This window comes from Nesoenas mayeri (genome assembly GCF_963082525.1).
Source record: "Nesoenas mayeri genome assembly, chromosome: 20".
NCBI lineage: Eukaryota > Metazoa > Chordata > Aves > Columbiformes > Columbidae > Nesoenas > Nesoenas mayeri.
This window is the reverse complement of record NC_137569.1, coordinates 5,271,725-5,341,774: the sequence shown is the minus strand read 5'-3', so window position 1 is coordinate 5,341,774 and position 70,050 is coordinate 5,271,725. Positions and strand designations below refer to the sequence as shown.

Below are 70,050 nucleotides of genomic sequence, written 5' to 3'. Positions count from 1 at the left end.
TAATACTAATTGAAACTCTGCAGGGGAAGTTTGAGATTCACCAATTTGAGTTCCTGGTTCCTGTTAAAACCTCCTGCTCTTGGCATCCACAGCTCCTGGCTGTGGGCAGGAACGCTGCCTGCTCCTTCCCCCAGGCAGGGAGTAACTGCCCAGAAAAATGACTCTTTAAGAAGATTCTTGTTAGATAGTTTGCTGATGACTTTAGAGGTGCAGATGGCCTGTTACATTTTGACAACCAAACAAAATACACCTTGCCTTAGCTTTCTCCCACCTGATTCCCCAAAGGAAGGTGCTGACGATAACTTCAGAGGTCATCTAAGGAAATTCCAACTGCTGCTATCCATTGCAACATAAGATGCCTGAATGCGTTTTAACTGTTGGAGGGTTTTTTGAAAAGAAATCTGACATGAGTCTATCTTGAAATATTTAAGAACACTTTGAGAGAGAGATTGCAGTGTCACTACAAGATCTTCATAATGATGTTATTAACTGGTAACAGAAAGCAAGTGTTTAAGAATGTATTTCTAACTAATCTGAAATAAAATTTAATTATGTCAAATGAAATCTGCGAGAGATGAATGAGGCTCTAGGTCAGTGTAACGTGTTTTATTTTCAGGCGTGTATGGAATTAAATGGTGCATGCAGGCTGGTTCCCTTCCAGCCGTGAGCTGGCCACCCACTGGCTTGCAGAATTCTGCAGGCAGAGAGCTAATGCCGTTTCTTTCTTGTTCCAGACTCAGAAAATCTTATGCAACCATCTTTTAATAGTAATATTAGATACTAGACAGCCTGTATTTAAGATTCTGACTATGTCTGTTCCCCTGGCTGCTTGGTTTGAGGAAACCGTTGGCTACCTTAGTCTCTTCTCCTGTATTTGCTTAGTAATCCCTGCTTTTTGTGTTGCTCATGCAGCCCTAGCCTCAAAGTTGTTCTATTTTACTTAGTATTTTTGCCCCTTATTTTGTTTTTTATCCAGCTCCAAGGATAAATACTGCAAGGGTTTTAAGGATGTCCACCGCAGCATTTGTAGTAGCGGGAAACCTGTGGTTTGAAGTTATTGCCAACGTGGCTGTTCAAGGAATGTATTATGGCTGGGCTACATGCTATAACCAGTATTGTTAATATAGCTCTGGCACTTGCATTCTAACTGAAAACAGCTGTGCTGACCACTGATGCAAAGAAATGTCAACCCTTTTATAGCAATTTTTGTTAGGCTTATTATGAGAATAGCTGTCTAGGCAAAATTACTTCAGAATATACTATTTTTAATGCATACCTTTCATTTGATTCTAGTGCATATATAGAAGTATTTGGGATTAGTTCTATGTTCTGTGCTACCAGCTGCTTTTAAAGCTGTAACTGTGCCTGTGGTTTTGCAGTGGAGCCTGGGAGCACTGACCAGGCAGCATTTGCCATATGCACACATAATTAAATTTGCCAAGACTTGGTATGTTCCCTTGTTTTGCTCTGTTTGCTTTTTGCATGTTTCTTTCCTCCTGTCCCCAGTCTGTCTTCCCCCATACTCTCCTATGTTCTTCGGACTGAATTGTTTTACTTTCCACCTTAACTGAAAGGACAGAAAAGGATTTAAACAGAAGACCAAATGTGGTATAGTGTATTTTTGAATCTATGCCTAGGAGCAGCTAAATGCTGTTCCCTGCTTATCTCTTGCCATCTATTAGTCACCAGGAAATGTTTCATGCTGAGCTTATTGTTACCAAGAGTAAAATGGCAGTGAGGCAAAACATATGTATCTTAAGTGTGCTTTTTCTTCAGCACCAGGTAGCCATATGTCTGCTAATTTAGGTCCTAATTGCTGTATAGCACCCATTGTTTTGGGGTTCAAATAAGGTATTAGCCAAGCCTATTACCTGGTTCTTACAGTATCACCCTTATTTTAAATGGTTGACTCAATTTGCAGTTTTGGTGAAGGGATTTTGGGCTTGGCTGGCTCAAAGAGGGAGAGGACTGTAAATCTTATATTTTTCAAACACCTAGTGTTAAATATTTCTTGAGGGTTTCACCCACCGTGGTTCTACAGACTCATGACCCTCGTGGTGCTCTGTCCTCTGCCTTGCCACTTTGAACTTCTTAAACTCGACTCTTAATGGCTCTTTTCTTGCTAATTTGATGTGAAGTCAACTGCTTATCTACTAATTAGAAGAATAAAAAAGGCAGTGCCCAGGCGTTTTAGTTTGCTATACAGACTTGTGATCTCAGGCCAGTAGCCTTCAGGAATCTAAAGGTTTTAATGCTAGTGAAGGAGCAAGTAGTGGTTGGAATGCAAAATATAACCTTTCTTTCTTCCTCTACAGAGTTGAAAGATCTACTGACCAAGTAATCAAGCCCGTCAATGTGGAAGCATTGTCAAAGTGGGTTGGGAAGATACCTGCTGATGTTCTGCAAGACATGCCAGTGATTGCACCCATGCTCGCAAAACTGGGCTACGATCCATACGCCAATCCACCAAATTACGGAAAGCCAGATCAAAAAGTTGTGGAAAACACGAGGAGGGTAAGACATTTTTGCGTGTTTAATTATTGACCAAGTGGATGTGAGCTGTAGAGCGGAAGAGTCTTGTGTTTTCTTTATTATTTTAAAGTCTATTTCTAATACCTTTTGATACTTAGCAATATGTTTTCCTTGCCATGGGGGGAAGAAGGAAGAATTCAGTCAGAGCTTGAGCACTGAAAGTCTGGCTCCTGCTTTTTGTGTTCAGTTTGGTTCGTCGTCCTTTACCCCAGCCCAGGCTTGAGCTCTATTCTTTGGTGTATGTAGCTGAACCTCCTGAGAATCGTCCAGATCGTTGAGGAGCTGGTTAGTAGTGGGAAGAAGCTAGCTTTCTCACTGGGCATCAAACTGGATTGATTGAGCTCGGCTTTTTATACATGAGGGTTGGCAGAAGCTCTGCCACAAAATTACACCCCAAATACTTGGTAGAATTTGAAAAGTGACCCATGGAAAATGGCCCAAGGTGATCAAAATGACAGATTTTTCCAATTCTTTGCTGTCCTTTGTAGAACAAATAAAAGATGGAGGAAGGTCTGGTGCTGATTAACCTAAACTTAAGGACTTTAGTCTGAATTTAATGTTGTTGGAATTTGAGTAGTTAGGCTATACAGCTGTTTATCCCTGGAGGTATCCATTGAAAAGCTCATTACCATTGTTTGAAATAAGAATAATTAACTCTTTATTTCTGTTATTTGGAGAATGTATATTTTATGAAAAGAAGGCGACTTCCTGCTGCAGAAAAGTAATCACTGGAAAAATTGAATTAACCAGTTTAAAAGGATTGTCTTCCACTAGGCCTCCAATATAAAAAAAAAGGTTGGTTTGCTGATGGGTTGGGTAGTAATGAAAACCAAAATCACCGGGGAAACTTTCATTAAACAGCTGATTAATGTATTAAAGGATGGCAGGTTGACTGTTTTAATAGTTGTTAGCTCAGCATGGAAGAGGTAACTCACCTTTTCTGGTAGGGGTGGTGTTTTGCATTTTATAGGTTTCCTGGTACTTACTGTTTTAAAAGGCTCACAAACAAACTAACTTTTCTGCACTCAACCCCTTTAGAATAAAATAAGTGTTCAATAATACTTCATGGAGCCTTGAAAACTAAATCCTTGTGCACCTACCTGTAGATGCTATAAAACAGCGACTTGGATCCAAATTGGTTTTGTAGTGCAATAACTTAAAGTTGGTTATCACTTACTGATACAATTTAAATAAGTTTTTATAGTATGATGACCTTTCTGAGCCCTCTCCCTGTGCACAGCGAGCTCAGCTGGAGTTGTAAAAACCACATGGATTTCAGTCGCTTACTGTTGGGTGGCTTCTTGAAATCTATTTCAAATGCCAGGGAGAAATGTAGGCAATAAACAAAGCCACAAGCATACCTTTAAAACAAATAATGCCTAATTTAAAAGGCTGAAGTGTATTGAGGCTTTTTCACAAGTTTTCTTTGAAGCATAGTCAGTTTGTTTACTAATGTTAAACACAGCTGTGAAAAACTGGAGGTTACTGCTATAATAGCTGATATAAATATTGCAGGCATACAGAACACTTGTTAATATTTTGACTGTTATTTGAATTTAATAGTTTTACTTATAGCCCAAGATAGTATTTTAATTGTGTGGCTATTTATTGCAGTACCCAGTATACTTTTTCCTAGTCACTTGTTCTTTAACAAAATTGCTTTTGTATAGATCAAACGAGGGAGATGTTGTGTATTAAGACTAAAATCCAAAAAAGCAAAAGGAATAAAGATGGCTGGTCTTCAGAACTGACAATATTCCTTTTGAAAATGGAGAAACATGAGACTTTCAAAATGTCGTGTGCCCCAAGGAGCCCTTTAAAACAACGGCTCAAATCACTGAGTGTGCGTTTGGGCGGCTCAAATTCCTACTTTGCTTTGTTTCATCCCAGCTGGTTCCCAGCAAATCCCTGCTCAGACTGTTGGGTCCTCTGTCCTTCTCTGTGACTATGGAAACATTCATGTCCTGATGGTTTCAAGATTTAAGGCTTCCCAGCTCCCAGAACAGTTTGCTCAGGTTGTGTAATTCTGCAGGCAGGAGGCTCATCAGCCTTGCTAGAAGTGCCAGCTGCCCGGCCATCCTGCGTTGTCACGATGCTGCCACCCAGCTTGGCCTGAAACCAAGTTTGTTTTGAATAATAATAATAACATTCTGGTTGGTGATCAGTGGGAGCTGACTCACTTCTGAAATACGAGTTGTTTTGTTTTCTGCACAGCTTTATTTTTTTTTAATTTGAGGATGGAGGGCATATATTTTGAAACACTACAAGGTGTCTGGAAAGAGTTGGGGGAGAAGGAGGGGGGTGGAAACTGTTAGTTTTGCCCATCAGGGATAGCATGTGCAGCATGTGCCCTGTGGGTTTCCCCTTCTCTTCTGTGAACCTATGCTATTAATAATTACTTTTTGCTGCTACAGCTTGGAGAAAAAGGGCATTTATTAAAGAAAGAAGAAATTCATTTAGATTTTTCCAGCCTTTAGGGACTGGCATGTGACAAGCTAAGCGTGTTATTTCACACTCTTAGCTGGTGAATTTGTAAATGACTGCAGCACTACTTTTGTTCTTTCTTTTAAAATTTATTCACATACAATAGTCTTTCACAGAGTTTTGTGCTGGGTATATTGTTGGAAATGAAGTTATCCAAATAAAAACTATCCAAAGTTACTCCTCAGTATATAATAATATATATAAATCTTGCATGTAACCATTTATTGCTTCACTTTGTTTGGAAGCTGCTCTGTTTTCTTTATATTTGTGGTCTCTGAGAACTTTAAACCGAGCACCAAACTTGAATTTTGTTCATTGAAAACTGATGAAGTTTAGACTACTGAAGCTGAACTGTATTGTGTTAGAGTGACCAACTTGAAATGCTGTTGAATTATCTGACACTTGTTATTCCAATAGCATTGGAGTTTCTTAATCTATTTAAAATGGCATGAGCTTGCACTTCAGATCACAGAATCACAGAATGCTAGGGACTGGAAGGGACTTCGAAATATCATCCAGTCCAATCCCCCCGCCGGAGCAAGAACAGCCAGATGAGGTTACACAGGAAGGTGTACAGGTGGGTTTTGAATGTCTCCAGAGAAGGAGACTCCACAACCTCCCTGGGCAGCCTCGTCCAGTGTCTGTCACCCTTACTGAGAAGAAGTTTCTTCTCGAATTGAAGTGGAACCTTTTGTATTCCAGTTTGAACCCATTACCCCTTGTCCTGTCATTGGTTGTCACCGAGAAGAGCCTGGCTCCATCCTCCTGACACTCACCCTTTAGATATCTGTAAACACTAATGAGGTCACCCCTCAGTCTCCTCTTCTCCAAGCTCAAGAGCCCCAGCTCCCTCAGCCTTTCCTCACACAGGAGATGCTCCGCTCCCTTCAGCATCTTTGTTGCCCTGCGCTGGACTCTCTCCAGCAGTTCCCTGTCCTGCTGGAACTGAGGGGCCACAACTGGACACAATATTCCAGGTGTGGTCTCACCAGGGCAGAGTAGAGGGGGAGGAGAACCTCTCTGGACCTACTGACCACCCCCCTTCTAATCCACCTCAGGATGCCATTGGCCTTCCTGGCCACAAGGGCCCAGTGCTGGCTCATGGTCATCCTGCTGTCCACCAGGACCCCCAGCAATAGGAAAGGGGAAGGATTGATTATATTTTTTTTTCCTGGTGTGGTTTTTAGGAGGGGAGTGTTTCAGTTTGGGGGGGGTTATGTAATGCTGGCTCAAATTGCTTGTGGAAGCTGCAACAACAGGGTGGAAGCCCAACACCACTGAAATTCCTGGCAGAGGAGATTCTGGCTCCACCTAAAGATGGAATAACACTGTGTCATGTAGCTCATTGCTATCAGATATGTTAAAAAACAAACACGAGTTATTCTTACAGAGCGTTCTTGTTTTGTATGATTAAAAGCAAAACGTGCTTAGAGCTAGATATCTTCTTTTGAATGCAGACAGGTCAGCATTTTATGATTAAAAGTCTGCGCATTGCCCAGGTGTAGAAGATAATTTTAAAAGATTCCAAACTAAAGTTCTGTTGGTCTCCAGGTACAATGTGGTGGTGTGAAATAAGACATCTGTGACAGTACCTCCACTGGTGAAGTACAAATCTAACACAAATAGAACAGATTTTTCAGATATTTTCAATAACAGCCATTAACTTTTTGTTTATCTTTTTTTTATGTTAGGCCCAACAATATTATCTTTTATAACACCTTATCTTGTCTTTGTTAAGGAACGCGGACCAGAGAGAACAAGGTCCAAGTAGAGTTGCACTATTCAGCACATCTCTGCATGTGACCCCCTCAAGGGGCAACCTTGAGTTATTCAGTGAATGCAGAATTGTGCTGGCTTGTGTTTTTCTTAGAACTCTGTTCCTGATCTGTTCATTATAATGATTGCAAGGGTCCCTTCCTTATGTATAAGTGGCTACTTCTTTTTCCCCCTAGGGTTTTAAATTCTACATCCTGAACATAAAGGAAAATAACATCTTGTAACTAAAATGAGTTTTAACCTGTAAATTATGCAGAAAGTGCAAATAATTAAGCTGTCTGAACTGGAAGCCCAATCTCTGTATATTGAATTACAAAAGTAGAATCGCTCCGTGTTAGAGGAGTATCGGAGATGTCCTTATCATATTGTGAGTTTTTATAAAGTGCATGTCAGCAGTTTAACAGAATATACTGAAAGTGGAGAACAGCTCATAACTGCAGGACTCTGAATTATGCCCAGTAGAAACTGGCTTATTGTTGTGTTATGGTTGGCGAAGTGGTTTCCTTTCACATCTGTAATGTATTACATCCAATTTTCTTTGGCACATCCTTCCTACTAAATGAATTTGTATGCTTGGAATACATATTCTAGTAATTTCTTTTAACTTCTTCGTTACGTTCCTTGCCCCTGGAGAGACGGAAGTGCACAGAACTCTATAGAAAAAGCTATGGTTTTCATGATGACTGTTTAAATATGCGTGGGTTCTTCTAATCACATCCGAAAGCTGTTATCTCTCTCTGGTTTATGTTCTGTTGATGGTATTTTCTGCAGTAACATCTAGAGGAAAAAACAGGGTTCTATTAACTCCTGTTTCGTGCCTGTTTTAAATTGTGAGGAAGTGTCTCCTGCTGTTAAGAGTCGATATCCATGACAATCATGACCTCAAGGCTTTGTATTTGAGGCTTTAAAGACAGAAACAATCTATGATAAAGGGTGCAAGTGTATTTATAAACTAATGCATGAGAATAATTACTTGTGCTGTCAAAGGTGGGTAATTGTGGAGCTGTGGTGTAATGACGAGCTGCTCAAGGAGCTTAGAAAAAAAGGCCGTGCATCTCTAAAAAAATATATCTACAAAATTAGGTATGATCTGTCTTTTGGCAGACATTCATAGGCCTGTCTAGAATCTTGCTCTTCATGTTGTTTCTACTGGCTAAATATTTACATCTCACATGTCCCATTTCTTGGCAGTTCCAACAGAGAGGTGAAGAATTGTGTAAGCCATGGGAGCTGCCTTAAAAGTTGAGGAAAGGCTGAAAGAGCAAGATGAGGGCACCTCCATGTACTGTGCAGTGAAGGATTGTTTCTAGAAAGGGCCTCTGAGCTGCTTTTGCTGGTGTTCCTTTTTTTCTTTACTTTTCTTTTTTTCAGTTGAATATCAATAGCTTTATATTCTTCAACTTTGATGTTTTGAAAATCCAGCAAGCGCAAGCACACTAACCTGCAGGTGAACTTATAGACAAAAAGACCCATTATCTCTCCCTATTGGAACTGGCCAGACATAATGTGACTTTCTAAACCAGGCTTGCAAGTGGGTGAAAAGGAGTGCTTTAATCTCCTGTGAAGATGAATTTCAGGTTATAGTTCTGAGTTACTTATGTTCTTAAGCTTTGAGTATTTATAAGTGTTTTCTCGGACAACTGGATGTGAAACTTGCTTACTGATCTCTTTTTGAGAATAATATGCATTTAGTTTGGTTATAAGAATGCATTTGTTTGTTGGTTTGTTTGTTTGTGTGTGTGCGTTTTGGTGTTTTTTCTTTTTTAAATAGAACAGCCTGAATACTGCCAACACTGAACAACAAACTGACACAGGCTTCAGATTTTCACCCTCCCCCCCCTTTGGAAATCCATTTGAACTTGCAAAATAATTCCCTTAGAAATGGTAAATGCCATTTCTGCTCAATTTTACTGAATTCTTGCTTAGACTGGAAATTATTCCAATGTCCTGCCTCTACCTCTCTGCTGCCACTCTCTGAATAATGCATTTTAGACTTAGAAATTGGTCAGAAAAGAATTTTGAATCTGAAACCTCTTAATTTCTTTGGCTGTACACGGAGTCATTGTTTATAGAATTTCTGGATTGCACTTGGTCCCCGGGTTTTGATTCAAAAGGGGCCACTTACTGTTTTTGGAACTACTTTAAACCAGTTTGTATGGAGTCTTAATCGTGACAAAACCAGCTTTCTAAATAATAGCAGTTCTGAATGAAAATTAGGCATGCATGTGTGTTAAACCTGATTTTCTTGGGCCTGTAATTGGTTAGATTTGCCTTTGTAAATTGTGGTGTGGAAATTGTGATATTTAAATATTTAATATTAGTATCTTATGTCCTTGAAACATTTTATCTTTCCAAGCTATGACATTAGTGTCATTACTTTTCTTAATATTGCTGGTGGATTAATCACAGAATCACAGAATGTCAGGGGTTGGAAGGGACCTGGAAAGCTCATCCAGTGCAATCCCCCCATGGAGCAGGAACACCCAGATGAGGTTACACAGGAAGGTGTCCAGGCGGGTTTGAATGTCTGCAGAGAAAGAGACTCCACAACCTCCCTGAGAAGAAGTTTATTCTCAAATTCAAGTGGAACCTCTTGTGTTCCAGTTTGAACCCATTACCCCTTGTCCTATCATTGGTTGTCACCGAGAAGAGCCTGGCTTCATCCTCCTGACACTCACCCTTTATATATCTGTAAACATTAATGAGGTCACCCCTCAGTCTCCTCCAAGCTCAAGAGCCCCAGCTCCCTCAGCCTTTCCTCACATGGGAGATGCTCCACTCCCTTCAGCATCTTTGTTGCTCTCCACTATTAATGCCTGTTAGGAGTTAATGTTGTTCTTTCAAAGGGTATAACAATGGTAAGCTTTTCAGAGCAGACATATATAGATATATAATATAAAAATTAGATCAAGGCATAATTGCAGGAGAAGGAAAGAAGCAAGTCTCCAGAGAGGCAAACATAGTTTTGGTCACTCTGGTTCTGAATCAGTTGCAAATGTACCGTAATCATCAGTATTAACTGTTTTTAAGAATTCACAGATAATGGCTGCAGTGATTTGCACAAAAAGATGAAGCAGTTCATCTGTTTCTTCCAACATCAGCACTAGTTCAGTAAAAGATACTGGTTTTTCTTGTGAACCTTGCCTAGATCGTTCTGTAGTGTTTTCTGATATTATTAGATTGTTGATTTGTAACTTCCATTTCTGCTCTCTAGAACACAGCCCACATTTTAATGGCTTGGTTGAAAGCTTAAAATATGAAATACTCGCCTTCATTTATAAATATTTATAGTATCTCTGAGCTCCAGTAAGCCACACGCCAAATTTTTGACCGGTGTGGCTTTCATTAAGGTTTCCATGGGAATGACAGTACCCCCCCAGCTGAATAGAAATGAGCTGTGCCTGTCGTTTTGAATCAACCTTTCTATTTTATCTAAAATATGGAACATCGGAAGGAACAGAGTTCTGCCATCTATGTGTATAATAATTCCTGCTCTCATGTTGGGACTCAGCAAAGCCTCGTTGTTTGGAGATGTTTGGCCTGGCGATGGAGAGGGCTGAAAACTACCAGCACCTCTGTCCCTCCATGTGAGTCACACATTTAATGGGCTGAGGCCTCATCCAGATGGCACATTCTGAGCTGACTCAGCTGCTGTCCCAGCCACTGCAGTGTATTAACAAACTAAATGAGTACAGCTTTATATTCTGGTCATCTATTAATAGGAAAGCGGAGAAAATGGGTATTGTTAATAAGCATCCCTGAGCGTTCGTCCTTTGATGCAACAGCAAACCAGGAAGCGGAACTCTGAGGCTCTAGAGTAGCCCCGTTGCCATTCTATGGCGTTATAGAATTTCTAAGTAGGTTTGTGACTTTTGATTTTATATGATTACAGTTACACAAGACTACAAAGAACTCATGACATTAGGGTGTGCAGTCTTTTTGGTTCAGTAGAAATGATGGTAAAGCTCTTCAAGTATACTTTTCTGGAGAAAAGAAAAAAAACAGCAAACAACCACCAACCAACCAAAAACCACCACCAACCAACCACCACATACACAAACCCGGAATGCTTATTTCTCCCCTTCGGAACTGTAAACTGTATTCCAGTTTAATCTCAGAAGGAAACAGCTCTTAGGAAGTATCCTCTACAGAGAAGGCAATATGTTGCCAATTTAATTCCTAATTAGTCAGATAGTGGAAACACTTGTTTGGTGGGGCTGTTGCTATGTCTGAGGATGTTTATTGCTTGCTCTTTCTCTAAACAGCGTTGTTTCAGAATTAATATTATGCTCTAAAAGATTGGAAATTGCAGTATTGACAAACTCGTGAACTCAGGCTGGTAATGAGGCTACAGTTGTGAAATTTATAATCTTAAGAGCTGCTGACTAGAACTTTGTGACACTCCTGCTAGTAAGTGGAGCTCTTCTGTACTCTTATATGAAGCTATTAAATCTATATATCTATTAGTATAGAACAGAATATACTGTTCCAGTTGGAAGGGACCTACGACGGTCATCTAGTCCAAATAGGAAAGAATTATCCCACTGAACTGTTTTTTTTCCATCCCCTTAACGAGCTCTTTAGCATTTGATACAGTAGTGAACGCTGGCTTTGAGTCATATATTGTTTTCTGTTTCTCCAGGTCTATAAAGGTGAATTTCAGCTTCCTGACTTTCTCAAAGAAGTGCCACAGGTACAGTATTGTATTTATTTCCTTTTTGTGGGTATAGTGGCAAGTTAGTACACCACTAGTCTTTACAAACCACTTCTTCGTAAATTTGATTTTCTGTTTGATTGTGTTTCCAACTGCATTCCTTTTCCTCACGTAGACATGATGGGAAGGGTTTGGGCTGTAACCACAAGCCCGTTTACGGACCCAGTTCAGTTTGGAAGGTGGCATCTCCTGCTGCCAGGCAGCTCTTCTGTGTCTCCTGGAGGTACCAGAGCAGAGAGGACGGGCTTGTTCATGGACCTGTCTGTTGGGTGCTCCATTTTGGTAGCTCAAAGGGCTTCTGTGTGTGTGTGTTTTTCTTTTTTTCCTCTCTAATGTGTAGGGAAATGAACTCTCCCTCCCATAGCCTTGCAGATTTAAGATCTGCTAATCTAGCAGATCAGTTTTTGTAGGCTGCATAATTGATAGTAAATGTCTAAATGCCATCAAAAGTGCTCTCTACATTGTACTCTGGTAAAAAAAATGGCAAGTGGCTCATCACTGTTACCAGCTTGGGGTGTGTTCAAGTAAAGCTAAGTAGAAAAATACTTGGTTGGGTTGTTTTTTGTGTTTTGTTTTGTTTCTTCAATTCCTCCTGCATATACAAGACTACAGTGCTGCAGAATTGGGAGAGATGGCATTTTAGGGGCTTTCTGCCTTCAGAATTTTGTATCTCTGTGACTACAAGAGGCATTCTTGTCTCCCAGCAGCCTCAATGGGAGCTGTAGGTTGCCAGGCCTTCGGAGTTACCCATTATTATTGTTGTCGTTGCTGCTATTTTATGACTTCCAAAAAATGCCAGTCGTGGAGCTTCCTCAGCCTCCTGCAAGGCTTTATTCTTCTTTTCCAAGAGCTGGAGGCCACCACCATTCTTTACTTATCTTTTGTTCTGTTCAGCTGCTCATTCTTTTGGGTGGGAGGGGGTTGTCTCTTTGCTGACCAGTGTTCACTTCGACCACATGTGATCTTTTTGCAGGGTAATGCTGTTCAAGGGGCACAACTTTAGCGTAACTGTTTAAAAATAGGAGTGAGTAGGCAAAGCAGTGCATAGAAGTGGTAACTTGCAGCATAACCATACCCAAATATGCCAATACTTTAAGCAAAAGAGGGAAAGATTATATGCTTCTCTCCTGGTTTCTAAAAAGCCTGTAAAATGGCTAGAAGTAGACAATTGATTTACAATGCTTCCGTTACTTTGTATTTCTACTTGATTTCCTGACTTTAATGATATGTACAGTACAAAAGTTCATTTAGAATGTAAGTAGCCTATCAAAATTAAAATAATTTGCAGTGTCTTTAGTTTGAAAAGAAGAAAATAACCTACCGGGCACAAGCTTTCCTGACTTTGGATCCTCAGTATTAAGAAAAGACTCTTTGATTATGACTTTTGTTAGTTATAGAGATTGAAGAATACCCGGCAGAATCTACCACATGCAAACAAAGCACTTTGACATATTCTGTTGATTCAAATGACAACTTAATTGATTAAAAAGGAAAATTGGTTTCTTTTGTTCCAGCCAAAGAAGACAGTAGAAAGGAAGTCCCGTGGCAAGATAAAATGAACATGGATCAGTAAAGTCAAATAGCTGCGGTGTCTGTTTCATGTTTTCAGAATATAACTTTTTGCTGTGGACACCAAATCTTTCTGATAAATCTTTGTGTGATCTCTAGTGTGGGCTTTGCTCTTATTACTCGATGTTTCACCTGCTCTCACCTTTTGAACTGTTGGTGCTCGTGCTTTGCAAGTTGTGCTCAGCTAATAGAAAACCATTGAGAACCTGGCACCACGCAGCTCCGTGTGCTGTTGCTCACAGCATCGTTCACTCTTGACTGCTGGCCAAAATGTCTCTGCAGCTTAATGGCAAGACAACTATATAAACGTGTGCTGCTTCAAAGTTATTGTCAGCAAATCGTGCTGAGAAATTGTGCTGTAGTTATTTCTAATGCTTTCAAATGCAATTGTTATTTCAAGATGATCTACAACCTCACAGTTGCAGCATAAGCAAGCGGAGGGTGTGTCAGAACGGGAGATTAAGTATTGCTGATAAGGATTTCTGGAAAATGCAGGGAGATGAGCCACCTGTAGAATGTAGCACACCGTGATAGGCAGTGTGCTAGCAAAATAAATGATCCTTGATCTGTTAGTTAAATTATGCTGTTTGTATTTCCCAGTTACCTTTTGATACAGCAAAAGAACTTGATCCACTACTACTGGTAAATGTCCTCTTTCAGTCCATATAATATGGAGCTTTCAAAATAGGAATCTGCTAAATTTGAGGAGGTGGATTTGTAGTCAGCTGTGTATGATTACAGTATTTACCAAACTCTGAGCAGATTCCCCCAAAGTAAAGAAAGATCATCTAAAAAGCAAAAATAAGCTTTGTGAAATAGTAAGAGAATATTGCTTGAGCCATAAAAACTGATAGTGGAGATGAAATTGATGCTGATAGTGTTCTCCCTTAGTATTACATTGAAGATAAGATTAACATAATGTAACCAAACAGCTAGATGGTTTGGAGTGCAAACATTGGTGCGGATAATGAGATTTGTTTTCCTCTAATGTAAAATAGCTAATTTCTTTTTAATTATTTACTTAACAGACTGAACCTATGGAATAGAAGATACAATGGATGTTTCTTGCACAGAAGGTAATAAAAGAGCATGCAGTCCTGCTCATTTGCTCCTCTTGATTTGTTAAGGTGATTTTTTTTAACTTATGTAACTCCATATAAGATTCTGGGTAAGAAAAATATGAAGACATGGATCTTGATTCAGAATCTGTAGAAATCCCATTGAGGTAAGTCCTAGTGGTGAGAGCCACAAAAGCGTAGTTTATGTGATTTAAGGATCACAGTCCAGCTGTACGTGGCTCATCATAATTTGCAGTATTGGACTGTAAGCATTATTTTAGAGCCTGAAATTGAAAGGAATAAGTAAAACTGCTGCTATTGTCCAGGCATTCTTCAGCAGAATTTCCTGTGTATTTTAGTACCTGTGTGTCTCTTGGCACTGTGGCATACTCGCACAACAAATTCAGGTTCACATTTTAAGAGAACAGTGAAACTTTAAAGAAGACTCTTGAATGTCTTTTTCTTCCTATTTTAAGTCACTTGCCCTTTCTAGATAGAGGAATCAGCTAAAGATAATCTGATTTGCATCATTTGCTTTTAGGATGTCCCATAGCCAGTATTTTCAAGAAATTGTATTGTAGTTGTTGAATTAACAATAGCAAGATTGTGCAGGGAACTCAGGAAATTCCAGACTAGTAAACAAATGGATGGTGCAAGATTTACTGTATTAATCCAGGATTTTTACTTGTCAGCTGTGTTATCAAATGTTCTAGCTTGACATATCAGGAACAAGTGGGTCATTAGGGGCAGTCAACACGGCTTCACCAAGGGGAAGTCGTGCTTGACCAACCTCATTGACTTTTATGAGGACATAACAAGATGGATGGATGACAGCAGAGCGGTGGACGTGATCTACCTTGACTTGAGTGAGGCATTTGACACAGTCTCCCACAGCATCCTCAGAGCTAAACTGAGGGAGGGCGCTCTGCATGATCGAGTAGTGAGGTGGACTGTGAACTGGCTGAAGGGAAGAAGCCAGAGAGTCGTGGTCAATGGGGCACAGTCCAGTTGGAGGCCTGTATCTAGTGCAGTGCCTCAGGGGGCAGTACTGGGGCCTGTATTATTCAATATATTCATCAATTATTTGGACGAGGGAATAGAGTGCACTATCAGCAAGTTTGCTGATGACACCAAGCTGGGAGGAGCGGCTGACACGCCAGAAGGCTGTGCTGCCATCCAGAGACCTGGACAGGCTGGAGAGTTGGGCAGGGAAAAATGTAATGAAATATAACAAGGGAAAGTGTAGAGTCTTGTATCTGGGCAGGAACAAGCCCAGTTTCCAGTGTAAGTTGGGGAATGACCTATTAGAGAGCAGCATAGGGGAAAGGGACCTGGGGGTCCTGGTGGACAGCAGGATGACCATGAGCCAGCACTGGGCCCTTGTGGCCAGTAAGGCCAATGGCATCCTGGGGTGGATTAGAAGGGGGGTGGTCAGTAGGTCAGAGAGGTTCTCCTGCCCCTCTACTCTGCCCTGGGGAGACCACACCTGGAATATTGTGTCCAGTTGTGGCCCCTCAGTTCCAGCAGGACAGGGAACTGCTGGAGAGAGTCCAGCGCAGGGCAACAAAGATGCTGAAGGGAGTGGAGCATCTCCCGTGTGAGGAAAGGCTGAGGGAGCTGGGGCTCTGGAGCTGGACAAGAGGAGACTGAGGAGTGACCTCATTAATGTTCATGGATATCTAAAGGGTGAGTGTCAGGAGGATGGAGCCAGAATATTACCTTGAAAGTGCAAACATAACTTTATTTTTTTTTTCTTTAGAAAAAAAAGACTGCTGCCTTTTCCACAGAAATGATCTTACAAGGACCGTCCCACTGAGACCAGTGAGGGGTGCTGCTCATGGCCTGAATTTCCTCCCTCGTTTCTTTCTTACTGTTTTTGTTCAAAATTTTGTTGTTGTGAGCGCATGTAGTCCTGTTTAAGAAAAAAAAAAAACAACAAAAAACAAAAGCCAAGCACCGTTGTTAATGTCAAACTGTACTACACTCGCACAACTCTTTTTTTTTTATGGTTTTAAAAAACGCAAAGTGATGCCTGTCTCAGAAACTGCTATTCTGTCTTAATTACAAAACTCCATCTCCAAAGAGTTTGTTTTTGTTTTCCTGTAGCAGTTTGGTTTTAAGTGTATGAAGCTTTCAAAAGAGTGCTCTGTGTTTGTCCTAAAAGATTTTTGATGGAACAGTTGTTTTATTCACATGTGGAAATTGTTAAATATCTTTTATTTAAAAAAAAAAGTTGATAATGTACATGTACAATTACAATTCAATGATCTTTTGTATTTTATTTTTCAAAATAAATGCTTTAAATGTGATTTTTTTTTTTTTTTAATTGAAGTGTTTTCCTCAGCTTTAGGATGTCAATAATTCAAGATATTGATGTGTTACTCAGATGCAAGGGGTGATCTAATGTCTGGGCTTTGTATCTCTTTTTAAGGTTTGCAGCTGAATGCAATCTTTTTCTTTTAATGGCTATGTGATGGGAAAAAAAAAGAGGTAAATTAGAGCATCCTACTGAGAGTTACAGAAGAGTAGCATGAGATTGATTTATCGCAGGAAAAAGGTAATTTTTAGCCTATTTAATTTGTTCCTTAAAAACAATTGTGTTCAGACAGTTGCAGGAGCAAATCCACTTCTGAAAACCTTGACATCAAATTTGTGTCCTAAAGCTCTGAGCATCTGGCCCACGATTGTTCAAGGAAGAGTTTTTTTGGGATGTTTTTCCTCAAGTTCTCCCTTTTAAGATTTGACTTAGTTTTGCTTTTTCCCTGTTTCTTTTGTTGCTGCAGTTTGAGATCATTAAAATATATTTGTAAACCCACCAGGGAAGGAAGAACTTTTAAGTGCCTTCGGTCACCAAGTTAATTTTCCAGTTCGGTGCAGATTTACAGAACGGTTGTTGGAAAAGTAAACCCGGAGCGTCCCCTAGTGCGGCCCCCGGGCACGGCTGCTCCGCCCCGGGCACGGCTGCGGCTGCTCCGCCCCGGGCACGGCTGCTCCTGCTCCGCCCCGGGCACGGACACAAGCGGCTCAGCGGCCCCGCCTCCTGCTGCCGGCAGAAGCGTTTCACTAACGGAGCGGTCGTTAATTGAGGAGTTACGTGGCGTTTCCCCTCAGAAATCAGTTAAAAAGCCGTGTGTGAACGGAGCGGGGAACTCCCACCGCTGCCCCCTCCCCGTGCGGGGACACTCCCGGTCCCGGTTCCCGCCTCGGCGGCCCCGCCCGCGCGGGACCCGGATGGGCCGTACGTGACGCGGCGGCCGCTCTCGCTCCCGCCTTCCCGGAGGCGCCGCCGCAGGTGAGAGCGGGCGGGGAGAGGCGGCGCCGCCCCCTTGGCGGCCGTTCGCTCTCCCTCCTCCGGCAGATGTGGCGGCGGGCGGGCGGTGCGGCGCCGGGCTGGGCGCGGGAGACGCGGCGGCGGTGGTTCCCCCGCGGCCCGGCAGGGGGCATGAGCGCGGCCCGGGGCACGGCGGCCCCGTTAACCGGCCACCGGCGGCCTGTCAGGTGAGGGGCGGGAAAGCAGCCCGGGGAACGGGAGATGTCGGTGAAGCGCTGGGGAGCGGCAGCTTCCAGCAGGCGCTGAGGGAACCGGGAGCCGCTGCCCTGCCCGGGGCCGCTGCCGGAGCGCCGGGTGCGGGAGCACCGGGGCCTCTCACCAGAGTCAATCCCGCACCTGCAGGCACTTTGTGGTGAATGTTTAGGCTGCTTAGAAGGACCTAACATGGCGCTAAGCATCCGTTAATATTTAATTGCCTAATTAATATTTAATTTGCTGGACACCTGGCGTGCCCACAGGTCTGGCTCAGTTCCCAAGCTCCCTCAGGACTATCCATGAACAGGTCGGTGTCTCACACCTCAGTGGTGAAACTGGAAAGCTCCTTCTAGCTGCTGGAAGCTTTTCCATGCTGTGAGGTTCTGTGGCACAGGGCAGGTCTCCTGGCCTTTATCCACCTGTCATTTGTGGTTATTTCTTCCTGCTGCCCTGTGATTACCTGGGACGGTCACTGTGATGATGAGGGTTCCCCTCACGCCCTCCCACGTCTTTGCTCGATGATGCACAAGTTAAGTTACAATATCGCTTCATCATACCTGTGTTGTGTTTTGTTAATGAATAGAGATGTTGAGTATGTCCAGAGTTTTCCACTCATGTGTATAATACAGTTCACTGTACCTCAGGGATCGCTTCCCTCTTTCAGGGTGTTTTATTCCCCATTCTGACACGGATTTTTTAGGATTAGCTGGATGTCATGTCTTTTCCTGCTTTGTTCACATAAACCTTTGATCATCTGAGTCTCTTGAATGCTACAGAGAAACTGTGAGTCACGTCTCATTCTGCGTCCTCACAGGGACCCAGTTTCTCTTGACAAAGGGAGAGTCTTTCCTCAATCTAGTTGGTATCTCCCAAAAACGAGCACGTTCCAATGAGTTGGGTTTGAATAGCAGTTTGTGTAGGGCTTCTTTGGTGGATTCATTCAGTACATTGATGATAAAGACTTTGTGTAATCATTATGTCACTTTTTTTATAGGTATGTAACTTTTCCCACACCACTGTAACCTCAGAATGTATTTAAGATAAAGTGTTTTTTAAACTGATGTGGAAAAGTTGAGGGAACAGCAGAGCCCTGAAAAGCTTTGCTGAATCTTAGCATCAAGTAAAACTCGATGCAGCTCTGTACCTAGGGAATGAAGCAAAACTTGCAGGTTCAGTTCATTTAATAAGCTCTCTTTGGTGTGTATATGTGAGACAGCATCTGAGCTGTTGATAACAAAGCTCCAGGAAGTAATCTCTGCAGCTTAAATGTCAGGTAGCTTGTAAACTGGAAGGAAGTATTTCTGGTAGTGTTGGATGGTGCTGACATTTGGTTCAATTAAATATTTGATTTGGAAATCATTTTGCTTATTGGTGATGTTCTCTCATTAATTATCTGCTGATCTGTCCCTAGACATATATGAAAATTAAATGGATGCATTTACTTACCTTAAATAAGCAAACCATGTAACTTTAATAATGGTTAATATTATTGTGCATGCTTTGAGTGGCAAGAAGAGGATATTCAGATGGATGCATATTCCTCATGAAATGAAAAGAACTGAAATACAGAGAACCAAAATACAGAAGACTGGATGTCAGAAACTAGCCGGTGACTGGCTTATGTTTTTCTTTTAGGAAGACTCTTTGTTCCAGTCAGTGTTCTGCTGTTTCACTGCTCCGTGTCTGGGGATGAACAGGAAGTGAAGCAAACCCAGAGAGGAACTTCTGGTACCTTTTAATGAACATCAAAAAACAGGTTAAACTTGTCAATGATCAATCTCTTCATTTTACAGCCACTAATCTTATTCTTGGAATCCCGGACTAATTATGGGTTGAGTTCTTGTATGCTGAACCTCACCATTTAGGAGATTGCCTTGTGTGAACATTCCAATAGAAAAGAAGGTTGTTATTCATGAGCGTAACATGTCCTCTCTCATGTTTTTCCTAAACCCTGGTGTCACGTTGAAGGAGGATAATGAATGAGGAAGAATAATTCCTTTTTCTCAAACCTCTGCTTCTGTTGGGGAAAAGGGCCTTTTTGGGACAGCGTCAAATGGATGAGAGTATCCAAAGCACATTCTGTGCTCCATGATTCTGATTTTGGTGAAAGAAGATGATGTGTGTTCCTACAAAACAGGGAGGTTTAGTGTGATCAGCTCTCTGAAGAGTCTGTTTTGCCCAGGAGCATCCAGGCTTGCTCTGGCTTCTTTTTGAACTTGCATCTTTTCCTTTAAGAGCTGAGCTCTATAGACAGCCCTACAATGTGCATAATGACTGCATTAGCAGAATTAGGAATGCAGAATAATTAATCATGGCTGTCACAATTTTGTCACATATTTAACCAATAAATAAATATACCAGATATGCTTGTGCAAATATTCCTCCTCTTTTTACGTTTTCTAGTGATTTGAGAGAAGGAGCTTGCAGGGTTAGAGAGCTACATAAATCCTCTAGTAATATATTTGTTAGGATGTTGTGATGGCACTGGAGACACCACAGCAATCCTGTAAGCAGAGGTATTTTTTACATAATGCAGTGAAAGAGAACAGCAGGGTTTCTAGTCTTTCCTACTCTGCCCTTTCAATTATTATTTTTGTGAAGCAGCTTATTGTTAGTCCCTCCCATCCTCTGGTTGAAGATGGATTGTGAAAGCATTGCAGCTGGAGTTGCTATGTGGTTTTTTTTCCATGCAGGAAAGGAAACTGATCATTAGCAAACGCACAATATAATATGTGGAGTTAATATCAGATGTGTGTGTCTGTGTGCAGCACAGCGTGATGCAGTGGGCAGGAAAGCACCTGTTTTCTCTGTCTGAGTAGAAGGCTCAATTTTCTCGTTTCACAGGAAACGCTACAACTGAGCAGGGAGCCTGTCGTTGTCCTCAGCGGGCTCTGCTCCGCTTTTGCAGCTGGCGGCGATCGCCCGGGAGCAGCAGTTCAGGTGTTGCCCAGCACACAGGCCCAATGAGAGCTGGCATTTGGGGCCGCGTTTCTGCAGACGGCCTATTGCGATGGCCGGGATGGAACCGCGGCCACCCAAATTCACCCAACAAATGACATTTTGCTGCAAAAGCGTGGCGGAGCCAATCACGCACCGCAGCGTGCAGCCAATGGACACCGCTGTCTTACCCAGCCACTGGCAGGGGCTCGGGGACTGGAGGACATGGTACAGCTCTGCAAACTGCATTCCTGCAGGGACAGCCCTCTGCGAGTTAATTTTTCAGCACAACAGTCACCCGCGCTGTGATTCATTTCCCAGGAATAACAATGCCATTGTAAATGCTCGGTGTGAAGCCGGGGAGGGCCGCGCCGTGCCTGCCGTGTGATCTGCAGCCGGTGGGGACAGCGCCTGAGTAATTTGGGTCTTGTTTCCCATTTAGCATTGCCACGGCTGCCGAGCCAGCAGACCTGCTGACGAGAGCCAGAGGGATGGTGGTAGTTACGGGGCAGAACAAAGTGAGCGGAGACCCGGATGATGCCATGTCGAGCTCAGATGCAGAGGATGATTTCCAAGAGCCGGCCACTCCTACTGCAACCCAGGCAGGACAAGCGCTACCTCTGCTGCCGCAGCAGGTAAGAGCTCTCTGGGACTGCTCGTCTGATAAGATCTGCTCAGGCGCCGAAGGATTCAGGATTTCTTTATTGGAGTATTTACGATTATCCAGTTCAGTTTCTATTAGTAGCTAAATGGTCGAATAAAACTAAGTCTCTTGAATTTTACTTCAGTTGCTTGGCAGCATTATTCAGAATTTCCATCCATGTTTGGACTTGACAAATACAAATAAGTGTTTATTCTGGTACCAAGGCATCATTAAGGTGTCATACTAAGATTTTAGGCCTGCTATAAACATAATGTAAATACAGAATCACTGTTTATTTCAGTGTATAGTATAGTATAGGAGCCAGTAGAGTAACACCTGAGTGTGAGTCCCAGGGCTGGCCTGAGATTTCCTACCTTTTGTTTTGTGTGTGTGGAAGGAGGGGCCAGGGTTGGTTGGTTTGTTTTGGTTTGGTTTATTTTCCCAAAAGAGCCAAGAGGAGGCTTCAGGCTTTTAATGAATATCTGCTATTAAAGCCGAGTGGTTACTGCTGTTTCAGATTTCCAACTAAAATGAAAACATTCACTGATTACACCCAGACGCCAGCCAAAGCGTTCAAGTTGTTAACCCTTGAACCTCACTGTTTGGTGATGACAGGCCAGGAGAGAAGCGTTTGTCAGAACAAATCATGTCCCAGCAGCAGAGTCTGTACACTGTTCTTCTGGAAGTTGTAACCCTTTTGGCCTGAACATGCCTGCAGAGGAACAGGGGCTCCTTTCTGATGATGTGATTGCTTTTGCAGTTTCCAGAAGTTGTTCCACTAAACGTGGGCGGCATGTATTTTACAACAAGACTGTCAACACTGAGACGTTATGAGGACACAATGTTGGCGGCTATGTTCAGTGGAAGACACTATATTCCAACAGATGCTGAAGGCAGATACTTTATCGACAGAGATGGAACCTACTTTGGGTATGTACAGTGTTCCCAGCAGTATACGTTAAAAGTTTTACTGAAGTAAATTATTTTTATTGAAAAATAAGTTTTAACATTTTTTTTTCTTCTAGTTAAATCATATTTTTGTAGTAGGTAAATGTGACTGACTGGCATCCGCACCTTCAAAACTTCTCAACAGAAGAGTATATTGCAATTAAAAAACTATTAGTTTTATTCTTAAGGACTTGAGTTTTACAATGGGAAAAGGAAAACAGGTAATGTTTTGAATTTGTGCGTAGATTATTTCCTTTTAAGGTGTTTTGATGTTTTAAAAAGAATTGTATTTGGCATTGCTTTTCCTAGGAAGCTCTTTTGCACAACACTTTTTTTTAACTGATACTGCAGTATTTGTGATAAAGAGAGAACGGAAGGAATGCATCTAGTTTTTTTAAACAGTGGAAAGTATGATGTTTTCAGTGTTTAAACAGGATATAATGTAATTGGTAAAAAAGCACAAGCTTTTGCTGTTAGTGCCATATTCCTTCACCTTCAGGATTCCTTCTTAGGCTTTTGTTTTATTTTTAATTAAACTAACCGTGATTGCAGTCATATTCTGTTTGAATTGGTGTGGGATGCCTAGAAAACGTAAGCAGTGCTCATGAGTTGCTGTTCGTGGGTTAAGGTCTCTGCCCTAGGCACACTTTGCAGTTTAACTTGAATGTCTTGTTTCTCCTTTGTAGACATTTCCTTAATATCCTCAACAGAGAAGGATTCAGTTATTTTCAAAGCATATTTGGATAGTACTATAACCTGCCACAGATATAGATTAAGCCACTATTTTTATTGGAAAATAATTGTTTCTTTACATTTGGCAATTTGGAAGCACCTGCTACTTAGTTGGGAAGTCAATTCATTTGTGATGTTATCAATCTGAATTCAATATACAGCTGGAACAGAGCGCCAAGTGTAGCACTTGCTGTATTTGTTGACATTTTAATGAAGATTGCAGTAGTGCTTGCTTTAGTTGATATGGTCAATAATAGTTTTGTTTGTTAATGCTTATAAAGTGATTTCTTTCTTGTCGCTTAACAGTGTTTCTGAATTGCGAGGGAATGTTCTTTCTTCTTGTAATATATACCACAAGTGCATATGGCCCCAATCTGATGAAGAGAACCCCTCCTTTGCAAATGCACTATCCATTCAGCTGGAATCCTGCTTCTGTGTGGGCTAAAATATCCACGTGTATGATTCTCCAGGAAACTGGAAAAGATTATTTTGTCACAAACCTGAATTTGAAATAGAGTGACGACAATCTCTTTCCCATTAAATACTGTCCACGCCTCTATTTTAAATGATAACTCCACCTTGAACTTTTTGTTTAAAATATGACAGCATTTTCTGAAATGGCTTTTGACATTAACAGTGTAAAAATGTGAAATGATGACTTGGACACTTGAATATGGCAAATGCTTTTAAAAACATATGTTGGAAATATGACTCACACTTACTTCAGTTACTATCTAAGCATAAGGATTTCTATCTCAATAGAATGAACAAATGTCCGGTGTTTACTCTCCAACCTGCAACAGTTTTGGCAGAAACTTGTTACTTAACAATATTTTTGCCTTTTTTTTTTAGAGACATACTTAACTTTCTACGATCTGGTGACCTGCCACCGAGGGAGAGAGTGAGGTCAGTTTACAAGGAAGCACAGTATTATTCCATAGGACCCTTGCTAGACAATCTAGAGGACGTCCAGCCTCTGAAAGGAGAAAAAGTCAGACAAGCTTTCCTGGGTCTGATGCCATATTACAAAGGTAAATGAACAAAGAACTACTGACTCTTTCTCCCAGAGCGATTCAAGTCATATACACAGCGCTTTCTGGTCTCCTTTCAGCTTTCAGAATAACTCCATTGTATTTTAGAAGTTTATGGGTCTTTCATGGCCTTTAGATCTTTGAGGTCTCCGCATCAGTTTTGTTCCTGCTGTATCCAAGGATGTGGATTTTTATGCTGTCTTAAAAGGGAGCAAGATCTAGGCCATAACATGCATGGCTTATTATTAAATGAGAATGTTTCTCTGCTTCTGTGTTTGTTCCATTAGAACCTGCAACTGAATAGATTTGGGCAGGTACTAAGGACACCAAGTTCAAGTGGAAGACAAGAGTTTATAGATCATGGAAGGAGGGGCTGGCCACTTGGGGAGAATATAAGGCTGTTGTCAGAGGGCGTAGGGAGGCAACTGGGAAAGCTAAGGCCTCCTTAGAATTAAACCTGGCGAGAGGGGTCAAGGACAACAGGAAGAGCTTTTTCTAATACGTGGCAGATAAAACTAACACCAGAGGCAATGTAGGACCACTGATGACCTGGGGGTCTTGGTGAACAGCCAGATGACCATGAGCCAGCGCTGGGCCCTTGTGGCCAGGAAGGGCAATGGTACCTGAGGTGGATTAGAAGGGGGTGGTCAGTAGGTCAGAGAGGTTCTCCTGCCCCTCTACTCTGCCCTGGGGAGACCACACCTGGAATATTGTGTCCAGTTGTGGCCCCTCAGTTCCAGCAGGACAGGGAACTGCTGGAGAGAGTCCAGTGCAGGGCAACAAAGATGCTGAAGGGAGTGGAGCATCTCCCGTGTGAGGAAAGGCTGAGGGAGCTGGGGCTCTGGAGCTGGACAAGAGGAGACTGAGGGGTGACTCATTCATGTTTACAGATATCTAAAGGGGGAGTGTCAGGAGGATGGAGCCAGGCTCTTCTTGGTGACAACCAGTGATAGGACAAGGGGTAATGGGTTCAAACTGGAACACAAAAGGTTCCACTTAAATTTGAGAAGAAACTTCTTCTCAGTAAGGGTGACAGACACTGGCCCAGGCTGCCCAGGGAGGTTATGGAGTCTCCTACTCTGGAGACATTCCAACCCGCCTGGACACCTTCCTGTGTAACCTCATCTGGGTGTTCCTGCTCTGGTGGGGGAATTGGACTGGATGAGCTTTCCAGGTCCCTTCCAATCCCTGACATTCTGTGATTCTGTGAAGTTAACAAGAGAACTGAGATTGATTTAATTACTCTATATCTAGCTCCATGGAACTTCCTGTTGCTGCTAATATTACGTTAAGCATAACTTGTTAAACACTGAAGCAACGTGTTTCACATAAAATAATTGCATTTGTTTTCTTCTACTAGGTGCTTCATTGTTATTTTCAACTTTTCTCATTTTTTAGATCATTTGGAACGGATAATCGAGATAGCAAAGCTTAGAGCCATGCAAAGAAAAGCAAGATTTGCGAAACTAAAGGTGTGTGTCTTCAAAGAAGAGATGCCCATCACTCCCTACGAATGCCCACATTTCAACTCTTTGCGTTTTGAAAGGAGTGAAAGTGAGACAAAGCTGTTTGAACACCATTGCGAAGTCGATGTATCTTTTGGCCCCTGGGAGGCTGTAGCTGATGTGTATGATCTCTTGCACTGTATCGTGACAGACCTGTCTGACAGAGGGATAACTGTGGATCACCAGTGTATCGGGGTGTGTGATAAACACCTGATAAACCACTATTACTGCAAGCGTCCTATCTATGAATTCAAGATTACTTGGTGGTGAGTTATCCTGTTGACAGCGGTGCAGGGGGTAAAAGGACTTCTAGACGACAATTGCTTTTAATATTTTTGCAACGTGTCTCTGGAAATGCATTGCTGCTAACGTATATCGGAATCAGTCTGCTGGAATGCTGGCTAACGCTTAGCTGCTCAGCGAAGGAGAACCTGTTCCAGAGGCTGGAAAACCTCCGAAATCTTGAAAAACCAGCCTGAAACAAGACTGTTGGCTCAGGTACCTTAATGGGGCACAAAACAAAACCACCTCATGGAAACGATAGAGAGGAGCGTGTAACATCTTTTAGAAGGTGCCACCTACCATGTGGCTTTAGTATCACAGTCTGCAAAATGGATATTGCAGATCTCACCTGCATTATTATAAAGCCGGGGTGCTAATAATGCTGACATAACATGGTTGAATTTTACCCACTTAGAAGTGTTTTAGTCGCTACTTAAACTTTCCACTTTATAAAACTGAGTAACACCCAGCACAGAGATTCTGGAAATGTAATTTTCATGTAATAGACCATTTGAAACAAAAAATAGAGGAGTATGCCCTATATATTATTAATTGTTGTCACGATTAAGCTGTATTTCTTTTTAAATTAAGAATCTGCATTGTGAATTATTATATTTCAATTACTTCCATTGTTATAAAAAGAAATAGCAGATTTGGAATATATTCCTAAATGCTTTTAGGAATAATAACTGTTCATGGAAGACTTGTGCCTGTTTTTAGCCTTAGACATTCTAAATGTTTACAGTATCTAAAAAAAAGAAGCTCTATAGAATCAGGTCCTTTGCAAAGGCTTTTGGTAAATGAGAAAACCCTATATGTATGTTCCTGTTAGCAGAAGCAAGAGGAATATTTAATGTATATTATTTTATTACTGACTCTTTTTACATTCCGTGCCATTAAACTTTGTTCTAGATTTAGAGCTGAATGATGATACTAGACAAGCGCTTCCTTCACCTCACCTTCTTCAGTCAATAAATCTCATTTTTAACATCCTTGTTGACCCTTCCTAGTGCAAAACCAGGAAAAAAAAGAATCAACCTTCATATTCAAATATTTCTCAAATTACCAGCCAGTATATCTGAGTGGTAAATTGATTTCTACAATAAGACAGCCCTTGCAGAGTCATATTCTTTTCCGAAGTTAATTGTTGCACTTCTGACATTAGTAACCACATCCCGAAGTTGAATTCCTGTACATCTAAAACTGAAAGGTAGATGTAAATGTCAGGGAATCTTAAACCACAATTTCTAAGAAAATGATCTAAGGTGGCTACTTGTACACTTAAGACCCTTAAGTTCAGGTTGCCAGCATCACTTTATTTAGAGACTACAATGAGAAATGCCATTTAACTGGATTATTCAGGGGTTTTTTTGCCGTTTCCCATATATGTATTTACATGAGACAACTCTGGTTTGAATTTCAGCACTACTTATAGAAATGGAAGGCAGTCTGATTTAACCGTACATTTTTTGGTTTGTCTTTGAGAATTTTGCCGCTGTTACTCTAGAGAAGCTGATGACAGAATTCCTGTTTTGATCATGTTTGGTATTTTTTACTATGCACATACTGATATTTTACAACTATTTCCTGTTTCATGTTTAAATAAGAAAGACTACCTAGCCGAATAGATGAAAATTAAAATATTGGTCTGTATCAGTTGAATCTTAATCAAAATTTTCATCCTTGCGATTCTCCAGGAGAGAGCAAACATGAAGTGCAATATTGACAAAGCAAACATGGATTTGAGCCAGCAAATTTGATTAAACACATTCATTCTGTGTTGTGATGTGTGCAAGTTGACAATATTGTTATTTTATTGACTACACTTGTTCTAAGCAGTCTTTGTTTACAATGATTTAGATGATATTGCCTAATGTGTGTTCATTTTTTGACAGAAACAGAAGAGTTGTGCAGGCGGATGTCAGGGGAGTATAATCTAATAACTGGTTTATATAACATTATTGATTTATCTTTTCTTGGTGTGTAGCGTAATTTTTGAAATTCTGCGTTTGCAACAAAAATGTGAGTAGCTGATCTACTAAATCCATGTTTAAGATGATTAATGTTTTTGTATATCATGAATGCTTTGTAATTGTCTAATTAAACTAAATGCCTATGCAATGCTGCTTTTTTTTTCTTTACTTATATATTTTCTCTATATCTAACTAGGCCAGAAGTTTGCTAGGATGTACTTACCTGTGTCTCAGGGATTCTCCTGTTTAGCTTTCTTGCCTCTTTCTCACCTATACAGCTACTTTTCTGTCCCAACACTCCCAAATATTCTGTGTTTGCCACCTGACACTATAGACAAATTGGCCATGTACTCAAGGGCTCAGTACAATATTGCTATGAATGTCATCTTTGCAGATCATTAAAAGGACAATGCATGTCAGTCCATTTAGCTCATTCAGTTGGAAGGAAGGACATATATTACACTGAAAATTATGTGGAATCTGGCTGACCTGCTCTGCAGCCACTATAGTCCCTCTCCTCATTTCCCCTGTGATGTGAGTTCGCTTTGCACGACTGCAAATGGAAATTAAGACACCGGGGTTCGTTTAACAGCACCAGCCGTTAACTTTTTAATCATCGCTTCCTTTACAGGTGGCACTTGAGCAGTGGCTGGTACCGGTTCATTTCAGTTCCACTTTGCACCCACCCAGCATCACAGAACCACAGACTGGCTGGGGCTGAAGGGACCTCTGGAGATCACCCAGTCCAGCCCTTGCTCATGCAGGGTCACCAGAGCAGATCACACAGGGTCACAGGCAGGTCTGAGTGTCCCCAGAGAAGGAGACTCCACAATCTCTCTGGGCAGCCTTGGCCAGGGCTCTGGCACCTCAGAGAAGTTTCTCCTCCTGTTCAGATGGAACCTCCTGTGTTTCAGCCTTCATGTGAAGCAGCCCAGAGAAGTTGCCTGTAACTGTTCCTGCTTGTGCAGCGCTCAAAAAGAAAGTTTCTGGATTTGCTTAGCTGGCAAAAAAGACACTGTGCAAATGAGAAGGGGAAGAGGAGTAAGTTGTGAACAGCAGTAGCTATTTCTGCTGCTGTCAGCATCGAGACCCAGACACAGCGCCCAAGGGAGCTGAGTTTGGGGTAAAACCACAGCAGCTGCTGGGAGCTGGGGTGGTGTCTGAGGGGATCTGCTGCGGAGGGTGGCTGGAAGGGCAGAGAACCAGACTCTGAAGAGAAGCACGCGTCGATACGCCCAAACACCCCGAATCTGTTCCCAGTTCCCCTGTGAAACACGCCGGTGCCGCTCCCGCCGCCTCCCCTCAGCACGGCCTCCGCCACCGCTTCCTTCCGGGACAGCGCCCCGCCCCGGAAGCGGGGACACGCCCTTCCGGCGCCACCGCGGAGGGCAGGAGGCGCCGGGCCGCCGTGAGGAGAGCGGAGCAGCGCGGAGCGGAGCGGCCGCCCCCGCCGCCCGGGGCAACCGGTGAGCCGCGGGTCCGAGCCGCCGCGGGTCCTGTCAGCGGCCCCGCTCGGGGCTTGCCCGGTGCCGCTGGGCCCGGCTGCGGGAAGGGGTTTCCCCGCTGAGGGAGCCCCAGCTGAGGGAGCTCCCCTGAGCCGGTAGTGACAGCTCGGGGACTGTCAGCGTCCCCCCGCGGCCTCTCCGCCGCCGGTTGTTATAATTCGTTCTAAGTGTCGGTGTCACAGCGTCTGAGCCGCCGAGGAGGGTGGGGGGGGCACACCCGGCCCCGCCAACCCCTGTCCCCATCAACCCCTGTCCCGAGGGTTCTCCGAGGGGCACAACAGGATTGGGCTTCATGCACCGGGGTGCAGAGAAACTTAACGTTTGCAGTTCCTAAAACTATTTTTATAATATAGATATTTATAATTATCACTATTTAATTTAGTGGGTGTGTTTCAATAATTAGAGTGAAGGTGTCACTGATAACTGCAAATCTGGCCCCTCCGCCTTTTTTCCTGCGAAGTCCCTTGTGGATCAAGGGGTTTTTGAGTCTTTGGCTGTAAGTGTTACCGCTGCATGGCAGCTTATTGTACGGTGGGTGATCAAAGTCCTTTAAACTCAAGTCCAGTGGAGTCTGGAGTATATTTCAGATGCTGAGCAGCACATTTTAGGTGCTTTTGTAGGTGTTTATCCTTGTGTGAGCACCTTGTGTAGTGTTCAGGCTGTTCCCCCGGAGCAGGGAGTGGCTGGATTTTCAGAGAGGGTGTGAGATACTGGAGGATGAATGATGCACTCGAAGTTATGAAAAACTCCCCAAGGGAGTGGTTCGACGCCGTCCTAAATCTGGCTGGGCTGCCTTGGTCTGTGGCAGAGCGCTGGCAGTGCTGCGGTGGGTCAGCTGAGGGGGTTGTCACAGGCTAAATTCAAGTCTTTATTATTTGTTTTCTAGGCTGAGTGGGGCCCGAATCTGGCCAAGTGCTGGGAATTATTGGCACTGTAGTTTTCGAAGAGGAGTGGCGTTATGGAAGTTGCGTTTTAAATCCATTATTGACATGACTTTTTGTACTTTTCTTGTTTGGTCTCACGGTCATGAAAACTATTTTCAAAGCGGTGCTTTGCACTGGCAGCTCCTCGTGCCGGTGCTCTGGCACTTGTACTGAGTTTTCCAGTTACACAAGACTCCTTTGAGACTCAGGACTGATGAGCACAGGACAGAGGGTTTCCAGGAACAGCACTTTACCCAGGAATTGCATATGTTGGTCTTCTGGACATGGTTACACAAGTGTTTTGCAGGGGGGAGGATTAGGAAGAGAATCAGAACTCAGTGGAATGCTTTGCTGACAAAAAACCCACAAAGCAATGCACAATAGAAGGGAAGAATAGGAATATAAAGACAATCATACCAATTCACAAGATTGCTTTACATAACAGTCTGTGATTATAAGCTTGAAGATAGTCACAGATTCTGGTGTTTAGTTTTGTTTTGCGGTGTTGTCTAGAACAGCTTTCTCAGCTCTGTCCTGAAGTTTGCTATATAATCCCCCATTATGTGTTAAATCATGTTTGTGAAGTCCCATTACAATGCTGTCAGTAACAAGTCAAATACAGATATTTTGAAGTTTTTCTCTGAGGTCGTAGCCAACTTAGTTTTAATTTGTATGCAGGTGAGCGTGGTTGACATGTTGTCAGAAAACAGCGTGTAGAACCCAATCGCCGCTGTTTCTGAGGGGATTTTTAGGAGTTTTAGCCGATCATGTGCTTAATTGAATTCCCAGACAAACCCTACAAAGCATTTTTTAGATGTTTCTTGTGATTTCATTTAAAAGTGCAACTATGAGTCACATGTAGATGGTGAGACAGTCTGTTAATTCATGAATTGATGCTGCTCCTAGCTGAGCGGTCATTGCCACAGGCGGTAGTTAAGAATTTGATGCGGGCAAACAAAACTGTAGCTTAAGATCTGCACTGATGTTGGTGGGGAAAATGCATCTTTAAGTTGAAGTGACTTGTGAGCTCTGCAAATGGAGGGGTGAAGCCTCGTGACCTTCGTGTTTCAGAGGTTTTAATTAGTGGCTGCCATTTCCCTGCCCAATTTTCAGGTGGTGAATATTTCCAGGTGGCTGATCCGACTGTGTGTCTCTCATCACACTTAACAACTGTTTCTTTTCTCAGGATCGCTAGTTAGAAACCCACGCTGTTTGTACTAGGAAATAAGTGCTATAGCTCAGATTTCTTAATTGCAAGAGAGATGCACATTAAACTGTGAAGACTCATATGGTCTATTCTGCAAAGATAGCAGCCATGGTTCTTAATTTGTAAGTTGTCTAATGGCTTTCGTATTTTCTGTTCATGAGTCTCTTAGATCATATTGCCCCACCCTTTCCTTTAAAAGAAATTAACTCATGGTTAATTACTTTTCTGCTAATGACATGCCTGAGTGTTTAGGGTTACACATGAATCATGACTCTTTCAACACTTAACATGGCTTCTTAATAATTTTGTGGCATTTGGGTCAGTGGTTGCTTTTTAGGATAAATATGTTATTTTAAGATTGTTTTTCCATAGGCAAAATTTGTAGTTAAGAGTCCTTAACCCAGTCCCACCCTTCTACCCCCTCAGTTTTGATGCACTTTCTGATCTAAGTCATCAATTTATTTTCAGGAGCTGAAGTTGCAGCAGTTTTAGGTAGGACTGGCTACTCTCCTAATGCAGTGTAAAGTATGGTGTTCTATCCGTGCACCAGTCAAATGTAAACCAGCAACTGCTACTGTAAGAACTGTGTTTTTGGAGACTTCCCCAGTTGTTCTTCTTTTCCTGCTCTGGGATGGTCATTGCAGTGAGTGACACCGGGTCAAACATTGTGGGCACTTTCGTATGAGGAGAATTAATGCAAGTTGCTCATTCTCTCATTCGCTCTGAAGAGTTAAACTTGAAGAGCCAAATCATGACCACTGAAGTCCAGTAAGAAGACTGGTGTAGGTTGTTGCTAAGGGTTGTGCCAAGTTTGAGTAAGGTAAATAGATGAGAGGAAAGCCCCACAAAACAAAACCAACCCAAAACCCCAGCCAAAACCAGAAGCCAAAGGCAGGTTCACACCTTTGTGTCAGCCTGCCTGTTTCGAGTCCGTTATGTGATGTCTTTTTCTGGTTTTATATAAGTTTAATGAACTTGGGTACCGATGTTGAAGCTCATTTACAGAACAGTCTTACAAAGCCAGTGCTTTAAATTTTAGAGTTAGCATGCAGAGTTTTTTAGAAACTGTTTTTCGTAGCTTGTAATAATTATAAGTTGACTTGCAGTTATGTCTTCTTAAAGGTGTCTGTAGATTGATTAAATGAGCCCCCTTTCTACTCAGCTTTGCTATGTGAGCTTTTTCAACCAGCTCTTCCATCAAAGGTGACCTGAACAATCCAGGGCTAATAAATAGTTGATGAAGAAGTCGGTATCTTGTCATTGTGGCAGTGATGCAATGTGCATTGACAATAAAGGGATCTGTTTGCCTGCTCTGTCCCTGGGAGCGAGGTGGGTACATGTTAGAGAGCAACAAGAAAAACAAGCCGGTGGTGTCTGAACTCATGATAAATCTATACTACTTCTAAACCTTATTTCACACACAGTGCTTTTCCTGAAGCCAAAGCTGTGTCTGCAGTCTTTGGAAACCCTGATGTGTTATGAAAATTATTTTAGGTTTACTGCTGAAGAGAGCGTCTCACGTAAGTGTGGTCTTTCATGTGTGTGTTAAATCAGCCCTTAGTGACAGATCCAATTTTGATGAAAGGAACCCCTTTTTTGTACCACATAAAAGCTAAGAATGCACTCTTTACTGGGACTATGATACCTGCTTTAGTAAGTTTACTATTAATTTTTCCAGCTATTTTGTAATCTGGTCAGTGTGAAAATTAAAATATAATCTTTTGCTGCTGTTGAGAGCTTTGAGTCTGATATGAAAGGTACAATGTCCTGGAGCAAAAATTGCTGCGACTTCAGTCCACCTTAAAGAATACTGACAAAAATGGCCCAACGATTGATGGACTTATAATTATGGAGAGAGGGCCTTATGGAAACTTAGAGTTGGTTTTGTGCTTTATGTAACCGGCCTGCATATCAAGATATCATGTGCGATCATCAGGTGTTGACAAACTCTTGGGCTCTGTTCTTATCCCATAGTTTTAATTGTGAAATAGCACTGATGATGAAGGGCTTATCTTTAGTCCCATGGGAATGTAATGGAAGATCATGGGGTGGGGGTGAACATAGGATCTGGTTGCCTCATTTCGTCTCGGTGCAATCTGGTTAGTTCTGCACTGACGCTGGTGAACTTTGCTGCCTTTTTATATGAGCAGCCAATATGCCAGAGGTTGACTCGAGATGGATTTTTCATATTCAGTATATTAAAACTTGTTGAGTTGTTCTTTTCGTTAAAATATAAGTGCTGACCTGCAAAAGTTGGCTGTGAAACTGTTTTGTAATGGCTGTGAAACTGTTTTGTAATGGCTGTGTGTGTTTAAAGGAAGCAGAAAGGCTTTGCTTTAAGTGCAGCATGTGATTTCTGCATATTGATTCAGCGTGACCTCTTTTGTCCCTGGATCTGAAACTGATGTAACTGCAATCGAAAATACTTGAAAGGGAGGCAACTGAACAACTTGCTTCTAGTGGCTTTGCAGCTGCTTACAAACCTCTCCAAAAAGAATGCAAAAAAAATTAATCTTGCTACTAAGAGACCTGCTTTGCTTGCTCCAGGGAAAGCTGCTGAACTTTGACACTAAACAGAGCCTTATTTTTAGTTCTAATGTACTCAGAGGGCCAGCAGGATGCCAGGGTAATTGTGGCTGAAACTTTGCGGATACAGAAAGGTGATTTTTATTGTGCATCTGTATAGAGATAGTGAAAGTGCACAACTGGACAGAAAGCGAGTATGCTGTTGAGCTTTCAGAAGGCAAGGAGTGAGGCAGGGTCATGTATTTAATTCTGTTCCTTTAGCTTTCAGACAATCTGAGTGTCTGAAGTGCGGTGCTTTTAAATAAGAGTGACGGACACCTGAATTCATGAAACTGTGCTACAGACTGCATTTGCAAAACTGTTGTAACTTACTCCATTGCAGAGGGTGATAGGATCAGGGATGTTATTTCCTTGGGTGATGAGGTCGGTGTAAAATTTCTCTGTAGTTTGTGTTATGAAGAGGTTTTTATCTGTTCTGTCTTTATTAGCTCCTCATAGTATACAGTGAAAACATTCACACTGATCAGCTTTGTCATTAATGGCAATATTGCAGATTTTATACGAGGTGTGTTTTCTAGTACAGGCACCTGCAATAGAAGTTTCTAATCAAAATGCTGCTGCAGCTTCTGTTTTTAGGAAGTGGCCCTTAAACTGCATCAGGAGCAAGTGAAGAGTTTCGAGCTTTTGCTTCCCTGCTCTTTACAGAATTGGTGATAAAGGGCACGTGTGAAGCTCTGAGGATGGGCTGTGTTTCCAAATGCTGCCAACATGCAATTGCCGTCCCAGGCTGTGCAGCTGAAAAACATTTGATGTTTAATTTCTTGTCTGTTAGATAGATTGTGTGCTGCTTTTCTCCTAAATGAATACACCATTTAGAACTAGAGGGAAGTAGTTGAAACATCCTTGGGAGCAAGCTGGCATGTGGGATGGCTTCTGTCAAGCAAAAAAAGAAAGGGGAGGGCTGGATCGTTGGATAACAGGCGCTGCAGTGTCTGTGTAGGCTTGAAAAGAAATCTTTTTGTTGCAGTCACTATAGATAAATTCTCTAGAGCTGTGCTTTATACAGATGCCCAACTTAACTCTGAAGTAACTTGAGTACCTAAGGACATGGAGGTGCATCTCGTCCCTGTCAGCTGTGATACTTCGCTGTGCTGTGAAGACATGTTCTTTGAGGCCAAAGTTACATTATCTAAAGTCTCACCGTTGTGATTCTTTGCAGTGACATTCTTGGCCTCAATACAAACCTATTTACATTTTGTCTCTTGCTCAGTTGGCTTCTCCTTAATGAAATACAACAAGGGCAAGTGTAGAGTCTTGCATCTGGGTAGGAACAACCCCAGGTTCCAGTATAAGTTGGGGAATGACCTATTAGAGAGCAGCATAGGGGAAAGGGACCTGGGGGTCCTGGTGGACAGCAGGATGACTACGAGCCAGCACTGTGCCCTTGTGGCCAGGAAGGCCGACGGCACCCTGGGGTGGATTAGAAGGGGGTGGTTAGTGGGTCAGAGAAGTTCTCCTGCCCCTCTACTCCCCTACCCAGGGAAGTTGTGGAGTCTCCTACTCTGGAGACATTCAAACCCGCCTGGACAACTTCCTGTGTAACCTCATCTGGGTGTTCCTGCTCCATGGGGGGATTGCACTGGATGAGCTTTCGAGGTCCCTTCCAATCCCTGACATTCTGGGATTCTGTGATTCTTCGGTGGTAACTGCAACTAGCTGCATTTCTTTTTTCCTCCATTGCTTCACGTTTCTGTGACTATTAGAACAACGTCCTGGTGAGATCAGAGAATTGTGCCTTTTTCCACTTGTGCACGTAGCTGTCTGAGGTACATGTGACTGGTACTAGAGCCACTGAGTGCAGTTTGCATGCCAAAGCGATGCAAAGTTATGCTAATGCTGCAGTTGGCTCTCAGGGCTGGGTGGTTATGTAATGGTGCCCTTCCTCCTGTCGCCTGTATTTTGTTGCTATGGTACTATTAAATAATTAAAACAGGTGACTTCTTTCTAAAAGGCAAGCCTTTGAAAGAATTGATTTCTAGCAGGCTGTTATCATGTTTCTGTCTTTAACCCTTTTCTCTTTAAACAGGAAGAAAATGAACCTGAAATCTGAACGCAGAGGAATTCACGTTGATCAGTCAGAGCTCCTGTGCAAGAAGGGATGTGGTTACTATGGCAATCCTGCTTGGCAGGGATTTTGCTCCAAGTGCTGGAGAGAGGAATACCATAAGGCCAGGCAGAAACAGATTCAAGAGGATTGGGAGCTGGCAGAGCGGTAAAGAGCCCTCTTTATTCCTTCGTCTTTTACACTAGGATGACTTCTAAATACTATTCCTGTCTCCTGTTTTCTAGTCCTATTTGCTCTGACTCAGTTGCATCATAAGTTCTCAAATTTGACCTTTCCAGCAGGAATCAAAATCTTCCTTTTGATGCAAAGATGAATATTTATGACATTCTAATTTAAGAGGCTTCAAAAGAAAATCTGTGCAGTAACAAATGTAAACACCCTCCACCAAATACTTTGACCTAATTTGCATACTGAAATCTGTAATTTTAACAGTTTGAAGGGTGAAAGTGACAATTTTCACAGAATTGACTGGGTTGGAAAAGACCTCAGAGATCATCCAGTCCAACCCTTGGTCCAGCTCCAGTCCATTCACTAGATCATGGCACTAAGTGCCATGTCCAATCTCAGTTTAAAAACCTCCAGGGACAGTGAGTCCAGCACCTCCCTGGGCAGCCATTCCAATGCCTGACCACTCTCTCTGCACAGAATTGCTTTCTAAACTCCAGCCTAAATTTCCCCTGGCAGAGTTGAAGCCCATGGCCTCTTGTCCTATTGCTGACTGCCTGGAGAAGAGCCCAATCCCCACCTGGCTAGAACTGCCCTTCAGGTAGTTCTAGAGAGTGCTGAGCTCACCTCTAAGCCTCCTCTTCTCCAGACTAAACAAGCCCAGCTCCCTCAGCCTCTCCCCATAGGGCTTGTGTTCAAGTCCCTTCCCCAGTCTTGTTGCTCTTCTCTGGACCCGCTCCAGCACTTCAATCTCTTTCCTGTCCTGAGGGGCCCAGAACTGAACACAATACTCCAGGCGTGGCCTCACCAATGCAGAGCACAGGGGAAGGATCACTGCCCTTGTCCTGCTGACCACGCTCTTTTGGATACAGGACAGGATCCCATTGGCCTTCTTGGCCACCTGGGCACACCGTTGTCTCGTGTTGAGCTTCCTGTCACTTAGTCCCTCCAGGTCCCTTTCTGTCTGACTGCTCTGCAGCCACTCTGTGCCCAGCCTGGAGCGCTGCAGGGGGTTGTTGTGGCCAAAGTGCAGGACCCGGCACTTGGCCTTGTTGAACTTCATCCCACTGGAATCGGCCCATTTTTCCAGTCTATCCAGATCCCTCTGCAGAGCCCTCCTGCCTTCCAGCAGATCTCTGTATGTGCTTACCTTAACGTATTTGTGGGGTATACCAGAACTCCAGGAAAAAGTGCAAATGACTTGAGACATGTGTCTGTACTTGAGTCTGGAACACTTTAGTGATCTTCAGTTACCTAGTGGTACATTAACCAAGATAATTAGGGGAGGAAAAGGAAGGAAACTAACAAGGAGAAAGCATTAAGTGCAGGGTTCTCATCAAGCTGCCTGAAGGTGACATCTTTGGAAGTTCTCTGAACTTCACTTGGGTCCAAATTCACGGCTATGGTTTAGAAGCCCCCAGTTTTCTGGTATCTAACTACCCTAGACCCTGTTATCTTAGGCCTTGAAGTTATTTGTTTGGTTTTGAAGTTCTTTTTACTGTTGGGAACAAATTAACTGCAAAGGCAGGTAGAGAGAAATGTGTGAGACCCTTTTTGGCATAATCAGAGGGTGCCAGGTAAGTGATCACAGTACAGAGAATGTGTCATTTCTTTTTTCTCTGCCATAAATTTGGCTTAAACAGTTAATAAAAACTTCAGGATTTTTTGAGTAGATAGTTGTGCTGTCAGTCTTACAATGTCTATGTGCAATAAAATGGGGCATTTGAGGAATTCTTTAATCAGTAACTGTTCAGTTGGGAGATGCTAAAGGAAGAGATAAGCTGTGATTGTTTGCAGTAGTAGGCAGACAGGCTTGACAGCACAGATAAGACACAAGTCCTGCTTTAAGAGACTACAAAGGCAAGACCATTTATTGTCTTGAGCTGGATGGATGTTTAAATAAAATTGCTTAACCTTTTAGCATCTTGAAGAGCAATATAATTTAACCCATTTTATTCTTCCTGCATAGGAAGAAAAGTAGACATGGAAGGATGAGTTTGTTTGCCCTCACCCCTTCTTTTGTACACATAGATTAAAAGATGGGCTTGGTCTTTGCAAAGCACTTACCAGTCTTGCAGTGAAGTGGTTTGCCTCATTCATTCAAGCAAGCATATGTATCACCAAGACTTTAAAAGCAAATTATGACAACAGTGATCTATTTCCCAGAATATTTCTGAGATTGTGACAGGATATTTGACTTGCTCAGCTGCTAGCTGTGGTTTCTGTCTTCTGTAAGAGTAATTAATTTATTTATTGCACAGGAAATTAGCTTCTTTGTGCTGTTTTTAAGCACTTAAATTAGCCTTACATTTTTCTAATTCCAGGCTTCAGCGTGAGGAGGAAGAAGCTTATGCCAGTAGTCAGAGTACCCAAGGGGCACAGTCACTGACCTTTTCAAAATTTGAAGAGAAGAAAACCAATGAGAAAACACGAAAGGTCACTACCGTGAAGAAGTTCTTCACCGCTTCTTCCAGAACAGGAGCTAAGAAGGGTAACTGCCCCCTTTGCTTTTAGTGGTTCTGTACAACATATTAAGTTAAAAAGTATTTTCTGTAGACATACTAAAAGGCAGAGTAATGCTCTGTGACTTGACTTTAAAAAGTTGACATAATGATTCTTCTGGAGAGTGATATTTGAAGTCTTACTGAAAACATGAGCTTTTGGGTGATGCCGAACAATCTTTTAAATAGAACAGTGCACTTTTAAACCTGTGGCTGTGTTTGTGTTAGTTATACAGGAGCTCTTCCACTAAAGTGTAGTACAAAGGTGCTCCTAGTGGTGGTCTACAGATGAGTGGAAGCATCTTGTTTGCATGACACATTTGTGCTCAGTTAATGAGTCAACCGTAGTATCATACCGTGGTTTGGGACTTGAAGGGGCACTGGCTGTCAGTCACCCCAAACAAACCGACATATCTAAGTGTGAGAGAAATGCTGATATAAAGTACCAGGTGATGCTGCCAAAAGGGATCACTTCACAGATTGAAGAAGAAAATTGCAATGTGTCAGTAGGGTGCCTTTAAATGAAAATAAATGTGAAAAGAAGCTTGTAGTGTTTACGCCTATGTGGGCTGGGAATATCAAGTTTATGGTTGGCTGAATGTTTATTCTACAGAATGTGTTGTAAGTAAGAATGATTAATGGCACTAGTGTCTTTGCATAGCAATAGCTTACATGGGTAAAAAGCCAAAAAATGCCAGACTGTGGAGGAGGCATTCTGGAAGAAAAGGCAACGTTAATGTGTCTTAGCCTTATAGCCAATGCATTTCTTTAGTAAGAAATTCTAAATGTGTCTGAATTTCATCTTAGAATTTGCCTTAGTGCGTGGGCAGCAGCCGGCTAGGTGAAGCATTCGGCTTTGTATTGAAAACCTGTTTTTACGTTCATTCTTCTCACTTTCTATATTTTCTTTCTCTTTTTTTATCCCCTTAATCTCTCCGGACATGCTCCCGCTCTCGGTGCCTTGCTTGCTTTTGCATTTATTTCAGTGGCTCAAGAGAAAATCGTTAAGCAAGGACAGCTTGGGAGGGAGCGCAATGCTGATAACATTCTCAGGGATTTGAAGGAGATTTTTACTCCCTCCTGGGAACTGGCTTCCCCTACCGAAGGTAATGCGGTACAGCCCCAGCCAGCCGGCTGCCTGCGTTTAGTGAGCTTCCTTCTTAGCTGGGCTTTGCAAAATACAAACTAGGGTTGTGCCACTTCTAACTTGTGCCGTTGAATATGAAGACGACAAAAAAGACAAGTCTAGCGTCTTGAGGTGAACTTGAATCTCTAATTGATTGCGTTTTGGTAGGGAGGATATATGAATAAAGCTGAAGCTTCTTTGAGCTCTACCTTAGTGTGACATCTGAAGGATTATGCAGTTTAAAAAAAATAGAAAAGAACTTTGTAAGAAGTAGCTACATCTTGTGCTGCTTCGTCTTTTTGTCAAAGAATAATTCCAGGTTGCCATTATAAACCTGATTATAAGTTGAAACTACTTCAGTTTACTAGTTCATATTTCAAGAACTTGTACATTCTCAAAACATCTCCAGCTGTTTGTTATATTAATCAAGAAGACAATTTAAAAATCAAGGGAAGACGCACTGGTTTCATTTTAACCAAAAAGATGCCAGAACCCGTGATGCAAACAGCTTTAGGTCTTGTCTTATATTCTTTGTTTGCAATTCTGACGTGTTCTGCTGACTAATGAAATTTGAAGATGTACCATTTGCAAATTAAATGAAGAAGACAAATGAGTGTCTTCTGATGACAACACTTCTATGGTTTTTCACTCGGACTCGGATGGTGACCATGGCACAACCATAGTGAATCACTGGCGTGCTGATGTTCTGCTGTGACAACTTGCATTTTTCTCAAATGCCTTGAGAAAGATTTTAGTCTTAATAGTGTTTATTCTTTGTGAAGATGATCCTTTCTTAACTCTTCCCATACTTTCTTTTTGACATATTTCCTCTGCTAGGTTCTCTTCAACTTGTTTAGATGGAATTTCTCTTCTGTAATCACCTTCTTTTTAGTTAGACTTAATTCTTTTAGAATACCTGACAGAGCTGAAAATATTTTGTTGCTGAAAGTACATTTGTTCCTGCATTCCTTAATCTGCTTAAATTAACAGTAATCTGCCTCAGTTGACTACATCTCTCTAGTAACTAAAAAGTAATCTATTTGTGACTGTAGAAAACATATTCATATTCCTTAAGGTCAAATAGCAGGGCGAGGTTCATTATTTTTATAATACATTGAACTTAATGTTGAAATCACTAAATCTTCAGCCGTTCTTTGAAATGAAGTCAGTAATCAATGATGGGAAAACTATCTTGTAATTCTACCCTTTCAAAAGTTGCCATTCATCTTGAATACAGCACAGGGATTCTACTTGGAATCTTGGGTATAAAGAAGGTTGGAGGAAACCCCCTCTGGGGTTCTTGTGTCACCACAAAGGAGATTGATTTGCACTTTCTGGCTCAATAGTTACAGTTGGAATGTAAATATTTGTAAAACCTTTTTCATTCTTATCACTTAAACACTGTGAATGTTCTAATGGTACCTGACTGAATGTTCTAATGGTACGTGGCCAAATTAGGTAGAGAAGGTTGTGCTGAAGAGATCCTGATGAGTCCTGTGCTTTGGTCAAATGGTCAGTGGATTGTACAGCTTTGAATTTCCTGTAGTTCTGAATCTTTTTAAAAGCAAATAACAGCAAACAAAAAATAACCCTGATAAGCTACCTCAAGCTCAAATTCAGTATAGCAATTTAAATATACTAATCCCATCTATTTCCTTTTATTTTGGAGTTCTGCATGTACGCTTATTGAAACAAGGATTTTTTTTTGCTGTGCATGTTTGTATTTCCAGATTGAGATTTGTTTGTATCATGTTGATCACGAATATTTTAATGTTTTCTGTCTCTTTGCTGCTCGCTTTTCATCATGTTCATTTACATCATCTCTGTTCAATCCTTCATTTTGAGCAGTGTTGGCTGGAAAGTTGAAAGGTGGGTGAGCTACACGTGGGTAGCGAAGGCGTTGGATCAGTACAATTAACTTGCAACGCAAACTTTGGACAATCAGACGTGTTTGTGTGGAAAAAACCCTGTGGTTGTAGCTCTATAAACTCACACCCGGTGCTGTGTGCGCTCTGTGTACCTGTGACAGACCTGGTGCTTCTGCTCTTGCTGAAACACAAATGGCCACGTTCTCATTTACACGGCAGGTGGGATTCTGCGGCATCTCCTGCGTTTGCACCAACCTCCTGCTCCCGGCCCTTGTCTCGTGTGGCTGATGCTCCTGCGAGGTGGTAGGAAGCCGGCCCGGGGAGCTGATCTAGCTGAAAAAGAACCCATAAGAAACATTTCTGACTGGAACTGCCCCAGATTACTCCTCCCAGCACTAGTTCATGAGCCAGTTGAGTTAATACTTGTGTTGGTGCAAGCGAAGGAGCAGGAATGTAAAGGTGAGGGCAAACGGAAAAGGGACCACTGCGTTATCTTAAACTGCTGCAGAATCCCATCTGAAAACCTTGACCTTAAATGGAGATGTCTTACCTGAGAATAAAAGTGTGAGAAACGGGAAAACAAACTCATTTTACAGTAATTTGCCAATATAAAAAGGCCATTAATGTAAATGGGTATGTGGCTATAAATGTTTCGCTTCAGTGGAATACTCAGTTTCCTAGAGTTCTGTTTAGTAATATCCAATGTTTCACTGGTAAAGCTTGAAAAATAAATGCTTATTCGTCAGCACAGCTGAAAAAAACCCACAACCTGGTATTTTAATCCACATTAAACCCTTCCTGAATTCATCCATCAGTGTAAAAAGGCTAATCTGATGTGCCTAAATTTTCCCAGCAGAGATCCAAGAAGCCAAGGCTCCCAGCCCTTCTATAAACAGGCAGGCGAGCATCGAGACAGATCGCGTGTCCAAGGAATTCATCGAATTTCTCAAGACGTATCATAAACCTGGACAAGATATCTATAAGCAATGTAAACTATTTTTGGACACGATGAATCATAAAAGGGTAAGTTTTGTATGCCTTTTACGTAGATAAAATGGGGAAATTAGGGAGAGGGGGAGAAGATGCTGCTCTTCTGCCAGCAGTTTGGGTTTTTTTCTATTGTATACAGGAATATTGTATACAGAGCGTCCCAACACATAGGAAGTCAAGGAAGGGAGCCAGGAGACCTGCGTGGTTAAACAGGGAACTGCTGGGTATGCTCAAGTGGAAGAGGAGAGTTTATAGATCATGGAAGGAGGGGCGAGAATATAAGGCTGTTGTCAGAGGGTGTAAGGAGGCAACTAGGAAAGCTAAGGCCTCCTTAGAATTAAACCTGGCGAGAGGGGTCAAGGACAACAGGAAGAGCTTTTTCCAATATGTGGCAGATAAAACTAACACCAGAGGCAACGTAGGCCCACTGATGAACGAGGTGGGTGCCCTGGTGACAGAAGATACAGAGAAGGCAGAGTTACTGAATGCCTTCTTTGTCTCTGTCTGCTCTGCCAGGGGCTGTCCTGAGGAGCCCCGTACCACTGAGGCCCCAGAGGAAGGCAGGACAACGGAGGAGTTTGCCTGGGTTGATGAGGACTGGGTTAGGGAGCAGTTAGGCAATCTGGACATCCATAAATCCATGAGTCTGGATAAGATGCACCCGTGGGTGCTGAGGGAGCTGGCTGAGGTCATTGCTGGGCCGCTCTCCATCATCTTTGCCAAGTCTTGGGAAACGGGAGAGATGCCTGAGGACTGGAGGAAAGCAAAGGTCAGTCCAGTCTTCAAAAAGTTATAAAGAAGTCTAAAAAGTTATAAAGATAATACAGAATCAGACTCATTTTCTTTGGAGAAGGGGAACTTGACTGTGCTTTTTTGTTTTAAATACGGAATAAGAGTTACATCTTAATATTCCATGTTAAAATAATGTTACTGAAATATTAATGTGTCTGTAGTGCCACCTATGGTTGAAATGAGTCAATATTCAGCACTTTTTTTCCCCCCCTACCTTTCCTATTTAGTATGTAGTTACTCAAATTATATCCTCAAATTGGACTGGAAATACAGCGAGTTCTGCTGGAATCTTCCATGCAGATTCCACTTTAAAAACATCTTGAAGTTTGTTGTTTTTTTTTCTCTTGGAACTGATTCATTCCACGCATAGAGTTTGTGAAAATAGTAGGTTTTTATTATTGGTTATAAATATTGAAGATACTCTGGTGTCCTGGTGCCTTGATAGTTTGTGCTAGTCAAAAAGAAGTCTTTCTCAAAATGTACAGTTTGCTACTACACATAAACCAGGCCTAAAATGCAGCTCTGCCATCAGAGATGAGACTTTCTGTTCAGGGTGACTGTAGTTTTTGGCCTTAGAGAATTCAGAAACTAAGTTTTCCTTGGTTTATTTTTGTTTTTACATACAGTTCTATGCTGCTACTTCAGTGCCTTGATCATTAAACTTAATTTTAACCCCTCAGACCTCTAGTTTGTTCTTCAGTAGCTCAGCTAGTGCTCAACACTGTTGTTTCACAAATAACATTGCGAATATATTTCATAGTAACTTTATAGTTAGAAGTGTTTACTGTATAGCTATTCTTTCACATATATGGTTTATGTTCTTAGTTTTTTGGTATACTGTATATAGTAATTTAAAAAGCTATGGACACAAAATTGGGAGCAAGCATTCTGCTTAACAGTCTGTTATTTTGTCACCATTACTCGGGGATGTGTCTGGGGAAAATGGCATTGCCCCTGTCCAGCTCCATTGCTAATAACCAGCTGTTCAGCAAATAAAATAGGTCTGTCACATGTTAAAGAGCCATTATATCTTGGTCTCTCATATTTTTTTAATATAATTTAGCCAACATAAACACCTCTGATGATATATTTGCATTCTCAGACTGTTAGTGCGGCTGGACACATTCCTGAAACAAAACATCAGAGGCGTTGCTGCCATTTCTTCGGCATATCCACACTTAATCCGTTCTCTGTTACAGCACTTGAGTATTGAGGAGCAATCGGAATGTGCCCAGGACTTCTATCAAAATGTAGCAGAGAAATTACAGACGCGTTGGAAAGGTATCTCCTATCTTACTGCTGAAAAAGCAATGATTTGAGGGTAAAGCCTCCTGTATTTTCAAGTACAAACGAAGCATTCCTAACCAGCTTTCAGAAATGCTGTTAAAAATTCTAGTACCATAGTTAGAACTATTCCCAGCAGCACCAGTTTGGTAAAGTTTTACAGTCTAAATGATTTGTTTTAACAGGTTTCTCTTGAACTCTCAATTCAATGTGGGTCAGTTGTTTTCATTTCTTGTTTTAAATTCAGTGCTATTTGTTTAAAACTGAAATCGACTGTGTAGCCTCAACCCAATTAACAGGCTGTGAGCCTCGGGTTACACTGCCCTGCACAAGAAGCCAGTGAGAGCGGAGTGTTGCTGTTGCGAATGGTGTTGATGTGCCTGGTATGTAAATGGCACAGCTTAAGCAGACCCAGGGATTTTTTTAGACATAAACAGGAACACAGGACTTGGAAGACCTCACTGGATTTGTTCTCCAAGACTATATTTTTGAGCAATATTCTTGTAAGCTACGAGCAGCTGAACCTAATTTGTGTGTTGAATGTGCTTCGTTGTGAGCCTGTGCACGTACTCACTTTGGCATGTGCTGTTCTCACCGTTATTATGTTTTTACTTCTGCTGCACAGAGTGAAAATAGTCCAAATATATCCATTCTTTATTAACTCAGGTTGTCTGAAATCAATAGTACTGCTTTGGTGGCATTAGGATCAAACTGTATTTAATCTTCCAAACACCGGAATACTTTATTTACTGTATTGGGTGGGATTTGTGCCTTTCAGTGCCCCCTGAAAAGGTTGAGAAAGCAATGGATCAGATTGAAAAATACATTATGACTCGACAGTATAAATATGTCTTTTGCCCTGAAACAACTGATGATGAGAAGAAAGATCTTGCTGTCCAGAAGAGAATCAGGTAAGACATTGAAAGAAAAATAGTTGAGTAATCCACAGTCCCGTGAATGAGCTCTGAATCAGGCACCTTACAATCTTTTGCTGTATATACACAAGTGGCAAGCTTTGTAACCAGAAAGAGTTAAAAACAGAAGGAATGAATAGCATAAATAACAAAAACTACTATGCTGGGAAAACTAATTGGTGTGCTTTTGTTAAGTCATAGCAACAAAAAGAGAATATTTTTTCTGGAAATAAATGACATCAGTGGAATAAACTGGCTTAAAACTGGACTAGTGCCTCATTGACACAAAGCGCTCCTTGTGCATTGAATTCAAGAAGCAGCTGGTTTCAAACACCTGAATGTTACTGGCACAGAACGGTTTAACATTTTTTCTTGTCGTAGGGCTTTGCACTGGGTAACTCCACAAATGCTGTGTGTTCCGGTCAATGAAGAAATTCCAGAAGTCTCTGATATGGTTGTAAAAGCAATTACAGGTTTGTGAACGATGACGTTTACATTCACAGCTTTGAATTTCTGATGTCTTGTTCACAGAGATTATTTTCTGCCATCATCAGAAGGGGGCCCAGGCTGTGAGATTTGCAATAGTCTTTGCGCTGTTGGATTAGTGAAGCGGGAATAATTTTTCCATCACAGAAGTGTTCAGGCTTACCTGCTGTATTTGAAGGACTTGGGACTAAAGCAAGAGAAGGTTGAATAAACTGATACCTTTATGGATTGGACTAGATCATCTTTTGAGGTCCCTTCCAATCCCTAACATTCTGTGATATCAAGCACCACAGATAAAACTTATGCAATTCCAGTATTGTCCAGTAAGTCTCCTACTCACTCAGGTGTCTGATTAATAAGATTTTAATGATTTGAGAACTTTTTTTTTATCTTACAGACATTATCGAAATGGATTCAAAGCGCGTCCCTCGTGATAAATTAGCATGCATCACCAAGTGCAGCAAGCATATATTTAATGCTATTAAAATCACAAAAAATGAACCGGCTTCTGCTGATGACTTTCTTCCAACACTTATATACATTGTTTTGAAGGGAAACCCACCCCGTCTGCAGTCTAACATCCAGTATATAACACGCTTCTGTAATCCAAGCAGGCTAATGACAGGAGAAGACGGCTACTATTTTACCAACCTGGTAAGTGGGGGAATAGTGCTTGTATTTTAGACGACAAGATTGTCTTTTATTTGGATGTTGGAATTTCCAATAAAGCAAACGCAGCATAACATAGAAGGAAAATTAAGACTCCTCTTCAAATAGTGTTTGAGGTTACTTAGAGTACAGCGAACTCTTTTGCTTTATATCTCCTCTCTCTTCCTTCTCTGCTTTCCAAACCGGTCAGTGCTTTGCTTTCTTTATAATATTAAATCTTTTAGTTGAACAGTCTGATACTAAGATATGTTTTTATTCTGTAAGGAGGTAAGTACTTTTTATTCCAAAAATCCTGAGTTTGGGCTGTGCAGATGTTATGGATGCAAAGTTCCCAGTTTAAGCCCATGAGAGTTTCTCTTGAAGGGGCTGCAGAACAAGACCATTAATGTGTGGGGGTAAACAGGCTTTTTAAAGCTTCTGCAGGAGGCATTTATTGATGTGCTTGTTTATATTAGAATGAATTATAATTATGAATCTGGCGTCACTGCATTTCATTGTAAAGCAATTCTCGAGGGAAAATATGTAGCTGAATGAAATACTTGGAATCTTAAAAATTCCTTTCAGCCGGAGAAGAGCATCCACAAGGTGAGATGGGCATTTGACATCCCTTATTTCAGAAAACGGAGAGCATAGCAGATCTCTGCTGATTAGATGATTAAATATTAATATAGTGCTCTTGTCTAGTTGTCATGTCTTGTTCTTTTTGACTTCTCACCTCCAAAACACAGTGACCCTGAGGTTTGCAATGGACATTAAGTGGTGAATTGGTACCGTTCTGTTGAAATGGTGTCTCCCTGTATTATTCTCTGAGTTTTTACCTTCTTCAGACTTTGGGGAGAGGAGAGAGGCATGTAAACCGTCTGATATCATTAATTTCTGGAAAAGCTCTTCTTCAGGAAGCATTAAATAATACGATCAGTTACTGATCTAACAGCGGGATTAAAAAATAGAAAGCGTAAGTTCCAATGTGTAGCTCGCAATGATACTCACTGTGTTTTCTTTGCAGTGCTGTGCCGTGGCCTTCATTGAAAAACTGGATGCTCAGTCTTTAAATCTAAGCCAAGAAGATTTTGATCGGTTTATGACTGGTCAAGCGTCCCCGAAGAAGCAAGAATCCGACAGTTTTTCCCCTGATGTGTGCCTGGGTGTTAAGCAAATGTACAAAAACTTAGACCTGCTATCTCAGTTGAATGAGAGACAGGAAAGGATTGTCAACGAAGCCAAGAAGCTTGAGAAAGACCTCATAGATTGGACTGACGGAGTTACAAAGGAAGTCCAAGATATTGTTGAGAAATATCCATTAGAAATAGAACCAAAAAATCAAGCCTTAGCAGCTATTGACTCTGAAAATGTGGAGAATGACAAGCTGCCCCCACCACTGCAGCCTCAGGTTTATGCAGGATAATTCTCGCTCTTAACTTTGAAAAGCATCATTATCCTCACCTAGTAATATCTACTACTTGGGAAGGAAAATAAATGTAAGGCTAAAAATCAGATGAGCTTAAATCAGTACATTTTTAAAGGTACCTTTTTTTTTTTTTTGTTAAGTGTAATGAATTGTATTTATTTTAGTCAAGTAGATTTCTATTAGGCTTTTGTGGGTTTTTGAACTGGATTTAAATTTTCTACACAAACCGGTGTAATTTTTAAGCAACACTAGTCCATTGGCATCTTGCCCCGAAATCTTCCTTCTAGGCATGCACTTACTTGTTTTTAATAATTAGTTTAACTTCCAGCATTTGAGTTCAAGCAGAAACTCAAAAGATACTGATGTTAGTCTGAGTTTATTCTGTAGCTCTAAAGATGACATATATATTGTAAAATATGTACAATTGTAAATAGATTTAAAATCATGTCTCAGCTGTGCATGACATCTTGTGTGTGAGTGCAAATGATACAGAAGTGTTCATTTTGGCACCTTTCAGTTAAGTCACGTTGCAGTATAAAGGCAAGTACACTGTTAATGTTTCGGTAAGCTGGGTGGTATAACTGATGAATTAAGAGTCAGGCAGGATATTGTTGTAACCATTTGAAAACTTGATACTCATCCTGTAATCTGCTCTATAGAAAAAAAAGAAGTGCTATTTAAAATATGACATTTCTTCATGTAAATGTCCTCTCTGCTTTGTCAGTACACCTGGGAGCCCTCAGCCCTGCACGTAAGTGCTGATGTTACTGCTCTTGAGGAGAACGTCGAGCCGAGCTTCAGAAAGGAAGGAAATATTTCTGTTAAAGATTGTGTCATGGGGAACCAAAAAGGGTTGGGGAGGAGGTACTGCAAGATTTGCACATGAAGTGGCTTTTTGCCTCATAATTTCCATCATTGGGTTAGGTCTTGGTTGCTTTTTTGACAATCCTGGTAGATATATAAGTTCCTATAACTAGAGGCTGCTTTTTAGAAGAGCATGAGCCATTGCTCTGAGCAGAAAGGTGCACTCTATTTTCATGTCACATCAATTTTCTGATATTTGGTGACCCCCCTGTAGCAAAGTTAACCTTGCTGAAGTATTGAACATCAAGTTAAAAAGGGCTTTATATCACTAGAAGTTTAATCAGTGTATTTAATCAGCTCCTTCCACAAAAAGTAACCTCTTGCCAAATAACTTTTTTATGCCGGTGAAACGTTTTTTAAATTATCTTCCAGTTAATCTGTTCTGCCGTCACTTCTTCGTGTACCCGAGATATCGAACATAAAGCTGCTTTAGCTGAGCTACTCCTGAGCAGTGTTAAATTCTTACTATCGAGGAGGGAAGGACCTACCTCTTTATTACGATCCACTGCTTTAAAACCACTTATTTTAAATTTGCACTGCAATAATTTCAGACCACAACTGTGATTTGTCCCTTTTTGTCAAATGCATTTCTCCATCTGATCTATGCATTCCCAGTGGTTCGGAGATAACCAGTTACCCCGAACTCCACTGCTGGTGAAGCAATGAGCTAACCGACTGATCACAATAAATGGGATTATTTAATGTATCCATATGTCACTACACCCAAATTGCTTAGGATCTGACCAGTGCTTGCAGTAAATAATACTGCAAAAAAAGTCTTTATTTTCTTTATAAACACTAGGTGCTAGTTCTGATACCCAAGTACACAGGTTTTGCTGAGGGGGAGGGAAGCAAACTTTCAGCTATTGTGTAAATTGCCATGTTTAAATAAAAATGCATACGTTATGCCCTTGTTAATGCGTTCCTAACAATCTCATCACCGGGTTTTGTTATGCTGTTAATGATTAATGTGCATATAATTGCGGGTGCTTCTGCATTCCCTGTGTTTTGGGAGACACAACCCTCGGCCATTCAAGTGCAAGCCTGGGTTACAATGTCTTTTTTTTTGCAGAAAGATCATTGTAGTGATTAAGTTCTCAAGACTTGCTGGTGGATTTGTAGCTAAAGTGTCTCTTATTCATATGTTATCGAGCAACGTTTAGGGGGAGCGTTTTCAGCAACCAAATCCTGAGTGCCCCAGGTGAGATGCGTTTCCAGACCCCGTGGAACGAACTGGGAGCAGCTCTCGCAGGAACCTGCGTTGCAGTGTCGGGGTAACCAGGCTCCCGTAAGATTTCGTCTATATTTAATTAAGCAAATGACCTTTCTGTAGGTAAAACGGGTAAATAGTGTTGTCTTGCTTCAACGTCAGGCAGTTCGGTTGCCCCAGTAACAACTGCGGAGTGTTTAAAAATCCAGCCTGGGCAAGGCGTGTTTGGCATCGGACGCTTTATTATTTTAATGTTTTGGGTAATTTTAATTGAAAATGGGGCGGCGGGAAGAGGGGTTGGGAAGTGCTGGGGCTGCACCCCCGCCCTGAGGACACAACGAGGGCGGGGCGAGCCCTGAGCGCTTCGCAGGCCCTGAGCGGCCGCCTCCGAGCCCGTTCCCGGTGCGGCAGCGAGCTCGACCGGCCGGCGGGGCCGAAGCGGCGCCCCCTCAGGCGCCAGCGGGGCCGCCGTGGCTCCCGGCTCGCTGTGGCTCCGCCCGCGGGCGGGGGCCGTGCCGCGCGTCAGCTGGCGCCGCCGCAATTTTGTCCCCCCCGCGCCACCGTCCGCACAGCCCGGCCCGGGTGAGAGGTTACGGCTGCGTCCCCGGAAGCGGCGGAGGAGGCGGGTGTCCGGGCAGCGGCGCCGGCAGCGGCCTCCGCACCCCCCGCCATGTCCCCTTAGCCCCGTCAGGGCAGGACGATGGTGCAGAGCCCGCCCGCACGGCAGCCCCGCCGCCTCTGAGCGCTGCCGCCGCCTCCGGGCCTCCACCCGCCCGGCCCGGGGGCCTCTTCCCCGCGTCAGGCGCTGGTAAGATGGGGGCGCTCCGGGTTGCGGGTCCGTCCCGGCCGGTTTCCCGCCGGCGGGGCGCTGCGTTGCTCCGGTGGCGGTTGTGTAAGCGGGGGAAGCGCCGTGGAGCCGCCGCGGGCCCGGCCCGTTGCGGGGCAGAGCGGCTGCGCCGGGCTGTGCTTCGGTGCGCGGATCGACACGGGCCGCGCGGGCTCGGCTGGTGCGGTTTAGGGTCAGTCTTACGTTATTATCGGCTAAAAAATACTTTGAAAGCCTGTTAGCTTGAACTGTGTGTGTGGCTTCGAATCAGGGCAAAACAGAGTATTTCTGGTAGCAGTAATTTCAGTTTCAAAATAGCTTCTGAATACTGATTCCTTCTTTCCTTTTTTGTTCATCTATTCACTACATATCCATATTCTATCGCCTTCTGCTTTTTTTTTTTTTGATTTAACTTACATCTAAAGACGCTATAACGTGTTTAATAATAGATTTTGGGGTTTATCGCGCCTAGAGCATGGCTGCTAGCAACCTGACGTTAAATTGACCCGTGTATCGCGATCGCAGCCATGGACACCCAGGGAACATTCCTGCCTGACAAGGGGACACAACCATTGCAGCACAACCGCTGCTTTGCTATTTTTCCCTCTTTGTTTGTTTTTTAAGGGCTTGTCTTTGGGGAAATTTATTTGCATGATTAGCGCTAGCATATAATTGTATGGGTAAATTTGCCCTGTTAGACAAGCCTTGAGATAAGAATTCATTGAGGATTAATATCCTCATCGAACTTCTGAGAAGTTTTGTAGTTGGAAGCGTATGATGAGATGAAAGCCTGTCGTGGCTGGGCCGATCTTTTGTGCTAAATCATTAATGAGTTTTTATTAGTGGCTGAGCGATAGGAAACACGTACTAAACCTTTTGCTTCTAGGTTGGACGTACAAAACGGTTCTGGGTTCATCTAGTGAGCTGCTGCCACTTCCATCCACCCGCTTTTCCTCTGGGAATAAGCTGATGGCTGAAATCCAATGTCTGATCAGTAGGTGTTCACAAGAGGAGGCGACAACTTTTGTAGGCAGCCTGAGCAGAGAGAATATTGAATTGTCCCTGCCAAACGGATGCTCTTTGACCTTAGATTTAGTCCCATCAAAGAGGATTTAGGACCTTAGTAGCTTTGTTACCTCCTGTGATTTGAGGAGTGGCTCGGGGCCGGTGGAATGCGATTCTTCTTTCCCACTTGAAAGACAAGAACTTGAAATGCTGCCTGATAATACAAAGTAGACAGTGTGCTGGGTCATGGAGAGGAGCATCTGAAGGCACAGACAGAGCTCGGTGTCCTTGTCCCCTGGCAAGAAGCAGGAGGCTGGCACGTCCGTCACCCTTGGCCGTATGTTCCTGCAGAGTGATCGTCTTTATTGTTTTATTAAACAGCATATATATATATATATATATATATATTAGAAATAAAGCTGTTCTATTAAATGACCCCTAAACTAAGTATTAATGAAACTCGTTGGCGTCAGCATTTCTTTGCTTTTCCCAAAACTCCCCTTGCCAACAGCACGTCTGTGTTGAGGGTTCCATTTTCTTGAGAAGAACACTCTGACCTGTGAATAAAGCTGGTTCCCAGCGCGCTGAACCCAGGTTTTGATTCGGAAGAAAACTTATGTATGCCTGGGCATGTTGGGCTTTGTTAATTATCTGTAAAACGGAGACTCCACTTACGTATGTGAGTTTGGGCTAAGCAAATTAAAGTCCTATTTCTTTTGACCCATGGGGGTGAAGTGTAGAGATGTGGTAATATTATTGCCAGATCCTTGATATTTCACTTATTGCCCTGGTCTTGTACTTCAGCCACTGTGGCTGCTGTTTGATTTTCTCTGTCGCTGGCACCCCCTGGCTGTTTTCCTCCTCTCACAGCCAGCGTTGTGTTCTTTCTACATCCACAACTCTTATTTTGCCGTTTTATCCAAAGCTGCCATTTCCTCAACGCGTCGCATTTTCTGCTTGTGATTCACGCCGTGTCTGCGTCTGGGTCGCCTCACCGTTCTCATTACAAGCAATAGTTGCCATTACAAACAGTCTGAAGAGCCATTTTTTGTGGCATTTTTCTGCACTTACACAGCTGAATTCTGTACCGCGTTCCTTAATGAAGTCAACGATTAACCTCCTTAAATTGGTCACTAAGCCAGTTTCTGATTATTAAACTGTTACTGAGACTTTTCAGACTTGTTGAGTAAAGCCTTTCTGTGAACTGCATTTGTTTGGCTGTTGTTGGTAACGATCTATGCAGAATTTGGTTTCTCATGGCGCTTCAACAGGTCCTATAAAACCAAATCATTTGACTTTTGCCTTCCTCTCCCAGGCTCTCACGCTAATCCACAGTAACCAGAATAGCATCTTTTAATACAGCTTCAAAGCCTTTAATATTTTACTGTCATCCGTATGATGTAGATTGTGATGTCACGTTATAAATCACAACCTTGACTTGTGAAAGTTGGGAGGTTTTAAAAATGCCCAAGTGAGAACTGGTGTGTGAAAGCGTGTCCTCTCTCCATGGCACAGATGCTCTTGACAAACAGGGCTGCAAACCATCTATTTTCAACCAGAGGTTCGGCTTCTGTTCATTTGACACCTGGGGACATTTTAAATGGTATTTTTCACTTTTAACAACAGTCGGAATTTGGGGTTCATTGAACCAGTGAAATAAGACTTCCCTCACATCATTTGTATTTTCTGGCTTAAAACCTTTCTACCTATTTTTGGGTTTTCCATTTTTTAAAACTCTTAGCATTAAAAACAAAAGTATTTGGAACTTGCTTGCATTTGTGTGTTGGCGCATGAATATCTATTTAAATGGTAAATTAAAATCGATGTTGCTGTCACAGGACCTTGTGTTAAATCCACAGACATTTTGGACTACAACACACGTTTGTTGGGAAGGGCTGTTAAGAGGCTGGTAACTTTGTTTACACAGATTGAGTAATGTCTGACCCACACATTTTCATCTACAAATCAGGAAGAATTTGAAAAGTTACTTCAAGGTTGCTCTATTTGGTTTGAGCTGTTGCGGAGGAAGATTCTCTTAAATTGTAGAATAAATGACTATTTCCTCCCTTTTTAGGTGTCTACCCAATTCTGTGTTTGCATGAGTCTCTGACACATTAACTTCTGTATTTCTATCCTTTACCATTTTAATATTTTTAACTGGATAGCAGAATTTGGGCGGTTTTGGGGCCGATTTAAGAGCACATCTCTCCTGAGCACCGTCAGCTCTAACTCTCCCCACCTCAATTACTTCTGGAGCTGGTGCCCAATGTTCCGGGCTGGCAGTTTTCATTCTCCCGTTGTGCTTGAGCTCCTCGTTAGGATGACTGTGGAGATGTTTATTGCACAAGGATTAAAAGGCTTGGCCGGAGCGGAGAGCGGCGTGCAGCGCTCATTAGAGCCGCTTTCTAAATTATTTATTTAGCTAAATAGTGAAATCTGATCTTGTATTCCTGACCTGCCAGGAGGTTTTAGCGTTCGGTTTCTTTTTTTAACAGTGTGAAAAAGAAACGAAAGTGATGTTCTTTAGGTTATTCATTTACACAGAGGAAGTTGTTAGTTACAACTAGAGCTGGTAGGAAAATAGCATTTGTGTTGTGTTTCTAATGGGCCCTAACAGAAAGGAGGAGTTTAAGTGTGTGGACCATTAACCAAATCCCTAAAATCTAGTGGGAATATATGTTTTGATTTACACGCACTGATCTGTTTCACAAGGTCTTGAAAAATTAGTGTTATTTAAGCACTGTATTTCAAAAAGAAGTCAGCAATTCTTCAGGCAGTGGCGTGGAAAAACTTCTCATTCTGGTTTGCATTAACCATGTCCATGACCATGAGCCAGCACTGGGCCCTTGTGGCCAGGAAGGCCAATGGCATCCTGGGGTGGATTAGAAGGGGGTGGTCAGTAGGTCAGAGAGGTTCTCCTGCCCCTCTACTCTGCCCTGGTGAGACCACATCTGGAATATTGTGTCCAGTTGTGGCCCCTCAGTTCCAGCAGGACAGGGAACTGCTGGAGAGAGTCCAGCGCAGGGCAACAAAGATGCTGCAGGGAGTGGAGCATCTCCCGTGTGAGGAAAGGCTGAGGGAGCTGGGGCTCTGGAGCTGGACAAGAGGAGACTGAGGGGTGACCTCATTAATGTTTACAGATATCTAAAGGGTGAGTGTCAGGAGGATGGAGCCAGGCTCTTCTCAGTGACTTCCAATGATAGGACAAGGGGTAATGGGTTCAAACTGGAACACAAGAGGTTCCACTTCAATTTGAGAAGAAACTTCTCAGTGAGGGTGGCAGAGCCTGGCCCAGGCTGCCCAGGGGGGTTGTGGAGTCTCCTTCTCTGCAGACATTGAAACCCGCCTGGACACCTTCCTGTGTAACCTCATCTGGGTGTTCCTGCTCCATGGGGGGATTGCACTGGATGAGCTTTCCAGGTCCCTTCCAATCCCTGACATTCTGTGATTCTGTTATTCTGTGTCCATTTGCTATTTTCATGTCAGCTCCAGTATTGAAATCCACAGTTGTTCTCACAGATGCTCAGAAGGCATATTACGCTTCAGAAATTGCAGCTTATAGCATTTTCTAATTGCTTTCAAAGCTGGTGAGTTATGGGAGCGTATTAAGCAACCGGCACTTAAAAGCCGGTGATCTCTTACATAAAAATATTAGTCCGAATATTTAGTATATATGTGCTTTTTGGTGCATCCAGTTTTATGGCTGATTTTAGACCCTGTGGTAAACAAGAATGCTAATGGCGCTATTGGAAGCCCCCATACAAAGGGATCCCAGCGCTGGATGTGCTGCGGGTGACACTCAGCTTTGATTAAATGCTGTAATAAAACCTTCATCCGCGGCGTGGTTCTCAAAAGGAAATTCAGATGGGAACACTGAATACAACTCAGCTTTCAGTTTATCTTTTGATTATTTTCCATCTCAACACGTGTCTCCGATGTTTCTAGATGGAGTGTTGGGGGTTTTTTAGCTAGGGCTCATTTAAGAAATTTGCTGCCGGAGACAAGATGGGAGGTAAGACACACAGAGATGTGGATTGAAGCCAGCGTGGTCCTCACCCACACCAGCTCTCCCTTTCCATCCTGTTCCTGCCTTCTCCCAACACCTTCCCTGGCTTGTCTGGCCATAGCACAGCTGGTCTGGGATAAATATAGAAATTCTGGTGAGGTACATATTTATCATCACCTTTTCTTCTCCTTCTCTCCATCCTTTGCACTCCGCTTGCCGCCCTCAGCCACACTGTGTTGTAAAGAGGTGTTTGCGGCGCCCGATCATTCTTGTTGATAAAACGTTGCTGGCTTTCCTCATCTTTGCAAAGTGGATGAAAATTGGTTGATGATGCAAAGTAGTAAACCCAGGACATGATCCTGTGCTCTGGAGTGAGCCCTGTTGCAGCACATTTCACCCAGGAGAAGCAAGGAGGTGTGAGGAAGAGACAGGGCAAGTCGGAACGCACACCTCGGTGTTGGGTTATTGCCACAGCATCTGCGGTCTCTTCTCAGTGAGTTGAATTTTCCCCTTTCTGGAGTAGTTTTGCAGGTTTTGCCAATATTCCTTATGTTAAAGAATAACATTTCTGCCAGTGAAATTTCAAGTACACACAAGGAAGTTGTGATCGTCGTACATTGTGGCATCTGAAAAAGGCTTTGTCTGAAAGCTCCTCCTTTTCCCTGTTTGCTTTACGTTGTGATTCAGTAAACTTAGTCTGGGTCTTTGTGCTCTGCAAATGAAAATTCAGAAGGGGAATCAGACAAAATATTTTAGGCAAAAATTGATGATTCAGTCGGTTTCCTCATAAGGCCATTTCTTTGTTTACAGACTCTAGCAAAAGTTCTCTAGGTCCTGCAAGAATCAAATAAAGAAAGGAGTCTTCCAGCCTCCACCATAATGCAGTTATTTGGTGTTTCTGACCACAGGATTCCTGATGCAGAAGTATAAAATGATGCAGCCTGCTTTTTGGACCCCGTTTTGAAGGGCTGGTCCTTCCCCTAGGGATGGGGAAAAGGGATCTTTGAGGCTTCAGCCTCAGTTTTGGAAGCGTATGCCAGGATGTACAAAGTTTGATGTGCTACAACTCCATCCGCACCGTAATTTGGTGAATTAAAATATTACTGGAATTAGCGTGTACCAGTGTATATTCTGCCTAGGTGTGTGGGGAAGGAAAAGAGCTGGTTCTATTGCTCCTCAGCAATATTTGAGTGTGCTGGGAGTTGTCCTCATTTCTTAAAATCTGCTCCCAGCTGGCAGTTGCAGGTGCTGAGAAGGTGAAGTCAAGCGTGTTTTGATTTGTGCTTTATTGAAGGCATACTGTGTTCAGTGAACAGCACAGAGTCGTGTAATTGAATCTCATTTTGGTATGTGATTCCATTTTTTGGTTGTCAAGCTTTCACCTTATGTGATCCACCACCCCCCTCCCTGTGACACACGCAGCCCAGTCACTCTCTTCTGATACTCTGTGTTTTCAGGTGAACAATCAGAATAATGTTCAACATAAACCTGTTGGAGAACCTGAAGGTTTACATCAGCAGTCGACCTCCGCTTGTGGTCTTTATGATCAGTGTAAGCGCTATGGCAATAGCTTTTCTGACACTGGGTTATTTCTTCAAAATCAAGGAGATCAAGTCACCAGAAATGACAGAGGTAGGTACAGAAAGTTCCTGAGCTAAATAGTGGGAGTACTAATCTGAAAAACATGCCTAAAACTAATGAGTTGGGTTTTTTTCCCCTTAAGAACCCTCTCGTGGGAGTGTGCAGAGTCTTAGGGGAGTTTGTCTTCATTTATGTTTGCTCTGATTTAATAAGGAAAGAGGCTGTTGGTGTGAATGTTGGAATAGTCTTTTTTTAGTGTGAAGATGAGGCCAAATCTTCTGACGTGGCTCTTCCCTCCCTTGGCCTTTCTGTTTCTCATTCTGTTGTGCCAGCTTGTTTGTGACACTTGTGATCTCCTCTAGCACTATTGTGCAATGAGGGCAACCTTGCTGGAAACCGCTCATGCCCTGAGCGTGGTGAGAATGCGCCAGTGGGTCTGTTCCTTCCGTAGTTTAAAGGATATTCTGCTGTGCTGAGCGCCGCTCAGGCCGCGGCTGCGATTTAGCACGTTGAGCTTTTGTAAACAACTTGCCCGGTTGTTGAGATGGTCGTGGTGGGATTTGTCCTTGCTTTGTGAGCCACGTGGTTTTGGTGAAACGGCCTGGGACTGCGGGATGGTACATAGTGAGGTCTGCGCTGCTCTAGGGACCTGGCAGCCAGCGGTGAATTCGCTAATCTGGTTGAAATCTTCACGTTTGTTTTAAGGACTGGAATACTTTCCTCCTGAGGTTTAATGATTTGGACTTCTGTATATCCGAGAATGAAACCTTAAAGCATCTCATCAACGATACCACGACTCCGGAAAGCACCGTGACCAGCGGGCAGGCGAGATCTTCCACGCAGTCTCCGCAGACTCTCGAGGACTCTGGTCCCATCAACATCTCTGTTACCATCACCTTGACGCTAGACCCGCTGCGGCCGTTTGGCGGATACTCTCGCAATGTCACACATCTAAGTTCCACAATTTTTGGCCACCAGATTGGGCTCTCAGGTACGGAAGAAATGACCTTTGTAAATGTGAATGAAAGCTGTATAATTCATCAGAAACTCTCCAGCTTATTATTGGCGAGATAAATCTTTTACTCAAAACATACATGTGTTTCCAGATTTGTAGTGAGTATATTCCTATATAAAACTAGAAGAAACTTTCCTGCATTCAGAATGGAAAAGAGCCTGCAAGTTTGCCAAGATTAGGTTTTTCAGTTCTAAATGATCAACTTAATGACAATGGAAGTTAATTTTTAAGCCAACAAAGTTCCAAGCAGCAAAAGCTTCTACAGTGACCATCCTCAGTTTGATCTTGATACATCTTCAAGTCATTAACTCACATTTTAGAGGTATTAGTGTATATATAATACATTAGAGATCAAGGAGCATGTTGTCTAAAAATATAGAATTTATCTCAAATCTGTACATGAATGAGGTTTAATATCAGAAACAGCAAGAAATAAGGTGGTTACGCTTTCTGTGGTGTGAAGTGACTGATGTACTGCGTGGCTGCCCTGAGAGTAAGTTTTGACAGGAGATTGTAGAAAATTAATAGAAATTGATAATAGGACTTGTAGAAAATTAATAGAAATTGATAATAGGACCTCATTGAATTTTAGTTTTTAGCCAGGGCTGCATTTTATAATGCCTGAAGGTGTCTTGAACCTCCTGTGAACAGACATTTACCATAGCTGTAAATCTGTATTACTGTATTTTGTGGTGTTGTTATTATGTTACTGCTTTAAAAGCTACCAAATGCAAGTTCCATTTCCAGTAGCCTGGATATATTTTCTCTGTTAATATATCCACATGGAGTTAACATACACTACTTATTCTGCAGTTCAATATCTGCTGGCACCTTTTTGTCTACATAAATATCTCCAATTTGAAAAGTAAGTGTTGGAAAAAGCAGCTGTGGAACCAAGTCTTTAGAAGGTCTCTGATTTTACTTTGTAATAAAGTTCTCTGAACACACATGAGTTCACTTATAAATAGTGAGTTTATAATTTCTGAAAGGAGCCTCATGACCCCACTTTTTGTGGGGACAGGAGAGATTAGGAAGACCAACAGCTGGGCTTTTGTGGTTTGTTGTTGGTTTTGGTTTAGTTTGGGTTTTTTTAAAACTTTCTTTTTCCTCTCTGTGTTGATAGCAAAGATCCTGGATGGCTTCAAAGGGACAGAGTCGTGGTTATGGTTACTGTCTTAGTTGTTTCCATGTTGTCCTTATCCTAGTGTTTGTTGCTCAGATACTTTTGTGAACCAAATCCAGCTTTCCTTCTCTTTCTCAAAGGCAGAGAATCCCACGAGGAGATCAATATCACGTTCACCCTTCCGGCTGCCTGGAATTCCGATGACTGCGTCCTGCATGGCCACTGCGAGCAGGTCGTGTTCACCACCTGCATGACCATCACAGCAGCCAGCAACGTGTTTCCCGTCACAGTGTAAGTGCATTTGAAACACTCCATCACAGGCTGGTTAATAGGTGATTCATTCCTCAGCTGTTCTCTGAGGTGGTTACTTCCTGATGAAAATTATTGACTGTGGAAGTTTATGTACCCACCTTCCTTTCCCCACAGGAAGAACCTTGGCTTGAGACTTTTGCTGGCTTTTAGCAACACTGCATTTTTCTCTGCATTTTTCTGGCCCCTACCTGCCTTTCAGCATGTTACCTGTGATTTTAAACTGCCCTCAGAACAAAAGAATCTGTGAATATTTAGGACAGATACCCTATAATTTCGTTTCCCTACCTTGTGTGAGAGCCAAGGCTTGACACTAAGGTTCTTATTCTCTTCCCTGCTGAGAGATCAGCATAAGCCAAATGCTGCTTTGCTACCGTCACCCAGCAGGTACAGACCTCTGATCAAAACAGCTTCCCTTTGTCTTCTCTAGATTCTCTGCCACTATTCAACACACCCTGGAGAACCACCAGATAGATTCTCATGACGTCTGAAGCCTTATGAAAACCAGTGTTTTCCTAATTAAGCTGTGCGGTGTTGACTTACTGGCACAACATGTAATTAAATCTAATCATAGTATAGGAATCATATGGTTTCTGTACACTCTTTTGGTTAAGCTTTGTTTTTTGTAGTTGTTTTTGGAATGTCCAAAATCAAACTGTGTCTTACGCTGTTCTAAAAGTTCGCCTCACTGAACATAGAGAACCGCAATTAGGGTGCTAATTATTTCTGTTTTTCTGCAGTCAGCCACCACACTGTGTTCCTGAAACATACAGCAACGCTACGCTTTGGTACAAGATCTTTACCACCGCAAGGGACTCTAATACAAAATATGCACAAGACTATAACCCTTTCTGGTGTTACAAAGGAGCAATTGGAAAAGTGTATCATGCTTTAAACCCCAAACTCACTGTTATAGTTCCAGATGTAAGTGCCATGGTGGTTTTATATGTTATGTTGAATAAGCGCTTAGCTCTGTTTTAATTGACTGTGGTTCTGTTTGTGTCCTAAAATAGTCGTATTCAGTGCTGGTTTATTATGTAGTGCAAGGGTTGAGATAGAGTTGGAAACGCTTTACCCCTGGTGGGCACGATGGTCTTCCTGTAATCCCCACGTGCCTCACAGCTTTTAATAACTCACATTTATATCCTGAAATCATTTGGCAAAAGACACTGTCAGTACATGGGAAGAGAACTCTCGTGCAGATTTTTAACGGGAGGAACATTTGGCCTCTTTATGTGCCACAATTAGGAATCACTTTCATTACTGTGCCAGCTGCGTAATGGGGAGAAAGTTGATTCATGAAGTAATTTCTGTGCTGATCTGATAGTTATTGCTTTAATATAAAATGCCAACTAACGGTGCATTGTCAATAAATGGTTTTAATTTTCTGTGCAGGATGATCGCTCTCTTATAAACCTGCATCTCATGCATACCAGTTACTTTCTTTTTGTGATGGTGATTACAATGTTCTGCTATGCAGTTATTAAAGGCAGACCAAGCAAACTGAGGCAAAGCAATACAGAATTCTGCTCTGAAAAGGTGAGTCTGTGTAATAACAAAATATTGACTCTGATAAGAAAACATAGAAAACCTCCTTTTTTACATAGTACAGACTGTTCTTTCTTATCTCCAGGGGTGTAGATTTAATTCCTTTTCAAAGAGACATGGGTGTTTCATTGTGGACAGTACAGATGGGTGCTACAAAATACATATATGGGCTTAGTAGATCCTCAGATTTCTTGGAACTGGATTATTGCAGTTCAGTAAGTGCTATAATGCAGCTGTTCTACCCTGATTCTGATGTTACTTGTGCTGTTTGTATGAAGCATTGAATAGATAGCATTGAGTAGTTTTATTTGTCTTTTATCACAACAGACTGAAAACTTTGAGTAAAGCGTGGTACGTAATTCTAATAGTTGTTAATTGGAATTAAATGAAAACAAGGACAAAGCTGCTGAAACAGTCGATATTCAACACTGCATTGGAGACCTGCACTTTTCTTGAAGGATTAAACGTGAATATGCGTAATTGTGAAGTAGGAAGCTAACGCTGGCACCTTTTGATATTAATGATATTTTGTAGTATAAGCTGTTTTGGTTTCTTGTGTGGTGTTTGTGTTTTAAAAACTGATGATGCTGACTACAAACCACCTTCAGACTGACTTTGATTTCCTCTCCAAGCCAGACTTTTCAAGGCTCTTTGAAAAGGCAAGGCCAGATCTGCCAGCTGTGTGGAGATCAGGAATATCACTGTTACAGGATGAAGAATCTGACTTTAATTAAATGTTTTCTTTTCCTTTAGGTTGCTTTGTCAGAAGCATAATCCACCCTCTCCTTGACTGAGAATGACTGAGAACCGTAATCATTGCCTGCTGAACCCAGAATGGGTCTTAACACTCTGTGAATACATTATCTTGCAATGTTGGTTTATTCCAACCAAAGACATTTCAAGTGCCTGTAATTGATTTGTACATATTTATAAAGGTATATTCAGAATAGGTCAGGTGATGCACTTGTTCCGCATCGTAGTGCGGCCGGAAACTTTCAGTCTTTACCTGTGGACATAGCCGAATGTTTGTGTAGATATGTTTAGTGATATGGCTACATATAGTCAGAGCAAGATATTTTTGTCTAGCTGCATCTGGGCAGGTTAAGATGCCTTTGCAAGTGTCTCAAACGAACCAACAGATTTTTGTTTTTTGCCCAATGATATGTACAGTGTGTTTGAAACAGTATGCACCTTTGATATAACGCCGCATTTCCAAAGCCACCAATCTACTACATTAATTAAATGTGTGTTTGCGTGGCCTGATACTTTCTTCCATTTGTTCCTTGCTTGCAAGAAAAGATATCAACATTTTAGATTTGTTTTTGAAAAAGAAATACTTATACACATTTTAATAGTGCTGTATTTAGGACAAACTTGTGCTTTTATTCATAGTAAAAAAAAAAAATGAGTGAAGTCCCATCTTAAAATGTTTCTTATTGAAAAGTGCTAAGTTGGATTTTTATTTTATTTAAATTTCATTTGGCTTGCTGAGTGCCGGAGGATCAGCAGAGACTGTCTGGAGCGTTTGCCGCTTGGCCTCCCCCCCGCAGCCCTCACACCAGGACTGTGTGAGCAGCTTGCTCTAAACTTCTTTTCTTTTCTAGAAAGGGAAGCTTAATACAAAGCTGTATTGTATGGGCAGCCTGTCGGGGCTCTGCACAGCCTTGGGCAAGTGCAAATAACGAAAGGAAAGCCCGTAGTGTGTTACAGAGCTTCGCGTTGGGACTCTGTCCATCTCCGAAGGGCAGCGGGAAATGGGACTGACTTGCTTGGCTTAGTCCCATTGCCAGCGAACGCTGCCCGCTCGGGGAGAACAGCAAGGAGAGCGCTGGGGCTGCTGCGACAAGGTCAAAGACACCCCACGGTAAAACACACGCTGTTCTCTGTGTCTGTTCTTAACTTCGTGCTCTTGTTCTGTGCATTTCTCCCTTTCTCATTCTGGCTTTTGCTGTTTCTTTCTGGTTTTTTATTGAGTAGCCTCAATTGTCCCGAGTCAGGGTTTTCCTGCAGACTTACCCACCACCGCTTTTAAAATCTCACTGATTGCCTTAATTGACCCTTCATCTTGTATTTCAGCTTTCTTGTCAGAAACTGTAGGTCTGCACACACACACAAATGCTTCCTCCCCTTCCTCCTTTCGCTCCAAACTACACAAAAGAAGGAACTCAAGTCAAAATCTCACAGTCTCGATTATGCTGGCCTAAAATTCTTAGTTTATTAACTGTAGGCACTATTGAATGGTACCCTACTGCTCTGTATGTACGGGACTTCAGTAAGTTCATGAGTCTTCAGTGTATTGAAGCAAAGTAGTCGCACTTTTCTTCAGAACATGTTTCCTTTATAGAATTTCGGTTACTTAAGTGGTGTTAACTAACATGCATTTTTCTCCAGGGATGTTAAGGCAAAGCTTTAGAGGTGGCCGAGTTTGAAGTTTAGGGATAAAACGAAGCTTCCAGTGTTCTCCCGATGCTGCTCCGGGCTAATCCGGCTTCGCCAAATGAATCGGTGAAGTCAAAACAGGTAGACGGCTCCTCATGAAAACTGTCCGAGCTGTTCCTAATGCACCTACCCAGCCTTGTGCATTAATGCTGACTTAGAGTTCCCTACGAGGGTGGCTTGACCTGGGGACCAAAGGCACGAATAGAAAGGAGATTGGGGTGGCGTTGCAAATTCTGGAAATACCTAAAAAACCTCCCAACATAATGCAACCCCTTTAAAAAAGCCGCGTCCTTTCCGTTTCAGCAAATGAAAAATCAAAACTTCGAATGTTCTAATTAAAACGTAGTTAAAATCTGTTTTGCTCTTTGGTAATTCAAGGAGCCTGCTTTGCGATTTATCACCCGCCGTATTGAAGTACCCGGAAATACTAAGATTGCAACACGCAAATGCAAAAGAGAAGATGTTAAAGTTGTACTTTTTGGCCTTAGTTTCCCCCTTGGCAGCCCGCGTTGCAGCGCAGAGGGAAGCGCGTCCGTCGGCGCGGAACGCTGCAGTGCTGAGCAGTATTGGCTTGTTCTGGGCGCAGTCTACACAAGTTAAATGCAGCCAAACAGAAGAGTAAAAACTTAAAGTTCAGATCATATTGATCTTTCCTTTTTTGTTTTCTTTTTCTTTTTAACTATGACTTGAATCAGTTTTGATTCTATTTGTACGTGTTTTCTTGTTCTTAGAAAGCTGCCATTTTCTTTTGCATTTTTCTTTGCCATTACATAGAAAATCTGAGCCTTGGTTTTTCAACCCTCTGCAGGTGATTATAGGGTTAAGATGGCTTGTTTGTTTTGTTTTGTTCTTACATTTCACTTGTCTTGTTGCATGATGGTTAATAGCTGATTTGGAAATGACATTTCTCTCCTAGATTAATTTTGTGTTTGTAAGATGTGCATATTGCTTTGCAGAATAAAAAAGATGAAGTTTATTCTATTGTCTTTGTTTCTCCTGCCCCGTTGCTGTGAAGGTTTCCTAAATCACGAATCTTATATGGACCATAGGAGGAGATAAGTGAAAGTCCACAGTAGATTGGGATTCTCAACCCTTTGAGTGCATGTGGTGCAATGAGCACCTTTTTGTATTGTTATTGTTTAGGGAATGTGGCTGGTGCCTGTCATATGAAATGCAGGATTTGTCACCTAGACCCATGTCTCTGGTTGCTTTTCCTTGATGACGATCGTGCCTCCCACTGCCTCCTCGCTACAGGTGCCGTGTAAAGGACTCGGCTGAACCAGGACCAGACGCTAAGTGTGTCAGAGTCACCCGGAGTTGGTTGGAGAATGTATAGGGATGGCTGTTGAAATGAAGATAATGTGACCTGTTAAATTCTAGCTCCAGTTACTGGGCAGCTGGAACAACTTACACCTGCATGTTTTCGATGCTCGAGTAAGAAAAACATACTTTGTTTTGCTTTTGGAAGCTCGTTAAGAGCTTGGCGCTGTGTATCTGACAAGTGCACGGAAGCCAACCCGTCTTACTTCTCTAAAAAACAGACTTCAAAGCATCCAAATAGCGCCTGTTCGGATCTGCTGGCGAATGTGAGTGTTGTTTGAAAGCAAACCTGTGACATCCTTTTATAATTTGTACTGGTACTTGTACTTGTACTCTTAAGAATTAGTAGAAAACACTTAATGGAGGCGTTTTTTGCAAATCCCGTTGTTATGGCTCCAGGAACCTGGCTGGTTCTGAAATGTCCGTCCTGAAGGAGCTTTAAGCCCCGTGTTGGCGTGGTCTCAGCTTTGAGGAGCCTGTCCCTCAGCCAGCCAAGAGGAAGAGAAAGGCAGTCGGACACGTATTCACTTGTTTTCTGTTAAACAAACTCTCTTTCATAACTCGAGCAGCCGCTATTTGGCAAATACACAACTTTGTTTAATGAGTTCTATAGAAGCGCAACTTCCTTGAAGAAAATCCTGGTGTTACAGCTCTTATTGCGTAGAGTTACACTTGAGTAAACTTACAGGAGGATCTCCGGTGAGTTCCCACTGGGGAAAAAGAACTCGGTGAACCAATATGTGATTCAATACCATTTTGTTCTAGAATTAAAGGTGAGCAAACTGCTGCCTGGAATATTTCCCAGGCGTCTTAATATAGGAGAAGTCTTGCTGTAATTTAGTGCCATAGCCTTAAGTCAGGTTCTTTCAAGGCTCCCTCCTGGCTCTTGATAACATGAGCAGCTTAAACCTGGGTGTTTTACGCAGGTGCTGATATTTCCAGGTGCTGGAAGGTTGGAAGGGTGGGGTGAGCAGAAAGGATTCATTTGATACCGCTGCAATCAGGCTGTTTGCTCATAATGATGGTGTTTGTTAACAAACTAAAATAAGAGCAATGAAAAATTATGTAAAGCTTGCTCATCTGGAAAAAACGCACGTGCTGTGTTTGCAATCAGATTACACCTGATGTTAGCAGGCTGCTCCAGATTGGGATGCGAAGTACCATCTGCCGTCAGCGATGGCGTTTCTTTAATCGGCTGCTTTGTGCCAAATATTTTGGTATTACGTGAAAGTATTGCTGCAAATGAGGAACAGCATCTGTCTGCCAGCAGCGCCGTCTCTCTGCAAGCAAATTGCTTTAGCCCTTTTAAAATGGAGAGTTTCAGAGGAACGTTCTCAGAATTTTTGCGTGAATGAGTGTGCTGGCAGCCGCTGAAATTTGCACTGTAAATTCTCCTTTTCCCTCCAGCTCTAATCAAAATTTTGCTAGTGATGAATTCCCTGCCAGAGAGAGAAAATACAACTGTAGCTAAGCCCACGTTTCTGTTAAACTCCTGCGCCTTGTGCTGTTAACCAGCTACTCGGTGACTTTCCAGCTTTTGATTTCTGAGCTCCACAAACACCCTCCTTGAAGATCCCCGAGAAGCTGCACGCACAAAGGTTCCTTTGTGGCATCTGTTATCTGGGTATTTTTTTCTGTTGGCTTGTGCCAACTTTTCGGGGACTGACCTTGAGGTGTCTGTTAACCCTGGGTTGAAAACAACTCTGCTAAATGAACAGCAGCCGTGCTGGGTCTGGACCCTGTTTGGGTGCCAAGTGCTGTCCCCGTCCCTCGGTGCCCCCGCCAGCTCTCAGCAGATCTGGCTTCCCTGCTCTGCCTGGCTGGGTGACTCGTCAACTTGCGTTGTGTTTGTAGGTCTCAGTTTCTGCTTTATAAAGGGCTTTTACAGCTCTGCTGTGCGCTATGACCTTTACTGATAGAAGGAATTTATCCTCAGCTAGAAAATGCATCCGATTGTCTGATGGCTCCAGGGAGGGGGAGGTTGCATCCCAGCCCGCAAGGCTTCCTAGCAGAACCTATATTCCCTATTTACCTTTTGAGGATATTTTCTTTACAGGGTGTTCAAATAACCATGGAGGACCTAAGCATAGATTTCCTTGTGCCATCTCTATTGTTAACTCCTGGCAACATGATGCTTGCACCTCAGTGAAATAAACAACAACAGAAGATTTAATCTGTAGCTACAAAAAAAAGGGTAGGACAGTCATAGACCTAATTAATGTTTGTGCATAAAACATTTCACAATACACTATATTATCATTTATCCTTTGAAAAGATCCCTTCTGGTAATCACCTCTGTCTTGTAGCAAGAGGGGCTTTTCCAGGCAGGAGGGTGGCAATATCCTCCCTGTGGTCTTGGTATAAATGACACCGTGGAGTTGTTTTGTCTGCGGGGAAGGTGAGAGCCCAGGAGCAACTCCAGCAAGGTGAGTGACTGAAAAAGGTGTGTAAACCCAGGATGTCCTTGTAGCCGTTTCACCTCAGAGCCCCACATGAACAAAGCTGTTATTTTCTAGCAGGCACAAGCGGCTAAGAAACACAATTTTGTGGCCTGTAGATGGGGTTGTGGCTACATGCATCTAGCAACACTTGCCACAGCTCAACACCCCCAGCAGGATTTTCACCCCAACTTTAAATCTGTTTCCCCTGGACTGTTGCCCTCTCCCTCCTTTGGCAGCAGCATTTGCTGGGCAGACGGGACTAGGTTACTGCCTGCTCTGTTGTGGAGGGCGGATTCACCATTTTGCAGAGTAACACAGACAAACAACCTCATAAGAGCCACCAAAGGAGGTAGTTGGGCTTTGTTCTGGCATTCAGCTGGAGCAGGTTGTGAGGTGGAGCTGTGATTACCCACAGGAGATGCTCATCACCCCTGATTGCTCCTCAGCTGGGGCTGGGAGGCTGTGGTTGAACTGGGGCAGTCACAACCCGGCTGCTCCCTGTCCGCTGGGGTGACTTGTCTCCCCAGGGCACCCTGGAGAGATATTTGAGGCAGTAAATGGATGGTTTGGTGTGATAGGAGTCACTGCTGGGATGTGAACAGGCAGCACTGGAGCTACTGGATTCCTCTGGTCCCGGTGAGTCCTGCCCCTGGGGAGGGTTGGGGTGTGGGGCTGCAGGGGTGTCCCTTTGCTGGAATCTCAGAGGGGTTTAGGGGACTGTGGTCAGTGGGCTAAGGGCTCGCTACAGGGCTCAGAGCCACAGGAGCAGCTGAACTCACACCAAACCTTTGAGCCTCACCCTCCTGCAAATGTGTTTGTGCTCCTTATGGCTCAAGGAGGGACCGAACAGCTTGAAAATGAATATTTCCAAGGCAATCCTGACTCAGATCAGAGCTAGTACAGGAGACCTGAGAGAGCCTAGAAACAAAGAGAAACCAAGAGCCAATCTGGGTCAGGAAAAGAAATCTGAACCTCCTATAAGGGAATAATTTGGAGCACTGAGAGAAACACAAACCGGTCAGCTGGGGAACGGGACGGGGGCTGCACCCTCGGGGGGGTTCGCAGGGTGGGCTGGAGGCCCTGAACAAGGCTGGGGAGGTGCTGCTGCATTTGGGTGGCCCCGCTCTCCCCGTGGGCACCACTAGATGGCGGCAGGAGCTCAGCCTGGACCGGGTTTTGCTGGGCGGGGAGCGGAGCCCAGGGCTGGGCAGAGGCGGCACCTGTGCGAGGCTGGGGGTGTCTGTCCTGCGGGGGGGTGTCGGACACACGGACCCGCTTTCTGCCTCTCATCCTGTGGGGAAAGGGCAAGAAGGGGCAAATCAACGCTGGCAAAGCTACTCAATAAATAAGCAGTAGATATAAGGTGTCCTGGGTCCTGTTCAGGGCACGCAGGCTGCTAAGGGATGTGTGTGTCTCTGTCTGTCTGTCCGTGCTGCCACCCTACCTGCTCGGAGCAGAGCTCAGCCAGAGCCCTTTTGGGGACTTGCAGGAGCTTGTGACTCTGCCTGGAGCTCTAAGGGCCCTTTTCTTAGTGAAAAGCTCCATCATGTGGACTCTTGAGCACTCCCGGGGTACCTGTGACCCCAAAGGCAGGTGCAGCATCACTTGGTGGGAAGTTGGGGTCTGCAGCTCCTGAACGAGTGTGAGGAGCAGTAGGGCAAAGGTCCCTCCTTCCCCTGATAAATGTATCCTTGTCAGATGTTGTGGACCCCCTAAAACAGGCGAGGATTCATTTAGGAAGGGGTGGAAAATTGTTTCCAGAGCAGCAGTTTTCCAATCCTTTGCCCTGATGTTCCCAAGTGGTCTCTTAGTTCAATGGGCTCCTTTGGGGTTTGTGCAGCGAGCTCAGCTGTAGGAATGAAGATGGGGATTTTTCAGCAGGGTTGAGTTTATCTGTAGCTTCCAGAAAAGGCCGTGCAACAGGGGCCCTGTAGGATCCCCAGGGCTGCTTTGTAGGGCTCTTAGACTGGCTTAAAGCTGCTCCTACAAACTGGTGCTTGCTGCAGAGAAGCAGCTCCTCGATACGTTCGGTGCTGCAGAGACAGCCCGATATCTTGGTTTGGTTCAGTTCCCACAGGTTCTTCCACATTTGCAGTTGCTTGAGGAAAGTCTGGGGAATTAATTCCTTTTTCCTGGGTCTTGCTTCCAGACAGGGACAGGGAAC

General features: G+C 42.7%; 4 protein-coding genes across 7 annotated transcripts in view; all 4 read left to right on the top strand.

Annotated features, from left to right (window-relative positions):
* Positions 1–13,065, top strand: part of TPST1 (tyrosylprotein sulfotransferase 1) — a gene marked incomplete at both ends in the record, with an annotated part of 15,939 nt that extends 2,874 nt beyond the window's left edge. Inside the window, 3 exons of the mRNA XM_080357050.1 lie at positions 2,316–2,514; positions 11,435–11,485; positions 13,021–13,065. Coding sequence (XP_080213176.1) covers positions 2,316–2,514; positions 11,435–11,485; positions 13,021–13,065 — 295 coding nt within the window. The remainder of the gene's footprint in view (positions 1–2,315; positions 2,515–11,434; positions 11,486–13,020) is intronic.
* Positions 13,066–19,381: 6,316 nt separating this feature from the next.
* KCTD7 (potassium channel tetramerization domain containing 7) lies at positions 19,382–25,725 on the top strand (the record flags this gene model as incomplete). Its single annotated transcript, XM_080357033.1, has 5 exons — positions 19,382–19,415; positions 21,039–21,231; positions 22,000–22,169; positions 23,772–23,950; positions 25,349–25,725. The coding sequence occupies exons 2-5, from the start codon at positions 21,088–21,090 to the stop codon at positions 25,723–25,725; spliced, it is 870 nt and encodes a 289-aa protein (XP_080213159.1). The 5' UTR covers positions 19,382–19,415; positions 21,039–21,087.
* Positions 25,726–29,091: 3,366 nt separating this feature from the next.
* On the top strand, positions 29,092–50,050 carry RABGEF1 (RAB guanine nucleotide exchange factor 1). 3 transcript variants are annotated; one of them, XM_080357220.1, is made up of 10 exons: positions 29,092–29,176; positions 35,958–36,143; positions 38,486–38,652; positions 39,649–39,768; positions 42,513–42,679; positions 44,638–44,719; positions 45,501–45,633; positions 46,018–46,109; positions 46,520–46,776; positions 47,798–50,050. In XM_080357220.1, exons 2-10 carry the CDS (start codon positions 35,965–35,967, stop codon positions 48,194–48,196), a joined length of 1,596 nt encoding a protein of 531 aa, XP_080213346.1. In that variant the 5' UTR covers positions 29,092–29,176; positions 35,958–35,964; the 3' UTR covers positions 48,197–50,050. The 3 variants fall into 3 exon arrangements, with proteins under 3 accessions (XP_080213346.1, XP_080213348.1, XP_080213347.1); XM_080357222.1 differs by lacking the exon at positions 39,649–39,768; XM_080357221.1 differs by lacking the exon at positions 39,649–39,768 and having other exon boundaries at positions 42,510–42,679.
* Positions 50,051–50,710: 660 nt separating this feature from the next.
* TMEM248 (transmembrane protein 248) lies at positions 50,711–65,095 on the top strand. 2 transcript variants are annotated; one of them, XM_080357129.1, is made up of 7 exons: positions 50,711–51,081; positions 57,716–57,742; positions 58,397–58,682; positions 59,970–60,120; positions 60,879–61,062; positions 61,534–61,677; positions 62,440–65,095. In XM_080357129.1, the coding sequence occupies exons 2-7, from the start codon at positions 57,734–57,736 to the stop codon at positions 62,458–62,460; spliced, it is 795 nt and encodes a 264-aa protein (XP_080213255.1). In that variant the 5' UTR covers positions 50,711–51,081; positions 57,716–57,733; the 3' UTR covers positions 62,461–65,095. The 2 variants fall into 2 exon arrangements, with proteins under 2 accessions (XP_080213255.1, XP_080213254.1); XM_080357128.1 differs by having other exon boundaries at positions 57,568–57,742.
* The last annotated feature ends 4,955 nt before the right edge of the window (positions 65,096–70,050 follow it).

Excerpts from the sequence above, each read along its gene's own strand:
- RABGEF1 (XM_080357220.1), top strand. The coding sequence starts at position 35,965 with ATGAACCTGAAATCTGAACGCAGAGGAATTCACGTTGATCAGTCAGAG. Across the intron at positions 38,653-39,648 it reads CAGAACAGGAGCTAAGAAGG|TGGCTCAAGAGAAAATCGTT; the intron begins GTAACTGCCCCC and ends CATTTATTTCAG. Across the intron at positions 46,110-46,519 it reads GGTTGTAAAAGCAATTACAG|ACATTATCGAAATGGATTCA; the intron begins GTTTGTGAACGA and ends TTTATCTTACAG.
- TMEM248 (XM_080357128.1), top strand. The coding sequence starts at position 57,584 with ATGTTCAACATAAACCTGTTGGAGAACCTGAAGGTTTACATCAGCAGT. Across the intron at positions 60,121-60,878 it reads AACGTGTTTCCCGTCACAGT|TCAGCCACCACACTGTGTTC; the intron begins GTAAGTGCATTT and ends GTTTTTCTGCAG. Across the intron at positions 61,063-61,533 it reads TCACTGTTATAGTTCCAGAT|GATGATCGCTCTCTTATAAA; the intron begins GTAAGTGCCATG and ends TTTTCTGTGCAG.